The following is a 51,800-nucleotide window of genomic DNA, read 5'->3' as shown; positions in this document are numbered from 1 at the left end:
GTGAGGAGGAAAATGTTTAATTCCGTTCTGGATGAGGGAGGCACAGAATAGTAGAAAGAGACAGGATATTTCTAACTTTAGAGATGTTGCGCAAATGGAAGAAAGCAGTCTTACATATTTGTTTAATATGTGTGTTGAAGGACATGTCCTGGTCAAAAATTACTCCAAGGTTCCTCACAGTGTTACTGGAGGCCAAGGTAATGCCATCCAGAGTAAGAATCTGGTTAGATACCATATTTCTAAGATTTTCAGGGCCGAGTACAATGACCTCAGTTTGATCTGAATTAAGAAGCAGAAAGTTAGCGGCCATCCAGGTCTTTATGTCTTTAAGACATTCCTGCAGTTTAACTAATTGGTGTGTGTTATCTGGGTTCATGGACAGATACAATATGACTCAAACCACTGCAGCACAGTACCTTTAACACCTACAGCATGCTCTAATCTCTGTAATAAAATATTGTGGTCAGCAGCACTGAACGCTGCACTGCGATCTAACTGCAATAATATCATTCATAACCTCCCAGCCCATTGTTCCTTCAGTGGGCTGGTTTCAGTCATTATGCAAATGTACTGTTTATAAGATTGGGGAAACCTGCAGTCAGCTGAGACTGAAGAAGTCACTTGGATGAGTGACGAAACGTTTCTACCACAAATCGCTACGTCCAGATGAACAGAATCAACTTTTTGGAGAATGTGCAGGGTGGTCAGCCACCATTGTACATTTGGCCACAGATGCACCTGTGGTGAAATCCAGTTACATTGCAAAATGTTTAGATGAATCATTTACATTGCTGGTTAAGAGTCATGTTTGGCACATAACATATCTGTAACATATTTGATGACTGGTATTACAATATATAACCTCCAGTGTTAATATTTCTGCTCGCAATTTCACTTCAAATTAATACATTATTAAAGCTCACAATAGTCAGCATACATATAGAGTCAAAACCTGAACTTTAACCGTTTTTATTTGAAGGCAGTTCATGGTAGGAAAAATGGTTTACATTTCTTTTTTCTCTCCAAACTTTATTTGAAATTATAAAGCGAACAGTCAGTCATTCCAGTTCAGTTTGTACAGTAGACATACAGGGCAAATAAGAGTAACAATATACAGTACAATGAAATAAGAAGGATAAATAAATAAAGGGGGAAAAAAAGGGGGGGGGGGGGGGGGGGGAACGTAACAACTTTGTACTTGAAAGTTGTGACAGCTCATTCATTAAACATTTCTGAATGAATTTCAATCAATGATAAACCTTTTTTATTGGAAGTTAATTTAAGAGAGTTCAAGTAATATTCAATTTCGATCAAAAACAAATTAAATGATGGGGTTGAGTTTTGAAATTCACATTTATGTATATGGAATTTCCCTAATAAAATATAAAGATTGACAATGGCACATATTTTTTTTCTTTAGTTTCAAAATAAGTGATAATGTTCTTCCCTTCAATTTTGATTTCGTATGTTGTTTTGCACAGTATATAATTTTCAAGCTCTCTTCAAAATGTAGCACTATATGAACAGCCATAAAACAAATGAGTAACACTTTCAAGTTCAGTTTTACAAAAGGTACATTTTCTATCAATGTCACAGAATCTTGAAATGTATGTATTGGATGGATATATGTTATGTAATCTTTTCAAATGTAATTCAAACTTTGTTTGTAATACAAAATCTAAAAGGAACAAGCCATGCTTTATCCCAGTTGATATTATCAAAAATAGCATTCCAAAAAAACTTCCCTCTTGGAGTTATTTTCTTCGCATTATTCAATAAACATTCAAATATGTTTATTGGTGCATTTCTTGCTTAAGAAATCAATACCATTTATATAAAGAGTGTTAACGGATGCATGTGGTGTGTTCTGTTTTTTGTAGCTTTTCATCAACTCAGTCAGTCCGCTGGGAACGGATTTTATTACAGAGCTAAAATCTTTAAATTTGATAGGGAATGTTTTTTCTGTAATAAAGTCATTGTAATTAAGTAGCTGGCCTTCAGAGTCAAATAAGTCTTTTAAATAGATTATATTTTTATCAATCCAATTCTGCAAATATAGTGATTTGTTCCTCTTAGTAATACATTCGTTATTCCAGATAATAGATCTACGTGGAGAAAAGTTATGTGAATAACATAATTTCCAAGCCAACAATGCCTGTTGATAAAATGCAGACATTTTAACCGGTAACTTTGATATACTGTAATTACAGGACAGTATGAACTGTAAACCTCCAACATGGCTGGATACACAAATCTGGAAACACCTTCAATTTAAGTCAAAAGGATTCTACCAAAAATTGATCGGTCTCTTTGGAGCCATAAGTTCAGAATAGTTTTAGTTTTTTCCATCCTGGGAGAAAAGTTAAGTTGTTGACGCTGTGTGTCATTCTTACAGACATGAATACCAAGGTATCTAACACAGTTTTTGACAGGAATATTGTATAAGGATTTGACAATGGTTTACATTTCTGAAACTTGTCCAGTTGGCGGCAGTAACGCGACATCCCCCCACCCCCCAAACGAACAAACAGAAGGAGAAGGAAACCAGAGAGAGCTACTAGGAGCTTTGAGGATCATGGGACAGGGAATTTTGTTCTATCTTCGCGCATCTTGAAGTGATTTGTCCTCGAGCGCATCTACAAACAGGCTCACGTCCGCGAGCTCACCAAGGCACGAGCCAGAATGTGAACAAGTAAGCACGGCGCCGTGTTTCAGCTTCAGTCAAAATTAACTTAATAAAAGTTTTACACGTTAGAGTGCGTTAACCGCGAAGGAGCAGAGATGAAGTAAGTCATGTCCTGGCTTCAATGCCCGGTGCTTTCAGTGATGTCCATCCGCCCTCTGTGTGAGCTTTAGCTTTGAGCCCGGTTAGCTTAGCCGGGATGCTAACGTTAGCTAAGCAGTTAAGTTTTGAATGCAGATTTTGTAGCTGGGTGTTTTCAGACATTGGTTTCCAGCCACAGGCAGAGCACAGTGAACCTGAGTCATAACTGGTGGTTTTATTTCCAGATTACATTAAATGTGTGCCTATATATATTTGCCTGACACAGTAAACCTGTATGAAAGGTGAAATCATTTCAACATAAATGTAAAGACAAAGTGCAGTTCTAAGGAGATTAGTGTCCCAGATAGCAAGGAGACATTGAACAGATGTTGATTTTCCATCTGAACCATCAGAACCGTCATGCTTGAAATGTCAACACAAAACCAATGTTGAAACAACATTGAAATACTGATGAAACCTGACACTGACATTGAAATAACATTGATTCACTGTTGTTCTGTCATCGTTGATTGTTGATCTATTTATAGTTGACAAGGTGACAACAATCACGTTGAAAAACCATTGATTTATGGTTTCGCGGGAAATTAAAGCTGCTACCACTTGGACTATTCCATAGCCCCCCCTCTCACAGTGGTACATCCCTTCAGGTAACCATTGTCTTGTACGGTAGAGCGGGACATTAGATTTACTCTCAGCGACCGGAGAAGGCATCAGTTCATGCACTGCGCTGGCCTGCACCACGATTAATATAAGGTAAGAATGAATGACTTTTGTTCTATTCGTTATTTCCACGGTTGCATTTGAATAACAGTAAAAAACAAACAAACTTGTTAATGTAAAGTTTCGGACAAAATGTGGGAGCCCGAAATTGTGTCTACTTTCATCTTACAATCCGGCAACAAATAAACTGCACTGCGAACAAAGTCAACAAAGAAAACATTTTCATTTCATACTTTTCCGTTATATTCCCTTACAAAGCTAGCTAGCTAGCTGTAATGCTTCGAGGGTTTCTTTGTTCTTGCCGTCGCCTCGGCGCTTGACCCAGACTTTCGCTCTGCAGTTGCTTTTTAGCATAGTACTACAAAAAATTGTAAATCTGTGATATATGATTGATAAACGTAAAGGTAACTGTATAAATGTGTTCAATGACTTTGTTACTTTTAATGATTGGAGAGCACCCGGGTGCTCTCCAATCATTAAAAGTGAGGTGAGCGTGCAACGTGAGCGTGCAACGTAAAGTTTGAATTGAGTGCGAATCGAAGCGGCCGCTTCGATTCGCACTCAATTCAAACTTTACGCTCACCTAACTTTACGTTGCACGCTCACCTACCTTGCGTTTGCACCTTTTGTCCACACGTAAACTGCGTTTTATTATTTATTTATTAGTTTTTCGCCTCTCACTGCTTAAGCCATTAATCTTTCTGGAATTGTTTTTTTAAACAGATGCGACCTCACAAAAGATATTAGCTATGCTGTCAGACCTGACGAGAGCTGTTAACGAACTCCGTGAGGAGGTCAGAGCCATCCGCCATCCCTGCTGAAATGAATCGGTAGATGCTGGGGTACTGCCTCTGGATTTGCCCTTGCACAACATTGAGGAGCTAAACAATGCAGAGGCAGCTCTTCAATCATAAGAGGCAAATAAGGCAATGGTAAGTATATAAAGGTTATGTACACTTTGTAACTATAAAGTGTAATAGCTGTCAGATGTGATTTAAATACATAACAACGGCCTGTTGATTAAACACACAAGCACTTGCATACACATTTAAGACATGAGACACGCTAATTCCATCTCTTAAAATGTGTCTATAGGTGAGACGCTTTGCCTTGATTGGAGGGACCACACTGGAGGTGCGAGTCTGCCGTGTAATGGCTTATGCCATTACAAACGAGCTGGCCTCGGTACTCAACTGGGCAGGGAAAAAAACCAAGGACCAGACAAAGCAAAAATTGGCATTTAAAGATACAGCGCTCTGCAAATGCATATATGGTGGTAAGTTTTACAGTTTTTTTGCTATATTACTTTGTCTTTCTTAATAACAAGACTTTCATGTCCGGTTAATCTGGAGATGGAGTCGTTGGTCTTTGGCTTGTTTAGTCCTCGGGTTGTAGTTGTACAGCCCGAGGACCCCATGTTTATTTTGTTTTAAAGGATACACGGCACACCATGCTAAGACTTATCACTTATCACAGCTCATAGCTCTTTGGGAATCAAATGCGGCAGTTTGCAGATTTACGCCTGGTGACTTTCATGTTTATCAGCCTAGGAGTTTACATACTTTCTCCCCGCTGAAGACAGTTAACAAGAGCTTATTCATGTGCTCTAATTCACTTTTTGTGTTTGTGTGTGTGTATTTTTTTCCTAGATGGCCTGACGCAGCAGTTAGGGGCAAACTCTATGTCCGAGTTTGTCTTTGCACAAGCAGTGCAGAAATGGCTCCGATACGCCCCAGATCGTATGGGTATGGGTGGTGCAGGACGCACATCATGATCCCCATCCCAGAGTAAAAAATTACAAACTTCTGTGAAACATATAAATGTAAATAGGAAACTGTCTTTTAATAAAGTATTTAGCAAACGAAACATGCCTATTGACCTTTTTTTTTGTTTATTTTTTTTCTCTGTTACATCACATGCAATGCTTTCTTATTTTAGGATATTAATATTGACATGATACATTGTGAGACATTTGTTGTTTTTTTTTATAAAGGGTGTCCAATTTGAGGAATAAGTACAATTATGTGTTTAGGTGGTTTAAGTATTGATGGAAACATGCAGTAGTTTAGTATTGGTTAAAATACTTATAAAGAAAGGTAGATTTCCAGTCATGATTTAACTGTTTTAATAAAAAGCAACTGTGCGAAAGAGGTGGAAAATCAACACCATAGCTCAACAGTGTTTCAATATCAGAATCTGACATTGTTTCAATGTCAGGTTTCAACATTGATTCAACATCAAAACCTGACGTTGTTTCAACATTAAAAGAGGGTGCAAGAGTGACGTTAGGTCAACGTCACACTTCAACGTTGGTTCAATGACGTCGCCTGATATTGACTCAACGTTGTTTCAATGTTTCCTTGCTATCTGGGGTATGAACTTAAAACATGTCCTTTCATTCAGAGTTCAAAGGTCGTGGCATTGGACAAATGCAGGCGCAAACACACATGCCATGTTGTTGTCAATCCTGTCAAAGTGATGTGCTGTTTTTGATTTTGCAGGTTCGATGCAGATGAGTTAGGCCTATTCACTCATTTACTGTTTTTCAAGGTAGAATATTACAGGTAAGACGATAAGAAATATTTTCATCTAGACTCAGTTTATTTGTAAAATATTGCAGGAGGAGTCACTGTTGCTCTTGTTAGCAGGTCCATAAGATATTGTGTGAAGTGGAAAGGATCCATGTGTCCCCAACGCTCCGACAGACAGCCTGGTGCCTCCAAGAAGAACACCAAGACAAGCCCCGCTCCAGAGGAAGAAGTTATCCAGCGTCAGCTGAGAGGTCAAAGGCGGAGGGGGAAAGGCAGTACTGGTGACAGCCTCTGTATCGCAGGTGAGGGAACAGGGTGCGACCTCCTCGACATCATTGCCAATCAGGAAGAGAAGCAAGTTGGTGAAGAAGATGGGGGAAAGGTGGTAGAGATAGCTGATAAAGAACTGGACGACTCGGATGAAGACCGAGTCTCTGTTTGCAGCAGCACAGCGTCTGGTCCCTCTTTTTATCACTCCACCTACAGAAAAGCGAGGCCTTCCCAGAACCTGTGCTTGGCCTGTCAGAAGCTCTACCAGAAAGCAAAGAAGATAAAAACACCAATCATAAACAAACTGCTGGACAATGGTGAGCACACTAATGGCAGCATGAAAATATAATGTCTTTGGAAAGAAGTTCATGCTATAGCTACTCTTCCAAAGGAAAGATGAACAATTGTTAATAATACTTGAGAAATATTTTCTAGAGCACACTTGCACTGCTTGTATTAGCCCTGCATAAAAAGAAATCTAAAAGTATAACTACACATTTCAGTAACCAGTATACAATTATGTATTGTTTGTTGCATGAAGTGGATGAAATGCTTACATATGGTTTAACTTACAGTACCAAATTAATAGCCGTCCTCTTTTGCCATCTATATTAATAACAAACAGGTAAGCACAGTTCTGTAACACTTTGATTTTGATTCTTGTTTAGATCCTATGTCCCCGACATGTGACCAGTGGGTCCTTATCAAAAAGCGGACATCCCAAAGGTGGCCTAATGCAAGAGGGTAAGGCTGAGTGTACACTGTATGTATGAGTGTGTTTGACAAATTACCATCATATTTAAGCTGATTGTACTGCTGCCTGTCTGCTCTGTCAGGGAGCTTTTGAGCCACATGAAGAAGATAAAGAAGGCCTGTGAGAAACAAAGTGAGCAGCGTGTGGAAGAATCTGCCGCCTGTTCAAGGCCACACACTTTCCTCCACAGGTAACGTGTTTGCCTGCATGAATTTCTTATGACTGTAGCTGTTCTCATCTAAAATGACTTGTATGTGCTGTGTTTTTGGGCTTAGGAACCTCAGACGATGTGTGAAAGCGAAAAAGGAGAGTAAGAAGAATAAGAACAGGAGGAAGAGACAGAGAGACGGTTCGCAGGGTACTCGTGTCGCTAAGCAGCAGCGTCTCCACACCAACGCTCCCATCAAGATGACCTGTGTAGAGCCAAACAGCCGCCGAAAAAGCAGCAGTCAGGGGAACAGAGGTGTGACTGCTGAGGCGATTCCCTCGTCTGTGACACAGGAAGCCACCACACCAAGCAAGAGAACACCAAAGCAGACGGGTAGATTCAGAAACTTGCTGGCTGAGCTACGGAGCAAGAGCAGCATGATTGTAAGAGAAACACACTAGTGAGGAGGCAGGATGCGAGTGCTAATCACTTTTAGTCGTGATGTTCTGCTGGTCTTCAGTATTGTTACCTATTCGGTGGCCTATGCCTAGAGTTACTTGACAAAGTGCCGTCGCAGTTCTGTGCATGTTTTGTTTGTGATCCTTTAAAATTAAAAATAATATTTATTTAATGTTCTTTACAACTGGACAGCTGTGAATAAATGTTTATGTTGATCTTATGGCATGCCTTTTTTTTTTTTAAATGCCGACATAAGTTCACTCACTCGCATTCAAAAACACTTGTGCATTTACAACTCTTCACAAAATCAAGTACCTTTCACCTGTATGCAAACACTTGCTTATTTTCATTTGCGTTTGCAGCAAGCTGGTCACTGTTCATAGTGTCCACAGCATGTACACCACTTCCTGCTAGCACTCCAGCTTCTTCAGTGAGCTGCATTTCAGGGATGTTAAAGTTGCACAGCATCAGAGCTTTGACTTGTTATATAATGTGAAGATATCAGTCCTCACTCCCAAGTGTGGTGTCCACAACTAGGTGATAATGGGAGGATAGAGGGATTTCACAGCTTCAGTGTCCAAGTGGGCTGTTGTTGGACATTATTTTTTCACAAATGCATCCAAAGACAAACAAAAAAAGGTGGCAAAATATTTGAAACTATATCTTTCCTATTAGTCACGAAACAAAACAGTCAAAAAAGAAAATCAGTGAGCTATAAATATTATTTTATATGCCATGGTGTACACTAGTTATTCCTAAATGCTGTCATGTTGACTCACTGTGTTTGTACTTTGTACAAACTACAAATCTGCACCATTGCAAAAATTGAGAGGTTGATGCATCAGCGCTTATAAGAGGGAAATACACAATTAATTGCCAATGCAGGCAACCCACTGTCTAAACAGGATATCACCAGGCCTACCTGTCTTTTGGCTTTGGGAATGTGAACGGCCTCCGTCCATCATCAGTCACTTGAAGTTGTCTTATGGTAAAATGTTGCCAAGCAGGCTCAAGAGGCACTTTCAAACCAAACAGCCTTTCTGAGAGAAACCCTAACCCTCAATAGAGTGCTGGATCTGAAACAGAGGCACTTCTGTTTGAAGGTGTGTAATAAGGCGGTGGAGATGAGGTGTATGATAGTGGTGTACACAGGTATGATGGAAAGTTAGGTGTGCCTTTGATTTATTTGGGAATGTGTGACAAACTCGGACAGACATTTACTTCTTCAAGTACACTGAAGTCCCAATTACTTTAGGGAAGAAAGGTAAATCCATCCATTCTTTTTCTCAACGCAGTGGAGATGGAGCCCACATAGCAGGCTGTTTGCAGACGCTTATTCTAACAGCCCACATGGTGGCGCCACTTCATTTCATAACCAGCATTCACAGACTGACTCTACAGCTCTGTGTGTAGTAACACAAAATAAACACAAATGTACAAAAAGCACATAGATACAGGGTTAGTGCTCATGGGGAGCATGGGTAATGTGGTATGTGACATAAATACAAGCGGTTGGCACTGGACTCGCTTGGGCCGGTCTCACTCTGCACAGCAGGACAGGTACAGGTGTAATCAATAACATTAATGATCATGAAGCATCCCAGAGAGCCGGCATGCACAATAAGCAGGGTCGGTCCTGCAGCTCAGAGTAAAGCAACTTTAACCTGATACCATCATTTTCACCTGTGTGAATCATCAGCTGTTCAAGTGTTTACACTGCAGGATCACAGTCGCAGTCACTGCAGGTCAGTGCAGCCACCTGTTGCTATGAGCAGAAGTGCCAACGAGTCATGTCATACAGTAGATCTGCATTTATTTTTATTTTGTTAAGTTTTGGAACTAATCAAAAGATAATTTTTCAGGCAACAGTGACCTCAGTTAAATGCTTGCTTCATTTAACTTTGTATTAGTTTTAGTGGTGGTTTATCTCAACTTTCTTTTTAATTATTACAGTATGTAGGGTCTGACAATGTTTTATTACATTACAAAAAAATAAATAAATAAAAAACACTTCAGGCTGGGGAATCACAGCTTCCATAGTTTGTGTTGGCAGATGTGACAGAGTGAACACAGACTAAATCTAAAGAGATTTCCTGCACATTTTATTTTATGCTGGTGTGTAGATATAAAACTAACCATCTTTATTTATTGATTGATTGATTTAAGGCTCAAAGGAGGGGGGGGTAAAAAAAGAAAAAAGAAAGTCTTATAAAGATTAAGCAAAACTAAAACGTCTTACATCCGTCAGCACTTTAAAAAGGAAGAGTTTTGAACAACAGTGTTGTTTTTTTTTAGATGTTTGTGCTGATACAGTGAATGGTTGGCGGAGGAAGGGTGGGGAGGTAAGAGGCAGATAAGGGACCAGGGTATGCAGTCTTCACAGTTTTAACAGATTTCTTTTAGTCTGTTTATGTTGGGGTAGCCTTACTGTTTACTTAGAGGATTAATGTATTAGGAGAGCAGTCAGAGCTGCTGGGGGCTTGTCAGCACGTCAGGAAATGTGCCTCCTCAGTAGTTAAGAGATATTGAGGTGAGTCATTGATAAACTATTTTAAAAAGTTACCATGAATGTACTAATTAGATCTTTGAGGTTAAATATTTTTTACTTCGATCCACATAAGTTACCACAGCCACAGCTATTCTTCCCTGTGAAAGTCCAGACAACTGACAAATAAACCGAAGGAAACAACACGATGAAAATGTGTGAATGAAAATATACATTACTGTGAATGCACTGCAGTTAGTCACAGTCTGACTTTCATCCATAGTCCCTGGTCAGATTTTTAAAAGCAACCTAAAAACATTTCACATTATCAACATAAAGATGAAAACAAACAAGCAGAAGGGTAAAAGCATCTCATTGTGTATTATTAGATTATCAGCCATTTTTTAAATTGACATTTAAAGTGTTGTATGTGTTCTGCTCTCTGATGATAATGTTTCTAGAGCACCACTGTTGCCTTCAAAGAAAAAAAGACTCTTCTTCTTCCTCTTTTCTGTTTACTCTGATAAACTCAATGCTGGAGGAGCCACATTGTATAAAATGTTATAAGTTAGATATTCATGTATTTAATAAAATATGCTTCTATACAACAAAACAGTGATGACTGCAACAAGGCCTTTTCTGTGGTTCTGTAATGGTTTTAAAGAATTAAGTCTGATCATGCAGTAATAATATTATTAATATAGGAAAGGATGAATGTTTTAGCTGCATGAACAATCAAAAGGTTGTACAACAAGCATTTAAACAAAAAAACAGTTAACAAACTATTACCGACACAGTCAGTTAATGAATGCAGGGACAGCAAAGCCATACTTAAGCCAGCATTATACAATCATCATCAGTCATCACAGATAAATAAGCCAGTATAGGCCAAAGGTATTTCCTTCTTTAAAGCTGCTGTTTCTAATTGCTTTTAAATATTTAAATACTACTTTAAATACTTACTTAAATACTGAATAAAGATGGGAAGTGACATAACCTGCTAAAACGCTGGTTTTCTTTAACACGTTTATTTTAGGCAAAGATAAGCAAAACGTCCCATGAAAGCATGTGTGACACAGCCTCTCATGTTAACTGTGAATATAAGTATTTAGGCCTTCTCAGTACACAAATGTTTCTTATATTAAAGACAAGATTACATGCCAGCCTGTCCTCCACCTGCATCCATGACAGCCTGGCACGCCGGCGACCCGCACCATCCACACAGCTCCGTTCTGAGCTGGAGCATAACCAGGTCTTTCCTGAAGCAGCAGACCAAATAACTATGCAGTAATCAAGCCATCATCAAAAGACTGTAATACTTTGTAAAGATTGCATACTTTCTAAAAACTGGAATAGTTCTACTCGGTTTAGCAACTATATCATCAGTGAGATAACCTGTTTGACAGCTTCCCCTTCCAAGGAGCTATACAGGGCTGATTGAAAGTGTTTTAAAGCATTGACACATTCTGATTGTGAGTGTGCTTTAATTCTGTATTTTTTTCTCTTTTCTTGTGGATTCAAACAAAAAAACAAACTAAATACCTTAAAATAAAAAATTAAAATAATGGCTGTTTATAGTAGAGACTCCAGAGGGATGTGTTCCTCACCTCTCGCTTCATTGACATTCAAAGATCAGAGGCAGACTGTCTGGTGAACTTAACGATAGTCATCTTCTGAATCAATCGGCCCTCAGTGTGCACGCTCCTTGCATGCATTATATGAGACAGTGATGCAAACAGGACAAGTATATTCACAGTGTGCGGAGACACTCCTGCTGCTTGCCCTGATTTAACTAAGAATGGAGCTTAGAGTGTTACTGTTGCACGCAGACACACAAACACTGACACGTTATTTATTGTCCAATTCTCATCAACATCCTTTCCTATGGCCAATAGGACCTGATTATCACAAACCAGAGGTCTCAGGGCTAAAACAATTCACAGTGCGCGCACACACTTCGGTATCCTGTGATAGATATCAGCACCTGACACCTCGAAAACAGGAAAAACATTTCAGCAGGAACACAGATGTGTTGGAGTGTGGGGGGAGGAGCATGTAAACAGCTATTTAACCTCTGTGGACAGAAATCTCAGCTTCACTCAACGAAGGAGTGCAGCCGTCTCCACCATGTCCTACTATGAGGTAGGGAGGTGTCATCTAATCATGCACAGAAACTTTAAATGTGTTCACAAATATATGATTGCCTTCTCTCTTCTCATCATTTATCACCTGTCTCTAGCATATCGTCTTTGAGGATTACTACAATGACACCGGCTCTGGCTCTGGCTCTGGGGAACTTGGAGTGGATCTGGAGGAGCCCTGTGGTGTGGAGCACATGACAACTACTGAGCTTCAGCAAGTCTTCTTGCCTGTCATTTATGCCCTTATCTTCATTCTGGGCATCACCGGAAACGGCTTGGTTGTCGTAGTCCTAGGCTGCCAACGCAGGTGAGGGGATGGGAAACTGCTTTGACTTCGAAGCATTGCTGTGTGTGGGGGAAGAGCATGAAAGTGATCAGATTTTTTGTGTCTCCAGGTCGAAATGCAGCCTCACAGACTGGTACCGCCTGCATCTCTCTGCTGCGGATCTCCTCTTCGTTCTGGCTCTGCCGTTCTGGGCGGTGGATGCAGCCTTGGCTGACTGGCGTTTCGGAGCTGCCACCTGCATTGGAGTGCATGTCATCTACACGGTCAACCTGTATGGCAGCGTGCTCATCCTGGCATTCATCAGCCTGGACCGCTACCTTGCAGTTGTCCGAGCCACGGACACCAACACTAGTGGGCTGAGGCAGCTGCTGGCTCACAAACTGGTGTATGTAGGTGAGTATCAAAAGGCTTGCTCTTCCTGCTGTTAGTCTTCTTTTCTCCACACAGTCCCTCACTTGTCTTTTTTCATCTTCTTCCTCCCTGCAGGTGCCTGGTTGCCCGCTGGCCTGCTGGCAGTGCCAGATTTGATATTTGCCCGCACTCAGGAAGGAGGAGAGGGGTCAACTCTGTGCCAGAGATTCTACCCAGAAGAAAATGCTCCTCTCTGGGTTGCAGTCTTCCACCTCCAGCTCGTCCTGGTGGGTCTGTTGATCCCTGGGCTGGTGCTCCTGGTGTGTTACTGCGTCATTGTCACCAGGCTGACCCGTGGCCCACTGGGGGGCCAGAGGCAGAAGCGACGGGCGGTCAGGACTACCATCGCGCTGGTGCTCTGCTTCTTCGTGTGTTGGCTCCCTTATGGAGCGGGCATTTCTGTGGACGCTCTGCTGCGGTTGGAAGTCCTGCCCCGCAGCTGCAGGCTGGAAGCTGCTTTAGGCGTGTGGCTGTCGGTGGCTGAGCCCATGGCGTTCGCTCACTGTTGCCTGAACCCACTGCTGTACGCCTTCCTCGGGGCCGGGTTCAAGAATTCGGCCCGCAGAGCTCTCACTCTGAACCGGGCATCCAGTCTGAAGGTTTTACCACGAAGACGCCCCGGGACCTCAACAACTACAGAGTCTGAATCCTCCAGTTTACACTCCAGCTAATGTTTGCATCTGTTGTTGATGTGTGTGTGTACTGTATATATGTATAAATGTATATAAGAGAAAGTAAGAAGCAGTCTGCTGGCTCATGACTGATCTTCTCCCTCATTTGAGGGTATCTTTTGTAAATAGTTTGATGTTGTTATGTGTGTGTGTTTGTGTGTGCTTTTGACTATTGTAGGTGTTTGTAATAAAATATACAAAATACTTTGTGAAAGTGGCTTTTCTTTCTTTTTTTCTGTCTTCCTGTGTGAAACTGTGTGAGTTTCTGGTTTACACAATCTCTCAACCACAGCTTGTTCCACCCTCAGCTCTTATTCTCAGTGGGTAAGATACAAATCATGAAAACTCCTAAAAAAGAAAATTGGAGCCAAGCTAGCTAATGAGATGAAGGGATAGAACTTTATCACAAAACCCCACACGGAAAAGGGACAGGAAAGGTGGAATAGGAATAACAAGCCTCAATCAAATGTCTTTGGTCTTAATTACCAGATGATAACTTCTGTTGTGTCAGAGCTTAAAATCATGAGTGTGTTCTGGGAATCCTGTTTATAATAGGGTGTTTCTCGGTTGCAGAGTTTAAGCAAAAGAAAATCAGTAGGTGGGTTGCATGGTTATTATCTGATTAACCGGCAGCTTGCATCACCATATTTAATTCATTGTCATTTAGCTGTGCGCCATCTGAATCCACTGATGCGGAGTGTATCTGAGTCACATGTATGTGCGTGTGTGTGACTGTGTGTGCGACAGATATAAATATTGGATGTGTGTGAATGTTTTTGCGTCAGCCTTTTGGGGGAGCAGGGTAAGATTTATGTTGATGATATAAACAGTTTGCAGTTCCTACATGAGAAAGAAGGGAGCACGAGAGGGTCAGGAGGTCCATTTTTCCAGTACCTTAATGCACACAAAAGTGCTTCCCACATTTCTACTTCCACTTGGAAGTGAGAGAAACAGAAGCTGGAAGTTTGTTGTGTCCTGTTTCCTGGAGTGAAGACGAAGAGAGGATGAGGAGGAGAGTTGTGAGAGAGACAGAAAGGAAAAATACAGTAAGTCGGCGCTGCGATCAAATTAACTGTGTGGCATTTTGAGCATCTCGAGGTGTAAATCATGATTACTGCGTCCTATTATTTGATCCCAGTGTATACCTGTATGTTTGCAAACATAAAGAAGACCTTTTTGGTACCTTTTTATATATGCTGCTTCCTCCTCGCCCCTAACACATTCAAACGCTCACACATTCACACACGCACACACACCGACATGCGCCACACATACACACAATTCACTTCTATTCATAGTGTATTCAAAACAGGAAAGACTTCCTGTGGCTCATTTTAGGAAAAACAAGCAGCTTAAACAATCAAACAGTGGAGCAGTTCTCCACTCATCAACACAGAGCACTTATAAACTAAATCATTCACACTGAAGGATTTCAAAGACCTGAACCAGCTTCACACATAACCAGGTATAAAGGTGTTAAGTTATTTGTATGTGTGGAAGAAATAAATACCACATTGAGACATCATTATAGGATGGTTTCATTTTTTTTCTTTTTATGTTTGTGTATTTTAGTGCTCCAGAACATTGGGTTTGTTCCTTCTTATAAAAGCAGGCAGCGTCACTGTAGCGCAGACTGTTAATCTTTTAACTGCAGATTTGTACAGATATTCATGGTCACCAGAAGATGAATCACTTTAATGGGCCCCTCAATCTTCACCTACAGCCTTTTAGTTCTAATATCCTCAACGATACTTTCTTTCCAGTCACAGACAGCAGGTCTATAAAAGATTCTTCTGTCTTTTACACCACTCTGTCTAGTATAAATACCAAATTCTATTATGCTAACATGCTAATTGCTTAATTCTTTAATTATGTTTCAAACCTCGCTGTTATATAATTATCATGTCTAGGTTAATTTTTAACTTACATTTAATCTTGTTTTATCTTAATTAAATATGGCTAACATCAGCTAAACATCCTAGCACTGTTATTGTGAGCACGATAATATGCTAACATTAGTATTTAAGTACGGACTAGCATTAAAGCAGTTACCCTCCAAAAAGTTGATTCTGTTCATCTGGACCTAGCGTTTTCTGGGAGAAACGTTTCGTCACTCATCCAAGTGACTTCTTCAGTCTCAGCTGACTGCAGTCTCCCCAATCTTATAAACAGTACATTTGCATAATGACTGAAACCAGCCCACTGAAGGAACAATGGGCTGGAAGGTCAGTTTCTTAATCATAATTATGCAAATTCTCATGACCATTGATCAACAAACACTGACCAAAACCCACTGATCAAAGACCACTGATCAATGGCCATGAGTCCCATTCACAGAGAGTTGGGGAATGGCTGCAATCACAGCACTGTACGATGGCGAAAGATGTACCCTTAGGCCCCCTCCTCGATTCACAGATGGTCTTTCCCTTTTCACGTAAATGGCCTCCTTGACTCCGCGCTCAAACCAGCGTTAAAGCGGTTAGCACAAGAAGAGAACTTTAACTGCTTGTTTACAATAGCTCACTAGCATGTCTGCTAGAAAACCAAAGCGAGCTCTAGCATGCTAGCTGTGTTTGTTTGACTTTTCAAATACAATTTGAAATATCAAAATGAAAAAGTTCAAATGTTACCTTACAGGCTTGACTTATTACGGTCATTAATAAAACTTTATTTACATTGTTTGGTTAACGTACAAAAGTCTTTCTAGAAAAAAGTCTTGCAGCTTTGCATCTATGTTGAAATGCCTTTGGATACTTGCAGTTATCCCACAGTGGTATCTAAATGAATTTGAATAGTCACCAGGACACAACTGCTTGGATACATTTTTTGGACACTTGATTGTATTGGGATTTACTTTTAGAACTGCCTCAATTCTACATGGCACAGATCCAACAAAGGGCTGGGAAACATTCCCCAGAGATTTTGCTGCAGATTTGTTGGCTGAACATCCATGATATGAATCTCCCGTTCCATTACAATCCAGATGTGCCGTACTGAATTGAGATCTAGTCACAATGTAGGTTAGATGAGTACAGTGAACTCACAGTAGTGTTCAAGAAATCTACAGATCTACAGACCACTCTTTGTCCTGAACATGTCTCCTGCTGCTTATCTTTATGTTTCACACAACCAATGTACTAAGGCTGGGAGTAAAAGTAGGTGTCCAGTCACAAAGCACATAAGAACAGCTGTAACTGTATGAATGTGAGATACCGTAATTTTTCATCTAGAGCACAGAAGGACACGAGCGAAACAATGAAAATGTGTCAGCAGCTGAGTACAAATAAACCAGGAAACAAGTCTTTTCTAAACTATCTTTTCCCGCTCCTCTTTCATATCCTGATTGTATTTTGCCCCCATTGTACTATTTCTCACCAGTTACCAAAAGATCTATACACACTGCATGTTTTTCATCTCCATGCACCAGCAAGTTTTAGTGTACCACAAAGATGTGTACTACAGGCAGTGCAGCCTGTGTGTGGGTCTGATTATAAGAAATCATTAGTAGTAATGATGTCATAAACCCAGTGATGTAACGTAATAATATTAGTATTAGTAGTTTTGTCATTTAATTTTCAAATACAAATTCAAACATCATGTGAAAACTGTTTTACATCAAACATCAGAGCACTTTTGTTGTGGTGGATATGCCTGAGTACGTGTGAATTTGATGCGTGTGTGTGTGTGGGTGTGGGGGTGTGATCGTCTACAGATGGTCAGGTTCCCTCATATTCAAACACGACTGGGTTTCCTGCGGCTGAACAATCGTGGGAAAAACAGAGGTCAAGACAAAAGGAGAAATAAAGAGAGAAGGAGGCTGGGTTGCATCCAAATGGATCACAATGACTTCCTGCTTTTTTCCTGGCGGATTAATACAATGTGACAGGTGAAACCAATAACCCGCTGGCTGATGTTTGTATTGACTTCAGCAGGTGGAGACGTGAGAATAATGTGGGAACTGAAATAGAAATTAATAGAATAATAGAGCAGAAATGAATGTTTACCCTGATGCTGGACTGAGTTTGCCTCAGGATGGAGTTTGTGTCCCCTGGGTGATCCAGCCCTATATTGAAAGACACCTTAAGAAATACATAATAATGTTTTATAGTTTTTCTTATGGGTATTTTTATGTGTACGATCTGTAGTTTCTGTTGTTTTACAGGCCCTCGAGGACAGGAGTTTGACATGTGTGGTTTAAGGCAGGGGTGTCGAACTCCAGGCCTCGAGGGCTGATGTCCTGGGGGTTTTAGATACGTCCTTTATCCAACACAGCTGATTTAAATGGCTAAATGACCTCCTCAACATGTCCTGAGGTTCTCCAGAGGCCTGGTAATGAACTAATCATTTGATTAAAGTGTGTTGACCCAGGGTAATATCTAAAACCTGCAGGACATCGGCCCTCGAGGCCTGAAGTTCGATACTCCTGGTTTAAGGCATTTGAGGGAAGTTATTTTTTCATGTTACTGCGTGCCATCAAACATCAAACCAATACCACATGAAAGGCAGTCCTGTTCTTGTATTAATCAGCAGGGGATGTAGCATAAAAGGAGATGAAGGAGGCAAAACCATGTGCCGTAGTCAGGGGTTACAGTGGGCCAGTGGTTTTGCAGTACTTCAGCATCTAGCGAACCCTAAAGACGAGCGAGCGTGAAGGGAGTGATGTTTCTATGAGCTTAACAAACACACAAACTGTTTGTGTGCAGTTTGTCTCACACTGTGTTGCTAGCTAAAGGTCCAGCTGCTGTATTTCACAGGGAGAGAAAACACAGAGAGCTAACTTCACTCAGAGATGGAGAAAGATAAGAAAGAGGACACGAGAGGAAGAAGAGGTGTTAAAGATAAGGACTGATCAGTGGTGTTTGATAAACCGGAAATTTAAAGCTTATATGTAAGTCCTCGTGTTTTTAAATCAGATATCTGGTCTGTACACATGACATTACGTTTTTTCATATTGTGAAACCTGCTGCTAAACAAACGGAGGTACACTCGCTGTGTTATTTAAAGGTTGCATGAAAATCCTCTGCAGAATAAACAGGTTAGTTTGCTGTGAGGGGTTTAAAGTAAAGAACTGTGTGTGACTGGTGCACAGTGGCTGTGGTTTCATGGTCAGAGTTAGGTTACATAAAGTGTAGCAGAGATGAATCTGAAGTTAAGCTGATGATGCTGAGTTTCATTCAGCGAATTTCACCTTCATACCAATTTTATACCTTCTAGAAAAAAGACAGAATAGCTACACACTGTGCTGTCAGTGTGGAGGATGGAAATCAGCCAAGACAACTCATAAAACATCTGCTGACATCTGGCTGTATTCTGATACGTACATCCACAAAGCCTTTACACTAAGAAAATCTACTGGAGCTCCCAATAGAAATTATTGTGATCTATGATTCTTTTCCCCACACTGAGCCAACTGATTTTAGGGTTCCCCACATGCTGAAGGTTTAGAGGCAACACCACCCTCTACAATTAGCAACAGAAAATAGAGCTGTTTCATTTTCTTTCTTTTTCTTTGCTCATGTTCCTCTTACCTGATTCAAGCTGAGTACCTTTATTAAAATTCAACTTTAGACTGGAATAAAGTTTATATTCACATCTACTAATATTAGTTTATAGTTACAATAATATAGCACAAGGTTCAGTTAGTGTTGCACAAAATAGGTGATAGAGATGTTCTTCAAGGAGCTACTTTTCACTTTTACTTGAGTAAAGAATTCAAACCAGGACTTCAACTTTTACTGGAGTAGTTTTGAATCTGCACTTCTACTTAAGTACAGAATGTCTGTATTTTGCCACATCTGCATGTCACTTATTATCAGCTAACTGTTGCAGAACATAATCATGTCCACTCGGTTCCGAGAATTGCAGGCGGTCTGGCTCTACTGTTCCCCCTGTGAATTGTTCTGTTAACAAATAACTTCCTCTGCCGGTCTCTCAGAGTCATTCCAAAACATGCCCAGTATAAATGTGTGTTATGCAACCACAAATATATATATATATATATATATATATTTAAAAAAGCTACATTTCAGTGAGTTTTTCTTTCAGAAAACCCTCTGGTTGTCCCCACTGTCTAAAGAAATTAAAATGAGAAAACGTCACGGGTCAAGAAGACTGTCTGTGGGGACTCCTCAGGTGTGCCTGTACGGTGTTGGGTTCATTTGGTCTACTTTTTTCTACTTTTTTAATTCTGCTGTAACTGATGTTAATACAAGGTCACAATAGCTGTTCTTTCCAGTCTCGACGAGGAGCCACCGTGATAAAACAAAGAAGCAGGGACTGTAATGCTCTCTACAACATGGACATGATCCTTCGGTGGTTTCTCATTTTCTGTTGTAACTTTATTAACAGCACCTTTACTTACTGCACTGTTTTGACACAACTACAACAATAGAGTGGAACAAGTATACACAGACACATAGTGCAAAATTAACCATTCAGCTGAAGTTGTGTCTTTCTAGTCCCCACGCAAAACTATAAATAAGAAAAACAATTTTGGAAAAATTGTATTATTTTACTGTCTGCAGTGACTGTAGTACTACTTTCCTTTTAGAAATGAAGCAATATAAACCGGCACCATACCATGGATAGCATCACCCCTGCAACACATAGATACCTAGTAGGCGCTGACACTGGCTGAGCTGACATGTAAAATAAAAATATGCAGAAACGTGAGTGTTCACTGCCACCCAGTGGTCACGTGGTACATTTACAAGTTGAATCCAATTACTTGTGTCCTTGTGCACAGCTTTGACGATATACTTGTAACTTTACTCCCTTCACCTCACAAACATGAGCAGTACTTTACAAAATAATATTTACTGCAAAACACACAAAATGCTTACAACATAAAGCACACTGCACACACATATTTCAAACAAAAATGCACACAATGTGTGAGGCTGTGCGATGAGTTTTCCCTCTAAACCTTTGAGGCACAAACACAGAAAAACATTCGCTACTGCATCAAATAAGTTGATCTGGGAATTTTTTTTTTTTTTAATTCAGTCTTTTATTCCCATCTAACAAATTCTCACTTCTAGCTGGTGACCTCTGGAGCAGCCTGTTTCTTTGGATGGAAACCAATAGTGGAAGAGACAAATGACATGTAGGCTTGTATAAAGCAGTTAAAACAGCTTCGCCGCAGACATCTGCAGCAGTAAAATGCTTTCAGTTTTTAAATCAAAGTACATTTACTCAAACCCAAATCCCCTTTGAGGTTGAGCATCCATTGTAAAACCGCAAAATTAAAAATAAGGTAGCTTCTACTCAAAGGAAAAGGCTTACAGTGAGTTGTACTAGGAAAGGAGGAAAAAACGTGTTGGCTTGGCAGGGAGATTGCGCTGGGAAGGATTTGCAACAGGTTACAGTGGTTAAAGATAGAGATGGAAATGTATTAGCGAGTGAAGAAAATGTCCTGATAAGGTGGAAGGAGTACTTTGAGGGGCTGATGAGGAAATGAGAGGAAACTGCAGAGGATTAATAAGGAAGAAGTGAAAGTAGCTATGAAGAAGGGTGAGTGGACATACCTGTGGAGGTATGGGGATGACTAGGAGAAAGGGCAGTGGGTGCATTAACAAGATTGTTTAACACAATTCTGGAAAGCAAGATGTCTGAGGAATGGAGAAGAAGAATACTAGCACCAGTTTTCAAGAACAGTGGTGATATGCAGAGCTGTTGTAACTACAGAGGGATAAAGTTGATGAGCCATACTAAGAGGATATGGTAAGAGTTGCTGAAGCTATGTTAAGAAGAGAAATGTGATAGTGAGCAGGACTATGGTTTCATAGCACTACAGATGTGATGTTTTCTTGGAGAGTGTTCATGGAGAAGTGCAGAGAAGGTCAAAAGGAGTTGCACTGTGACTACGTGGGTCTAGAGAAAGCATTTGATAGGGTGGTGAGAGAGATACCGTGGTACAGCATGAGGATGTGGCAGAGAAATATGTGAGGGTGGTGCAAGACATGTATCAGGACAGCAAGTGAGGGGTGAGAGTGACAGATGTGTTCAAGGTGGGGGTGAGATTACATCAGGGATTGGCTCTGATCCCCCTCTTGTTTTGATGAGGTCAGGCAGGAGTTTCAATGGAATATCAAGTGCAGGTTACACTGTGACAGTTTGAGCTGGATGTTGGGATTTTCACTGGGAGTGACCAGAATGGACACGATCAGGAATGAGTATATCAGAGAGGCAGGGCGGGTTGATCGGTTTGGAGACAAAGAGAGGCAAGACTGGGATATTTTGCACATGTGCAGAGGAGGGAGAGCAGATATACTGGGCAAAGGATGCTAAATATGGAGGAGGCAAGCAGAAGGAAAACAGAGAAGATTCATAGATGAAGCTGGATGATCCAATGAGGAAGAAAGAAGGAAGAAGAAGAAGATGATGGTAATGATGACGACATACATTTAAATTGCCTAAATATTTTGGCCGGAAATGGCTCAAGTGCTAAGTTCACTGTGACGCTGTCAGTCAGCTCACTCTTCATTTTAGCCTATCTGTATAACGCGCGTGCTCGACAAAGACACGCGCACACTGAGATAACAGCTCGGTCTCTCCCCGTCTACAGCAGCATAGGAAGCGTACCGCGGGAAAACGGGCAGCAGGACTCCGCGTCAATTTACGTTTCCGCTTCGAATTGGCTACGAGCTCAGAGATATTTCCATAACGTCGCAGATTGGTCGAAAGCGGCGCGCCAAACATCACGTGGTCTCGCTTTTCGCGCGAAACCGGGCTCTCTGTTGTCCGGAGCTGAGCGTGCTGTGTGTCAGAGAGGAGCAGCTCGTGTCTGTGTTTTGCAAACTTGTTTTTGTATTCTTTTGTTGTCGCAGTTTGACGGACTTGCAGCATGGATGTCGCCACAGCCACCGCGGAGACTGCCGGGGCGATGGTGAAGGACGAGCTGGCCGAGAAGTGCCAGAAGTTATTCCAGGCTTTCTTAGAGGAGTAAGTGAGGCAGCAGCGACCGTGTCGTATTGTTGTCGGCCGAAACGTGCTTGGCTTGACATCGCTCTTTTAATCAGCAATTATAAGGATCGAGTGCTACTTTGATCGGCTGCTATTGGTGTCTTTTCACTGCTTTTCTTAATTCTCTCTCGCTTCCTGCGTCACCCTGCAGATTTCAGAGCGGGGATGGGGAGGTGAAGTATGTCCGGGAGGCCGAGGAGCTGATCAGGCCTGAGAGGAACACCCTACTGGTGAGCTTCACCGACTTGGAGGGTTTCAACCAGGAACTGGCTACCACCATCCAGGAGGAGTACTACAGGTGAGCAAGCCCACCAAGTCATAGGTGCTTCCATCATATCTCATCTAAATACTGAGGTGGGAGAGTACTCTGCTGCATTTCAAACCATCAGTTCAGTGCTGTGGGATAACCTGAAGGATTGTCTGTTTCCAGAGTGTATCCCTACCTCTGCAGAGCAGTGCGCAACTTTGCTCGGGATCACGGGAACGTCCCCCTCAACAAAGAGTTCTACGTCGCTATCGAGGATCTGCCCACCAGACACAAGTAAGACACTGTTAACCAAACCACCATGTACATCTCCATTTATCTGGTCTGAGCTGCCATTTATGCAGCTAGATTGCTTTAGTGCAAAGATAGTTGTAGAAATGTCCGCTTGGCTTGAATCAATTGGAACAAAATGGTGTTTAAGTTGTGGTGCATAAAGCAGGAATGATGCATCTCTCACTGGTAAATGTTAACGGGAATGAAATGCCAAATCTGATCCTTTTCCTGTGTTAAATAAATAAATAGGATCCGTGAGTTGTCCTCCATGCGTATTGGCAGCCTGGTGAGAATCAGCGGTCAGGTGGTGAGAACGCACCCAGTCCATCCTGAGCTGGTGAGATGTTTATATCGGTGAAGAAGACACAAAGTTCAGTTGCGTTACGCTCGTCTTTTGTCATTAAACCCATCCTGCTTCCTTTGGTGCAGGTGAGCGGTACCTTCCTGTGCATGGACTGCCAGGCAGTGATCAAAGATGTCTCTCAGCAGTTCAAATACTCTCCTCCGACCATCTGCAGGAACCCCGTGTGCAACAACCGCTCCCGCTTCCACCTCGACACGCACAAATCCAAGTTCATCGACTTTCAGAAGGTAACTGTGATAAAGGATGTCTGTCTGCATGGATGAATGAGTCTGATTTTGACCCTGTGTACCCTGTTTGTGTATCCAGGTGCGTATCCAGGAAACGCAGGCGGAGCTGCCCCGCGGTTCGATCCCACGCTCTCTTGAGATCATCCTGAGGGCAGAGGCTGTGGAGACGGCTCAGGCTGGAGACCGTTGTGACTTCACTGGGACCCTGATTGTCGTGCCGGATGTCTCACAGCTCAGCACACCTGGTACTTTTTAAATTTTTAACCATTTATGGTCAAAAATATGTCTTGTGGTGTTTTGTTTTGGTTCTCATGACTGTATGGATGTTACTTCCAGGTGTGCGAGCAGAGACCAGTACCCGTGTAGCAGGAGGTCCTCAGGGCTTTGAGTCTGATGGTCTGAGAGGACTGAAAGCTCTCGGAGTCAGAGAGCTGTCATACAGGCTGGCCTTCCTGGCCTGCAACGTGGCGCCAACCAACCCACGGGTAAGAAGCGCTCGTCTAAAAATGCAAACAGCTACAAATCTTGCTGTGTGATTACAAATGTGTGCCGTCTTTATCACAGTTTGGCGGTAAAGAGCTGCGGGAGGAGGAGCAGACGGCTGAAAGCATTAAGAGGCAGATGACAGAGAAGGAGTGGGAGAAGGTTTTTGAGATGAGCCAGGACAAGAACCTGTACCACAACCTGTGCACCAGCCTCTTCCCCACCATCCACGGTCAGTGATCGAACCCCCCCCCCCCCGTCTAGCCTTTTTCTCCAATGGAGGACGCTCTCGTAGTTCTTTATCAAAGCTGTGACTTGTGAGTTAAACGTTAACGTGATGGTGCAGGTAACGATGAGGTGAAGCGCGGCATCCTGCTGATGCTCTTTGGAGGCGTTCCCAAGACGACCATGGAAGGGACCTCGCTCAGAGGAGACATCAACGTGTGCATTGTGGGAGATCCGAGCACTGCCAAGAGCCAGTTCCTCAAGTATGTTCCACAGTTTCCACCTTCATTGATTAGCTTTGCATAAAACTTTTCTTTGTTCTGGCACAAATACTTTTCAGTACTTTCTTTGCTGTAGACATTTGTTGATTTGAGTGTGTGTGCCTGTGTAGGCACGTGGAGGAGTTCAGTCCTAGAGCGGTGTACACCAGCGGCAAGGCCAGCACCGCCGCAGGTCTGACGGCGGCCGTGGTCCGAGACGAGGAGTCGCATGAGTTTGTCATCGAGGCTGGAGCTCTGATGCTCGCCGACAACGTGAGTGTCATGAGTTCTGAAGAAAAGTGAACGATGTATTGTTATATTTAAAAAAACAAACAAAAAAAAAGTTTCTTTATGTAATTAGTGCAAGTAAAACTTGTTAACTGGTTTGATTTCAGGGTGTTTGCTGTATTGATGAGTTTGATAAGATGGACCTCAAAGACCAGGTGGCCATCCATGAAGCCATGGAGCAGCAGACCATCAGCATCACCAAAGCCGGAGTCAAGGTGACGCTTTCAAAGCTTTACGCTTTAAACACTCGCGTTTATGCAGCACAAATGGAAGTTACACTGCTATCATATTCGATCGCTCGTCTCTGCAGTAGAATAACCAGACTGTTCCTCCGCTTCTCTCCTCAGGCTACCCTGAACGCTCGCACATCCATTCTGGCTGCTGCTAACCCTGTCAGCGGACGCTACGACCGCAGCAAGAGTCTGAAGCAGAACGTCAACCTGACCGCTCCCATTATGAGCCGCTTTGATCTCTTCTTCATCCTGGTGGACGAGTGCAATGAGGTACATGCAAATGAGCGGAGTCTGAGCTTCCTGTGCTTACTGGTTGTTTCTATTCATGTCTTTTATTTTGTCCATTTTTTTTTTAATATGGTAACTTAGTTGAATACTGCAGCTAACGATTTGCACCTGTCATAGGTGACGGACTACGCCATCGCCAGACGCATCGTGGATCTGCACTCCCGTGTGGAGGAGTCGGTGGACAGACTGTACTCCCTGGATGAGATCCGCAGATACCTGCTCTTCGCCAGGCAGTTCAAACCCAAGGTGGGTGTGCTGGTGTCCCCACACGCCGACACCAGCGACCCAGTTTTTACTGTTTAACACATTTCCTTTATATTAACTTTTGGACCTCCGTAGATCTCCAGCGAATCAGAAGAGTTCATCGTCGAGCAGTACAAGCGTCTCCGCCAGCGTGACGGCTCAGGGGGCGTGTCCAAATCTGCCTGGAGGATAACTGTGCGACAGCTGGAGAGCATGATCCGCCTCTCAGAGGCCATGGCACGTATGCACTGCTGTGATGAGGTACGTGCGAAGACACACAAGCTTCATTCGTGCAACACTCGATACTGAGTGTGGTTGATAAAATTTAATACTGCAAAACCATCCTGAGTATCACTTTAACCAAATTGAGGGGAACAAAAAGACATCCTTTCAAAATAAAAGGCCAAACTGTGAATTAACTCTTGCCCTTTCATCCCATTCTTCTAGGTTCAGCCCAAACACGTGAAGGAAGCGTTCCGTCTTCTGAACAAATCTATCATCAGAGTGGAGACGCCAGACATCAACCTGGAACAGGAGGATGAAATGGAGGAAGAGGAGGAGCAGCAGGAAGAAGGTACTATCAATATAGAGAAGATGTGAAATGACACCATGCATCACCGCTGTTCATTTAACGTAAACTCTTCTCTGCATCTTTGCAGGTAACGTCCCCAATGGAGTAAATGGAAACGTGGATGGTGTCATTGGCCTTACTAATGGAATTAATGGACACGCTGACGGTGTCAATGGCCACGGCGAGCCTGGGAGCCAGTCCAAACCATCTCTTCGTCTGTCTTTCGCCGAGTACAAACGCATCTCCAACCTGCTCGTCCTGCATCTGCGCAGAGCAGAGGATGGTAAGAGATGTTCCTCCCTCCAGTTTGTTTTCCACCTCATTTCCTTGTCTGCTCTGTCACTGTTCTTTTTCTTTTTCTTCTCACATTTTTCTTGCTAATCTGTGTTGCAGCTGAGGAAGAGGAGGATCTGAAGAAAAGTGCAGTGGTCAACTGGTATCTGAAGGAGATCGAGTCAGAGATCGACTCTGAGGAGGAGCTCATCAATAGGAAGGGGCTGATAGAGAAGGTCATCCACAGGCTGGTGCACTATGTAAGTCTACCATCTTAAAATGTGAAAAGATAATGAGTCAGCGATTTTCTAAGTGCAGACATGTTCATTTATACGATCTCCCACACAAATCTCTTCCTCAAGGATCACATCCTCATCCAGCTGTCTCAGGCCGGACTGAAGGGCTCAGAGTCTGCGAGCACAGAAGAGGAATCTGTTCTGGTTGTAAACCCCAACTACATCCTGGAAGACTAAACTCCTGTCCTCAAATTGATCCCTGCTTCTTTGTGGCAAACAAGAGTTATTGTTCATAGTGTGTTTAATGCTCATAATGGTGACATTGGAGATGTTTTGCTGCTGTACAAAGATACGAGGATTTATCTAAACATTCTTTAGATTTAAAAAGATAAAAAAAACAAACAAAACAAACAGATGTAAATATGCTGCCCTCTTCTCCAGCTGTTTATTCACTTCTCTTTGACTTAGTTTATTGTTGACTTTGAATAACTGTATATTATAAGCATAAAGCATGGTTTACGTCCATGGTTTAAAGTGTTTTTGTATTATAATTATGATTTTGTGAATGAAATGTTGGAACAATAAATAAAATGTGGAAAAACACAAATTTGCTTCATGTGCCTTTGTGTTGTTGCCTGCCGCATTAAAATAATACAAAATGAGTACCACTAGGTGGCAGCAGCTCCCGTTGTTGCGACTGCGCATGCCCGTTGCAATTACGCAACAAACATGGCGGCGTCCACACTGAATACAGTACGGACAACACTGAAAGGTTTAATTATTGGCTTTATTTGTTATAAAAAAGGTCACAATTAAGAGAATTATATTTTGGTCGGCGGCGATAAGTTGTTTATTTAATATAGTTATTTTTTGTAAATAACCTTTTATATGCTTTAGTTTAGCACTTTAAGAAGACTTCATATCGACGTGGTCGCAAATGAAGTAAGACTTTTAAAGTGCTGGTGTAATTTGTGTCAACAGGTATGTACCTTTTCTCCGGCCGGTGGGTGCTCAGACAGAGCAGTCAAAGCCGGGCCGTGTGTCCGAGCCTGCGGCTGCACGTCTCCCCTGCTGCCTGCTCCAGGATGGAGACGCAGAGGAGCGAGCAGACCCAGAATACCGACAGAGGCAGAGCCCAGGAGGAGGTAGAGGAACCAGAGGGTCCTGAATACATCCCCAAGAGAAAAGCCAAGAACCCTATGGTGAAAATCGGCTTTGCCTGGTAATTTCTCTCTTTTGACCAAAACCCGCGAGAAATATATAGAAGCTACAGCACTGACAAATCAAGTCAGAGGTGTGTCAAAGAACGATTAAAAAGATTAGAAATGACACGCTTTTTATGCAGTCCTCGTTTCCAGAGGCTCAAATATAACTGGGCTAGCATGATAATAAAAATGTTTATTTTTGATTGTTTGTTTGACTGCCTGAAGCCTACAGCTAGAGCATGGGTGATTGGCCTTTACTGCAGTTCTTCTGATTGTAGTGCATGCTTGGTTGCTTGTTCAAGTCAGCTGCTTGACAAAGGCAGAACTTTTCTTCGAAAACTTCTCGGTTTTGTTCTGTTTTCTCAACGAAAACGCGCTCTAGTGCTAACTGCAAAAGTTTACAGTAACTGTGTGACAGTGAAGAGTTGAAAGTGAGCTGTTGATGGGGGTTGCAAAAGTGTTTTTAAAGTACTTGAATAGTTCTCAGTGAGTGTCAGTTAGTATTTCTGCTTGAATTGCTCACCTTTCAAACTGATCTTGCTTTTCTATGCAATACCTAATCTGGCCTTTAAGTCCCCGAGGAAATGTGGTTATACCAGCTGGACATTTGTCAACACTGGGAAGGCACCTAAAGATTGCCCCAGGCAATCTCCTGGATTGCCTGGGGTTAAGTTAAGTTAAGGCTTAGCTCATGTTGTCCATGAAACCAATTTTGAGTCCACTGGCCAATTATATTTGGTCCTTTGAAAAGAGGTGGCTGGCAATTAGAGCAAATATTATTAGGGCACTTACTAAAAACTTCCTGTGTCTTTAAGTTCATATCTATTAGGTAACTGTAATGTCTGTGAAGGTTTTCAGTCATCGTAGTCTAAAAAGCTTGGAAAGAAAAGCGTCTGGACTTCTTCTTCTTCATATTTTGAAGACGTTTCACCTCATCTTGTGAAAACAAGGATGCCAATGTTCACATTTTGGACAAAGAAGACAGATGGTTTGAAAGAGGAGTGTTAGAAGCCATCTATGTCCACTGTGAACAACCAACTTTAAACAGAGGTGGTGGCTTACGACACCAACTGTCTGCATCTGTAATCCAGTTTTGAGATCCCTTCCCAGACGCCCTAACGCCCACTCACATCTTGGGCCATTTGACCTCAGTAAATCATGTGATAGGGAAGGGCTAGGTTTCGCAATGGGTTCACACCCATTTTCACACCTTGGCTCGTGTGATTAGACGGAGGATCCATGTCCCTCTTAGGGACACTCCCATAGGGCTTAAAATCTGTGAATCTCCACCAATTACTCTTAGAACTGAAGAAGCTTCTCGGATGAGAGGTGAAACGTCTTCAAGAAACTTAAAGAAGTCCGGATGCTTTTCTTTCCAAGGTAATTTTAATGTAAGGTTTTGGTCACCTTCCTGTGTCGCCTGCATGTTAATGTTACTGATGTGTCCTCCTCAAGTCCCAGAAACACACACTTGGCAGACAATAACAGTGAAACAATTGTTCTTCCATATAACGCTACTGTGGCTAAAAGAGAAAACTTTGCACAATTTTCCAAAAGAGAGATTCACTATCCAAAATACAACTTGGATGAATATCATCCACACAGGCTACTAATACATTTTTTTTTTTAAAAGAGCAAGATATATTAGGTGCAAATTTGTCGTTCAGCGCAGTCACTGGGGAACCACCAGTTTTCCCTAGCTGCGTAGAACTTGCTGACCTGTTATTCTCTAGTGTGACAGAGCCATCAGTACTGTATAAATATTTTGTCTCTTTCCTCTCTGTGCAGGATCATCGGTCTCCCTACAGGAATAATCAGCTTCTTCTTGGCTAAGAGACAAGTGGACAAAAACAGACTGAAACAGTTAAAGATCAGACAGAGGATGAAAAGATCAAATGAAGGCGAATACGAAGGGAGTCGCTACCGCCATCATGCAGTGGATGTTAAACTCGACCAGTAATTTATGTTGCAGCTGTGATTTGCATCGTATGCACAGTATCCCACACAGAGACTCTTGGATTAAAGACTGATCAGAACACTGATGTAAAGTTCACCCAAGTCAGAGGTAAATGTATATTTGAATAAAATCATCACTGGTACAATCACATTAAGACTAAAAGAAAACTTTATTTATAATGATAAGCAAATAGATTTTCTGTAGCACTGATATATTTACAACCCCCTCTTCTACACTAACCATCCGTGGTGTACAGTAAACATGTCTGCCTCTGTTGATTTGACGCAAGGCTTTTATAAACTTGTCAATGAAAGACTGGAGTTCAGAAATGTTCCAGTACTTTAACAACATGGCACCGATAATGCTGTCCTGTGTGGAAAAATCCCGCCCTGCCGGCCCTCGCTGTCTGACCCACATCTGACTAACACAACTATATTTACAGGCACACATATAACAACTCTATAAAACATATTATAACCTTGTATTCTGTAAAGTTAAAAAAATTAAAATAACAGACACTGACACGGTGAAGGCACTGAAGTGATATAAAGGAGTACAATTCAAATAAAGTTACCTATATTACTTTATCTGAATAAAGTAATATAGCAGAGCCGTGGCTGCCATTAGTGGCGCGGAGCTGTGCTTCAGGGGTGGACGTGTCCCAAAAAACTGACTCTTCTCATACTTGAGTAACTGAGATCAAATGTTGTGGCAATGCCCACCCCTACTGTACTTCATAATCTCAGAAAGTTACACTTTAGCATTTGCCTTGTTCTTGTAGCATTTAGACACATGGGAGAATTCATTTGTAGCTGTACATGTTCATACACAGAAGAGAGATCAGACACTTTCTGCATTAAGTCCAGTAATATGGAATAAATGTTGCAGATGGGATTCAAGTGTCTGTAGATAGTTAGATAATAGTATTCGTCATAACCACTGATAAGCTGTTAAAGTATATAAAAACAAATATAGATTTCATACAAAGTGCATTTTTGGGCGATGTAAACTAACGCTCAGATTTTTGGGGGGCATCACTTTAAAATATCTTTACTTTGCAAAAAATAAAAACCCCGAAAAAAAAAAAACACTTAACAAGGCATGATCAGAGATATTATACAAACAAAGATAAATGGAATTATTCTAGGGCTGTCAACATTAACGTGGATTAATCTGTCGTCATGATGAACACGATCAAAATTTTCAATGCAATTAACCCATTTGGAGCGAAAATGACTCAAAATCCCTGCATGCATCAAGGCAATTTGGGCAGTTTGCACAAAGTTTGTCCATTCTGCGCTCCAGATGGTATAATTGTGTTGAAAATTTTAAATTGCGTTAATCATGATGACAGATAAAGCTGCGTTAACATTGACAGCCCTAAATTAGTCATAACTTTTTTAAAGGTCTCCTTAGTACAGCTCTCTGAAACAATGGTTCAGTCCACGCCTTGACTTTTCTGTTCAGGGGATGAAAAAAAATCCAACGAATAACAAAAACAAATCATTAATTTTTACCACAGCTCTGATCAGCTGGATCACAGAACAAGAAAATAAATGTTATTATTGTAAAGTCATCCAGTTAACTGAACATTTAAACATTAGCTTACTGCAGACTAGCATGCTTTATCACCTCCACATGGATAACACAGTAGATGGAACTCCAATACAATATATATGATGGAAAATTACATCATAAACACAGAAGCCCTCTTTCATGGCACACCATGTTACTTAAATGCAAGTTTTTCATGTAAAAAGACTGACCATGTAACAAGAGCTGAGAACAGATTAAAGAAGCTAATCATTTACCTAGCTGACTGAAGCATTTCGTGTGATTATACTAGATTATACTGTAACTATACTAGAACGCTCTTTTATCAGCTTTCAGCTGTGTTTGGAAAGGTTTTTTGTCTAGGGATAAATAAGCCTGGTCCCGTGATAAACCTGCATTAGGTAACACAATACACCTCAGCAATACAGGAGGGATAATGCTGAAATTGACTCCTGTGTTCTTATGAAAATCCCAAACCATTAATTTACATAATCTCACATAATTTGGACATTTACAATTAACTGTCATTAAATTTATCAGATCATTTCTGATCAATTTAATTTGTTATTAGATGAAAACAAAAGTTCTTCCTTTCAGGAAAAGGGTGTATCAGCGTGACCCCAAACATTTGAGCAGCAGTTTATGTTTAATCTACAATGTAAAATCTCATATTCAGCCCTTAGACATTTTCCCTGAAGAGCACCATGGTCTTAAAAATCTTTTAATGTCTATTGGAAAAGTAAAGCTTTTCAAAAGCACGGAAGGATTTCACTACACTGTGCCGCCGGATTTTTATTTGGTGGAAGCACCAATAATTTGCAACAGGAAAAGGAAGATCTGGATTATATCGACATAGATGGAGAGTGCGGCGAACACGTACTCCTCTGGACTAATGGAGTGCTTTCTGTTTCCAATCAGTAGCTGAGTGTGATATGCCAGGAACTGCAAGACACAAACAGTTACAAAAAAACTGAGCACTATATCAACAAATACAATGAGGGCTGCTGTTAAGATTTAAGGTGACTTTTCTACTTCTTTGTAACTTTAAAGTGAAATACTTACCAGAGTGAAAACGATGGCTCCTATAGCCGCATAAAGCATGTGAAGCCAAAATATCTGCAACAACAAATAGTCATTAAGATAACAAGAAAACCCAAGAAGGTGTCAGGAAACAGTCACTGTCTTCACAACAGCAGTAACTCACGTATTTGAAGGACAGCACGATGGCTGTAATGATGCCAGTCACGAACACGACGATACCGAGGACACAGAAAAGGCCCTGGCACTTGGTGAAGTCGACCTACAAAGAGAAATTGACAGCAGGCATCTCAACCCGTGGCCATGAACAAACACACTGTGGAGATTTAAAGCTGATAAGCAGAAACGTGCACGCCCCTACCTTCGTCTGGAAGCAGAACACTGTGACGGCGATGCAGACGACAGCTGTGATTCCCAGCGCAAGAAACACTGCTTTTGTGTCATAGTAACTAAAACCAAAGCGCAACACACAGTCAGCAGTGAGGAAACCATCAGAATCTTTTTATCAGATAAAAAGGACTGTATATATATATTTTTTTTTTTTACCTGGATATGGTTCCAGTCATATACGACAAAGACAGAGTCTGTTTCACAAAAAGATAAAGATCAGATAGAATTACAATGAAACACTTCTTGTCCAACCACAAACAGCATAATCTTGACATGCGGTCTAACTCAGTGTCAACACAATACTGTGATAAAAGTCCCAGTGTCATGTGATAAAAGTCCCACTGTCATGTGGGACTCCTACAAGTCCACGTGACAATTCAGGAAATAAGAATACAGAATAAAAAAAACCCCACAAAACCTTTTATTACGTGACAAAATGCAGATCATAAAACAGCTCAGTCATGTTGCTGTTCGAGCTGATAAACTGAACACTCAAACGTATCAACAGGTAAAATGCAAACAAATGTGGTGACTCACTGCTTGGCTCTGATATCAAAATTACATTTCGAGTACTGTGATAAGGATGTCATTGGATGGAATGTCTCGCTGACAAAGACAAAAAGGTTTTCAGTATGACTTGATCCAAGTCCAGGAAACTGCTGGTAATGACCACAACCACAAGTCACACTTACAAAGAGGCCGAGCAGAATCATGTTCCATGGGAACTTCCTCCTGCAAAATAAGTTGGCTTTCAGTACAACGTTGGTTTAAAACTGTTCAAGTACAAGTATTTCCTCTTAAAACATAATAAAAGCAGGCAATTACACTCACCGGGGGCCCTTGCAGCAGACCAGCACGATGTGGGTGATGAAATACACCGCACTAAAATGTAGAAATGAATCACAAAGTTACAGTTCTTATCCATGAGTCAGCACATTACTTCAAATCCAATGATGTTACCACAGAGGGAGACTTACTATGATGCCCAGTACACAGCTGAGTTCTGCCTTACAAAAGATTTGACAGGTTGGCTGTAACAAAGAGAGGCCCAGTTAACACCAGGAAATGCTCACACGCAAAGAGCCTGAGAAAGAACATAATATGTATACTCACACAAACGTGAATATAGCCACAATGGCTGTGGTGACCAGGAGCTGACACGCCAAGAGCAAATACACCTTAAAAAGAAAAAAATGATCACATTATTTTATACTCTGAATACAGAAGCTATTGGATTGGTCCAGTTTGTGTCTCACATATCTTTGTGCTCATTTGCGTATGATACAAAAAAAAAACAAAAAACTAGCAGTATGTAGTTATGAAAATATGGTGGAATCTTGGTGGAATCTTTTAAGCTACAATGTAACATATAATTATTTATTTTATGTGCTTTTGTTGTTTTAATTTAAAATAAATCATGTCAACACTGAGCAGGTTGGAGTTTGTCAACAATAAAAACTATACAAAACAAAAAGACTATGATGGAATCAGGATGTAGCAAACGAGGACACCAGTCCGGGAAAGCACGTTGGGGGAAGAGATTTGACACTCCACCTTTTGAAGTGGCAAAACCGTCAGTGCCAAGAGTAAAGTCAACACAGCCATTCATAGCTATCCAGTTACAAATGCATCACAAAAACTCATAGGAGACGAGATCTGGTGACCACGCATATTTAAAAGTCTTAAGACACTCCCTGGTCTTTTTCTTCAAGCAGTTCTTTACAGATTTACCAGTGTTTGTGCTCGTTGTCCCACTGCCAACTGGACTCAAGTGAACCCAGGATTCATACAGCAGTCGGTAAAGACTGGAAGACAACATTAGTGAAAACAACCCTGTGCTTGCAAACCAAAACAAATGTGTCGCACGTTCACACACTATCCATTTAACTTCGAGCCAGAAAGGTTGTGTACAGGAAACCCAACAAAACAACACTCAGTGACAGCTCTCAAGTTCAGTGCCAAGTAAACTTAGTTTGGCTGTTCTCCTATGCTTTCTGTTTCGCTGTGTCTTTAACTGCCCTACTGTTACAGATGAAGAAGGCACATAAGGGAAATCCTTAAAATACCAGAATCAAATCAAGGCTGCACTCTGCCTTCTAATATTTACACCCACTTTCATCTGTTTCTAAACAGTTTAAGGGCTATCAGTTTTTAAGGCAGGGACTCGTGTAGACTAGCACACACTTGTGGACCGGCAAGCAACCAAAGCACTGACCAGAGAAGCTGAGACTAAAACACACACAGGTTAATTCTCTTGTAAAGCTGTCATAGCTCCTGTGTATCCTTATATAGCAAAAGGCCGTCTCCTGTTATATAGTATGTATAGAACACAGATGTATAATTATTTACACTTATTACCTAATGTGCTTACAGTACAAACTGTGAAGCACTGTGTAACTGTGTACCTTTAAAAAGGCCATACAAATAAAGTTATTATTAGAATAACTCATCCTCTCCCCAGTTTATGCTCTGTCATTGACCTTTCAGTCAGTGTCACAAATGTCAAATTTGGATCTAACAATAAACAGAACCTCTCACCATCATACTCTATAAAATGCTGCATGTCTTAGCCAACCGCCTGTGCTTGGTCTTGTTTCCCCTCCACAGAAGTAGTTTAGAGACTGATGCTTGTCCTCTGAGACTACTAGAGTTCTTTATTTGGAAAATTCTGCATCTGTGATGAGGCTACTTTTCTGTCTCAGTAAACAAAGCTGGATATATTAATCTTTTTCTGGTCTGCTGCTGTGTATGTGTTATATAGTCCCATGTACTAGTCCATTAGAAAACCTCATCACGAGTCAAAGCTCATCCAACCATTCAAAACACATGAACAACAGCTGCAAGGCTAAAATCACTCTGGCCAGTGTTGCTGAACACATCTCAAAGAAAATTTGCCATTTTGTATAAAGAAATACATTCTTTGTAGCGCCTTGAGGCACCTGTTGTTGTAATTTGGCATATAAATAAAAATGAATTGAATTGAATACATTCTGCCAAAATTTGACTAATTGTTTTCAAATATACATGTAATTTTCCTGACAATACAACTTTTAGCTGATAAGATAGCTCTAGGTAAGGAAAGCATACCATCTTGGCTTAGGCAAGATCTTTCCTAATGAGCACTTTTCACTTTGTTTAGCCTGCCTGTCATAATTGGTGCTGTCAATCTGCCCTTTTCTTTTGGGTGCGGGTGTTGTAATGAGTCTTAAATGATTCTGAAAGTAACTTAAAAGTGTTATTAAGCACTCCTCTGGAGGAATTATTGCACACGACAGTAAAATAGGTAATTTCATGCAGATTGTGGTGCTTTACCTTTCTGATGAAGGTATGCCGAATGCTCAGACTGTCCCAATCGCTGCCACTTGCTGCAAACTCATCACCTGTATCATCAGTAGAAAGAAAAGCGATCACTGATTACAAAGAGCAACAAGAAGCATTATTCATTAGGTAAACTTTATTACAATTAAAAGATGCATATTTTGTTTTATTTATGAAAATTCACTTGATAGTCCACTCACAAGTGTAAAAATGAAACAAAGAAGCTCTAATGTATAACTCTATGAGACTAAGAACTCCTATAGGTGGATTTTGTTGTAATATTCCTTAACCTACATCATGCACTAGCTGACTAATGGCTCTAGTTCAATACTGGAATGATATCATTGTTAGGTGTTGTGTGAGCACACAGTAGCAGGATGCTTTCTCCTTTTATTAAAAAGATAATGTCATTAGAGGATACACGTTACAAGCCAGAGTCTTACCAGAGCTCAGGACATCTGATGGTATTGTAGGTGGAACGACAGGAGGCATGGGAGGAGGATTCGGGTAGCGAGATCCTGGATGTCCAGCAGGCTGTGGCTGCCCTGGATAAGGGCCTGGAGGGTAGCCAGCTGGCTGGCCTGGGTACAGAGGGGCATTTGGACCAGAAGGGTATGGAGCAGAGGGATAGCCTGGCTGTGAACCACCATATGAAGGGAATCCATATGGAGGGGGTGGTGGGTAGTTCCCACCCTGAGGTCCATACATTGGGCCATGAGATTCGTCGTACCCTGGAGGGTAGTGTGACATGATGCCTGTGCGGAAGGGAGGGGAGGAAATACAGTTCACAACATGCAGGGACTACAGGGAGCAGAGGTAAGACAGTCGGAAGCATCACCAACATGTGCTCTTTAAGGTTTTGCTGTACACTGTCATCGTCAGTAAAAGATTTATAATGCACATTGAAAAAGTCAAGAAAAAGGGAAATAGGTACAGCAATTTATTGAAACATGGGCAAACATACATGGTATATAAGGCCGATACGGTTTTTACCTGATTTATGACCACCTTTATTCTTCAACACAACCTGAATTCTCTAAGGCAGCCTTCTTGTAATTTTACATTACTTCAATACTGTTGAGGTCCACACTCTGACAATGTCCCACTGTGCGTTTTTCTATCCAGGTATGGTTCTACTGCACTGGCAGTGTGTTCAGGATCACTGTCAGGATCACTTTTTCACTTTTTTTTGCGTTATGACATTAGCAAACTTAGGTGTCCACGCCGCCCTCCCGCCTGCCTGCCTGAAAATGCAGAGTTGTACCTTTGGCGACAACAACAGAGCTCCATTTAGCTTTAGGGCTCTGCATGGAGCCACTGTTGGTGTGCATACACATTAAGGTCTGGGTAATAGCTGGACTTGGGCTCCTGCCAGAGTAATTACCATGCACCTTACTGTACACACTTGGGTGTGTATCGGGTTCACGGAGTAGAAGGATTTGCTCAACACTGGTTCACAAAACCCACCACATACCCAGGAACCACCACACGGGCCCCAAAGGGAAATTTCTAATAATAACCACATGCGCGCTAACATCATGCAACAACATGAGGCCCAAGTATTCCATGCTGCTGAAAGAACTGAGATGGTCAGTACACTGGGTTCTTGCTGTGTACCTGCTTTTTCAGTGTGAAACATAAAGAATTAAAAGGGCAATTTACTTCTGCTGATTTTACAACAGACACCAAACTGCTATCTTAAAAGGCTGACGTGTTTCTAAGCACAATACAGTTTGCCCAGTTATTCTGAAGGTGCTGCATTTTCAGTGGGACTTTTAGGGAAATATACGCAGTAAAGGAATTCAAGAGCTGGCTCCACCTCTTGTTGCCATTACCTCACATACTAAGCACCAAGCAACAGGACAGAAAACAATCAATGGAAAAAGTGCTTCAGCTGATCTTTGTGGAATGAGGACAAAGCTGATTGCTTCATAAGTCACTGAGACATGAGAAGGCAGCAGATTCATATGTGTGTTTGAACAGGAGGGTGTAGCTCTAATATTTACGAAAAATACACTCATATTCAGTGTATTTCATCCTCCCTTCAACCTCAGGTCATCATGTGGTTGTGGTTATTACTGTAACGTATGTCGTCTGAACACACTAACATAACTAGTCTGTTTACATTCATCTGGCGTGGCACAAACACGTCACTCAGAGCAAAGTGACTCAGAAATGCTTTTGTTACGTGAAGCCTGTCATGCGGATGAACACAGTTACAGAAGCACCACACAAGAACACTGAGAACCGGTTTGGCAAAGCTTTTAATCACTCCTTTTTGTTGAGCTTCATTATTTCTGCCTGGGCAAGAAGTCATGCAGTTTTTTTAATGCTGCTGACTCTTTCTAATCCAATACGCCTGCAACAGACTTTGTCCTTTACATTCTCGCACATGCTTTCCTGCCCAATCATGACATTTTACATTGTACACAGCAGTGAACTTTAACCTGAATGCTAACTTAAAACCTGTTTGTTATTTTATCCTGTTTTTTATTATCAGATAAACAGATTTTTTGCATACTTCTGCTTCATCATTCTCTCCATGTACAGTAAACATCAGCAGATTATTAAAATGAATTGTACAAAAATAATTAATCGAGGATGTCAGAAAATGGGAATGCTGTTGTTCAGTATTATTGAGTATTGCTTTTATTTTGGTGTTCCTATTTTGTGGTAGAACCAACATCCAGTTACTTATCCTATCTGAATTTATGCTGCATTTGAGGTTTTCTTTGTCATATCAAAAGCTGATCAAACACCAGACACCAGGGAGGGGATTTGCAATCTAGCTTAGGCTAGATAAAGCCTGTTATGAGTTTCCTGGTTCTTATAACACATTTGCCACTAAACCTAAAATTAAATATAACATTTGGTTGCTCCCTTTTGACCCCCCACAACAGTAGATGACTAACACTGTGTAAAGGCTGGTCAGATGAAACCAGACACACGGAGATGTCATCATACATTTGGGCAACTGTGTTGGGCATTTTTCAATTTAGCCTGTTTATGTTTACGGTCAACTTCCGCAAAGCAAAACTCAGGCTTAAGCCCGACCGACTCCCAAAACAATATTTATCGGGTATAGTCCTGTTGAACGTCAGCCACTTATTATTTAACTATAACAGACTGTGCACAAGTGTGTGTGTAGACTGCCACACTGACTAACAACTGACACGAAGTCTCACACGCCTCGACAGCACATCAGCGAATTGAAATCATCAAAAGCTCCGTTGCCTTTAATAAGGGCGCGCTCATTAACGTTATTGCTAACAGCCGTCTTCCCCGCTACCAGGGCCGCCTTTACCCGCCCTGTAACTCATCTCTGACATCAAAAAATAAGCAACGATGTAACATTCAAAAGGAAAAAGAAGAAAACTCAGCATCTGAGCTGTGTCTCGTGTTTAACATTTCAGTTTTGTCGACTGAACTGAAAAAGAAAGATGGCTATCCTAAAAGCGTCTACACACAGACCCACTCCACCCAGTTACCAAACCTCCGCTAACTCCCCCCAAAAAAGCTTTCCCAGGTGTGTGAGCGGGCTCAGCCAGAACAAAAACACCACCACCTTCACCATGAGCGGTGTTTCTGACAGAATGGGAAGAATATAACATCTTACCAAATTATGAGACGTCAACCTCGTCGGTGGCTCTCAGTCCCAGAGAGAAGAAGAGCGATATCCTCCCGCTGTCACTCACAAAGCCTTAAACTGTCTTTAATGCTGTACTCCAAGTTTTAGTGTGGGGTTGTTTTATGTTCTCGATGTTGTTATTCAGAGAAGCACTGGCAGAAGTGGGCAGCTGTGAAAAGTTATTTTTTCCTGGAACTGTGGAAGCAGGGTGTGGTCCGGAGGAATCTCTCTCACACACACCCACACCCACATCGCGGACAGCGAGGCCCGAAAGGCGCTGACTCATTTTCAGCACTGGTGGTGTCACATTACTGAAAGCACGCGCTCTCCTAAAGTGCCCTCTGCTGCTGGCGCGCGAGTCTTCCACACTTTGCAGAGTTTTGACTCCTTTCACCTGATATGAGCTGTTATTTGGACTCTGTAGTAAACAAGCTCATTAAGTGTGCTGAACTTCTCTCAGGCTGATGAAGGCCAGCGTTATGATGTGAAAACACGTTTTATAGGCTGCAGATAAGCTCATTCATGATTTGACAGGAAAAATATATGCGTGTTTAAGTATTATAGAGTACTGTAAAAATTCTCTAGTCACTCTTCATTTCTTTATGTTTTGCTTCCAAGGAACCAGAATTTGCTTCTTCTTTTTTCAAAGCGGTCTTTCTTCAATCATTTTTAGTTCAATTCTTTTATCTGATCTGAGGATGTTTTTCCTTTATCTTTAGGCACTTTCTAAAAACACATTTCTTCAAATTTATCAGATGTAAACTGTCAGTCCCTATAAAGATAGTGGACAGAAAACTATCTACAGCAGGTGAACAGTATATGAAATCCATGTCCCTAATAAATATGAAGAAAATCTAGCACCTGAGAGATCTGGCCCTTCAGTTTATCCAGCTACTGTTCACTTAAGTCTCATCAGACAAGGTCTTCGTGGAAGGGTGGCTGTCAACAAGCCATTCTTAAAAGGAAACGGGAAGAATGGGTTGAGGCATGCCAGATAACACAAGACCTGCAATGAAATCAGTCCAGGTCTTATGCAGTGACGGATCCAAATGTAAAACCTTTGGTGTGTGATTCTTATATAATGTTTTTTTCTTCTTTGAGGGCTCAAAGTGCTTTATGCAACCTGTCTCATTCACCTGTGGTTGTCACTGTGTACAGAGGTCAAGAGAGAGGTACAACACTGGTCTATATGATGTATCGCTGTCTGGTTTGAAGCAGCATTTTAACCAGTACCTTATATAACCTATTACACCTCGGCAGCTCCTTTACCTGTAATGTTTATTTTTGGCAGTTGCTCAAATATTAAGAAGTGGTGTAAGAGTGTAAGATTTGATTTCATGATTCTTAGGTGAAAAACACTTTTCTAGAGTTTGGAAAACACCAAATAAAAAATTCCTATTTATATTTAAGAAATGACAAAAATGTACCATTTCATTTGCCACTGTGGATAATTTTTATTCAGTTCATAATTACAAAAATCACATTTATCAAACCAAACACACACACAGTGTAAACTGTAATGTGAATCCGGGAATTGTGTAGGCATGCAGTGTTGTATTTTTCACAGTCGGGTCATACAAATTTGAGGACGAGCTTCTTGGTGAGAGTGTAGTTGGGCTGTGGCATTTGTTTGTGGGATAAATACTCTCCTTTGCTGACCTCCCTGTTCACACGTGTCAGGACAGTGAGGATATCATCCATCTCCTGTCTGGAAGGAACACACGTGAAACAAAAAGGATACATCTTGGATCATTTTAACAAAACACGCAGCTCATGCCAACACCATGTTTGAAAGCACCAAAAGCAGGAAGACAGAAATGTACAGAGATTTGATGCATTTGATTTGTCTTCCCTGATGACTTTTGAGCCTCAGAAAATGGGTGTAATTTTAAAACAGTTAAGACTGTGCTTTTTGTAAAACCCCTTGAATGAAAGCACAAGGTCTGATTGTGTGAAAATGTATTGAGGCGCTCTACAGAGGAAAAACTACTACATTTGTGTCTTTGTCCATAATTCTATGGACCAAACTGTATGTAACAGAAATTACATTAAAAAAAATCTACTTTGTTGGAAACTACTGCACTATGACCTTCCCATATGACAGTAGTATGGTCTGCCAAAAAGAAACTAATCACTTCAACTCACCTTCTTGCTGCTACTGTCAGCTGCTTGCACAGCTCCTGGATGTAGATAGATCCCGTGACTGTGTTTCGAAATGATTTGAATTCCTCCACAGTGGCCATGCCGATCAGAAAGTCTGCTAGTTCAGGCACTAGCACTGCCTTATCAGGGATTGAGGCGTCTGATTGCAGTACTCCTTTGTTTTGGTTCTCGTCCTCTCTGCTGCTGGGATAGTATCCTTTCTGGTATTCTTCACCCTGACAGGCTTGAATGAAGAAGAGTTTGGGCTTCCCTGCCAAGGTTGAGGCTCTTCCACTTGTAAAGGGGTCCGTCAGCTCTTTCAGGAACACCCTTTCCCCATCAGCGCCAAAGACACACCCCTTTTCTCCATGTGAAAGAACGCACACCACCTTAAATCAGAGGTAGATATATGTTTTATTATTTATACTAACACTACTACTACACATTGTCGATGTAACTGCTGTTACAATCACAGAGACATGCACTAAATGGTGACATTTTCAGAAATGTGCTGATCCCAGCTAAGACCATTTTGAGAAGACAGATACCGCATATCTGCACAGTAAATATGAAACAGTAGCTGGCTCATTAACTAAAGAAAAAAATGTAAATGTAATATTAATAAGTTATGGTTTTATGGTAAAGTATTTGCAGGTTACATTTAGCCTCAGAGCCTGCTGCTTCTTCTCAGATATCTCTTATTTAAAAAAGAAAAAAATTAAAATAATAAAAATAAGTGTAAATGTATAAAATGCATGACGTACTACAACTCTAAAGATGTGTGACTACGCACCAAGGCATCATGATTTGTAAAATTAATCCTGCCAAGATCATTTATTTTCTTCTTCATCTGCTCTGCAGTACAGTTATCGTGCATCTTCACTTTAAAACCAAAGTGAGTGAACACTTCTTTCAGAGTATCTGTGTCAGACAGAAAAGAAGCAAAAGAAGGATTATAAGTACATTACATGGTCATGGCATACGTATATATGCATTAATTGTTACAGGGCTCAGGAGCTTCCAGATAAAACAGTCATACATAAATCAGGTCATGTGACTGTTTGAAGTCAAGAACTGTACCTGCATCCTTCTGAGTTCCTTTTCGATCCTTCAGATGTGTTCCTGTGAAGATCTCATTGTTGAAGACCACGCACCAACCACGTGGGTTATGAGTCAGTGTGTAGTATTCTGACTACAGGACACAAACACAGCAAACAGGCCGATCGTAAATGTTACTGATGTGACAAAAGAATGAATGAAAGCATGAGAACCTGTGAATGGATTACCTGATCAGGAAGAGAGGTGGAATTTGTTTCTAGTTGTGCATCAGTGTTAATACTCTCTCTTTGATCTAAAAAAAACATTACAACAATGTAAACATGTATATCAATCACGAGTATGATAAAAATAACAAAAAACATAAGTGTGACAACAGAAGGTTTAACAAATAATAATCACAAATACATTTTAATAGAGACACTTACAGTTGTGCTGAGTTTCAGTTATAGACAGTGGCTCATGGGTCCTCTGTGGGAATAAAACAAAGCAGTCAGCAAACTGACAAACTGCAACATTAACTGCTCAGAAACACACATTTACAGACACACATATACCTCAATATCCATGCTGACATCAGGGGGTAACGTGAACTGCTGCCGTGGCTGACCGCCTCCTGTAACAATCACAATCATTTGATGGTGTTACAACACATTCAATTTCCACATGTATGTATATGTACATGTGCGGGTATATGGAAGTGGATCCTATACCTTGTCTGTACTCCTCTAAAGTAATTGCCAGTTGTTGATCACACTCTTGCAGTGCTTCATGTAGCAAGCTAACATCTGTCTCTGATAGTAAAGCAGATTTTTCCATTTCTGCAAACACGTCCAGCGCTGTCTGGAATGAAAAGAGAGAAAGTTTTTAGTTCACAGAGGCTGTTTGTGGGACAGTCATCATCTCTGGTGCCATCAAATCCACAACTCGGTTTCCATTTGCATCAAATGCAAAGCACAGAAAATAATACTGGAGATTTTAATTGAATTTAAGGAAAATACAAAACAGTGAGATTCCATATTACAGAAATTCAACCAAAGTAATAGACATTATTATTTACAAATAATCTATGCTGAATTAAGAAAGTTACTTGTGGGACTCCTCAAGGTTCAGTGCTCAAACCTAAACTGTTCAAACGGTATGTATATAAATTTATGTTGTTCTGGGATAAAAAAGTGAAGCAGCGTTTCAATACAATTTAAAGGGAATTGTAAGTTTTTAATTATGAATAAATTATCACTAACCTATAGCAAAATAAAGAAGAAGGCTAATTATATAATAACAGGAAAATTAAAAAACTAATTCCAAATAACGATGAATAACAGTTAAACAAAAGAGGTGTAAATAGATGGAAATAGACAGTAAATTGACACCACCAAAAAAAAAAATATCTTCAATTACAAAATTAATTGTTCCTTGTTAGTTTCACATAGTAAGGATGTCAAAGTCATTTTGATTTCAAGTGGGCCTGACCAGTGAAACACACCTTTCTGTCAGTGAAAAGACATTTAACTAATTTCAACAGCATATCTCAGTTTTTCTACACGACACAGAAATGCTGCTGTGGTAATCTTTCACCATGACTGTTTGGGTTTAAATTCTAAAAAATAAATGTGTCAATTTTCAGAGAAAATTCTGGTAGTTTGTTGCCTCGTTGCCCTGACTGGCCTGTAAATAGGAAACAAGAAATGTGCTTTTTTGTGTGGACACACAAGAAAACAACATCCAAAAACCTTCCATATTTAACATTGAAAAAACAGGAACTTTTCTGTTTTTTTAAATAACGTAATTAATGTGGTGTACTAGGGATGGTCACCAGAGAGATGTGTATGGGTAGGAAAAGCTGAAAAATATATTGAATTATAGTTAAAAAGAATTTAGGCCTTGCTTCACATTTTCTAAAGCTGCCTAATGGGCAGGATTGGAGTCTTTTCTCAGACTGATTCTGGACCTCAGGCTTGTACAACATCATAATAGTTAGAGGGATATCATGTGTTTGCTGATATATTCATTTCAGTATTTATGCATTTATATAAAAAAATAAACAGGAGAAACACCCTTCACCATATAACGGTTGCTGATGTTGTATAGTTCATTCTGCAGAAGGTACTCTAGTTATATGTTAGTTACACACATGTTGTGAAAGCTGCAAACACAACAACCAGCTGATCCAAGCAAAGTTGGGCAGAGTGTAAACAAATAATCCATGACCTCTTATGACAGTAAAAAAATTAATCTGGACTGTAAATAACTACATTTAATAAATAGTATGGAAATCTGTTTATGTTTCATGTGTCTGGAAAGAAATCCGCATTGGTTGCACTCTAGCTGCATGCAAAAATAAACAAATCCAGTTTTCCTGCTTTTACTTTTTTTTCCTCTTTAGAAGAAAACTCTTGAGAATCGATTAGTTTAAGCCAACCAACAGACTTTCAGTAAACTGCATGCTTTTATGATATCACTGATCTCAACTTTGCACTGATGATGTAAAAAGTACAAAATAATAAACTGCATTCAGAGGCTGGTAGTCTATTTGACAGAACATTTCAAAGTAAAATTACCAGTTAACTACTCTTAGTAGTGGAAGTGTGTTCTTTACTGTGCATACAGAATGAAAGGAAAAGTCGTTACATGCTGATCACAGTGAAAACAATCTAAATGTCAACTATACAGCTAGCCTTTGATGTTCAGTAAAAAGCTTCTCACTCAAAAGCAGAAATGAAAAGGTGGATTGGTGTGTTCTCACCTTGGACAATTCCATTTGTCTCCTGCCCAGCTTGTTAGTCAGTAGAAACTTCAGTTTTTCAAAGTTCTCTGTAGTGAAGTCATTGTATATAGAATACAGGGTCTTCCTAATGGTCAGAGAAAAACTTTTGATATATTACTATTCCTATGCTGCATGCTGTACTATTAAGATAAAAACTGAAAGCTTTTACCTGTAGTCTGACAGGACAGGACTAGCATCTGTTTCCTCTGGCGGTCTGCTGTCTGTCTCCAGGACCCTGAGGAGATCTGCTCGATGGATGGTGTCGAGCAGCTGCCTGAGGAAGGCATCGTTTCGCAGCAGACCTTTTTCCTCTAATCTCGAGAACAGGTCTTTTGCATCCTTAATCTGTAGGGAAAAAAACCCGCTCTTGAACATGAATATCCTAGGGCGTCATACTGTCAACGTGTTATTTAAAACAATTTTCCACAAACATGCTAACAAAACAAGTGTAAACACATTACAAAATATGCAGTGCTCACGTTCTCCAGGCGTCTCCTGGTGACTACATCACGGCATAAGAAGCAAAGTTCTGCCACTTCAGAAGAGCCCAGGCCCTCGTCTATGTGGGACAAAGTCAGCCTGTCCATCACGGCCTGGTCCTCAGCTCACAGCAATCTGCAGCTTTTATTGCTAACAGAAAACAAGTGAGCATGTTTTGATGGAGCAAAAACTGAAGTATTCAAAAACTTCATGCGTTGCAAACAAGCAATTTTAAATTAATGACTAAAGATCATGGCTAGAATGTTAAAATAATGACAACAATAATAATAATACCACACCGTACACGATAAGATGCCATTACTGCCCTACGTAGAAGCACCGCTATACTGTATGTTTTTACAGGGAAACGACTACATAGAGAACTTTGTCTTCCATCGCTGACCTTTCAACAGCGAACTGTTATATTGAACATTATTAAATGGCACAGAGCTTTGGATGTTAGGCCACATCATCTCTGACACCTGCAACATTTAAATGTTATTTACAACTTCCTATGAAAGCCTGGTTTTAAATTGTGTATTTGTATGGCAGCTTATACGTGACGCGGTGTCTTTCAGTCCTTCACTGTTTACTTTATTTCATGTTATTTTGGCCTCTCAATGCGTTTCTAGTAATCCCGTGTAGTCCCATGAAAAGACATCTACGTGATACGACAGGGTGACGTCACTAACACTACCCACCCCGCCGCCAGTTTTGTTTCTCTTGACAAAAACGAACATTAAAAAGTTTTAAGTCAATGTTACATAACGTGGCCCAGAGTTTACGCTAACAGTTTACGTCAGGTGAACTAAATTACGACGCTGAAACTTACCGCCGCTGTCTCTCGCTGTTAGTTTACAGCTCCTTAGCGAAAACGGCGCCTCTTGTTAAATGCGAGGAAAAGAACCCTTTAAAACAAATGAAAAATTACTTTTTGGGAGCGAAAAATATGCTGAAATATGTTTCAGTTGCTTTTATTTCCACTTTCTGTTAGAGCCGCAAATTCTTTCGTTTTCAGAGCAAGCGCCTCGCGTAACTGGGTGTGACGTCACGGTATAGGAAGTTGAAGTTGAGTGTCGGGTGCTGGGTAGAAAATTTTAAAAAATAAAGGCCACATAGGCCACATTCACACACAAACTATAGCGTTAGTGAGCTGACCAATATATTTTTCGCTTCACACTTGCCTACATGAGTTTACTAAGCTCAACTACGGCACATACTGGCACGTCTTTCATAATAAAATCCGTTTGTTTAGCATTGTAAACTTTTATTTTGAAAACTCACATGCTTTTTTTTTCTTAAACACGTACATATTTATCGGCAAAGGGCTTTGCCCAAACGTGTACAAGAAACCCAAACTACTGAAACTGAAAAACACCCAAACTTTATTTATCTCTCTTACTGGAAAGATCACAAAGTTTGAGTTTTGATCGTTTGTGTTCCTCTCCACCAAATGTCCACAGATACAACTAATTGTCAGTCACTCGGAATAAAAAACAAAATAACTTTCTAAATGTCAGTGAAGATTATTCTCATGAACAAATATATATGAAGCTTATAAAGAGACAGTTTGTGAGCATGTGATGATGTGACTAGAGGGACTGGGCTTCCTGGTCTGCGTCTGCAGGATGATTGGAGGCAAAAGGGGTGAAGTACTCTCTGGCAAACAGAAAGACGTCGTCTGGTTTCCTCAATAACAGCAACTGCAGGAAGTCAGATATTAGTGCTCGAATCTCTGGATGCTGTCTCAAGTATGAGGAGTGGTCGGCCTTTAGCTCTTCCTGCCAAAACAAGACATAAACACATTCATTTTCTGCTCAGATGGTCAGTAGAGTAATGGAAGTCTAGTATTAATCTCCTGTTGCACATGACCGGCTACCTTTCTGTCCAGGAACTTAGAACGCATCTGCATGTCTTCCTCCCACACAAGGGGGATCTTCTTGAAATCTACTGTAAAATTACAAATACACAAATATCACTGAATCTTTCATTGGAATCATACCTCTTATGTGTGAATATGTGTGTGTGGGATGTGTGTAACCTTTTTCTGCCTTTGATGGCAACTCTAGAAGTCTCATGGTGACTGGTGACCCCACCTGAACTCTGGTCACCAGATGCCTGATCAGAGAATATAACGAGTCAAATTGAAAGCACTAGTGTAACACATAACAGCAATAATAGCACTTACTTGTTATTCAGAAACCGCTTGAGTTAAACCAGAAAGTCCTCATGTATCACCAATATTCTTTCGCATACAAAAATCAGATGTGTCCTATTCCGTAGGTATATCTACACTTTATGGGAACCTTTCCCTTCAAAATGATCATTTTTAGAAACTGAATAGTTCCTAAGATGTCAAGGACACAAAGCAATTAACTATTCTACTATAGCTAATGTTATAGTTTGGACCCACAAAGAAGAAGCATCAATGGCTCCATTAGCAGTGGTTAATATTTGTGGCTAACATGTGAAAGATCTCTAGTTTAAGACCAGGAGGTGACATAAATCACAAGCAGACTTGTGCCAGGAGGATGCCAAATCAAACATGTGGGAAATAGTAGAAATTCTTCTTTTATTTACCCCTTTCCCTGTTTCATCCACACCTCTCTAACCTCACTTACTGTCGGAGTTTTCTTATCACTGGTGGGCTCCTTTGTTCCATACCTGAACTTACCTGGCACAGAGTATATAATGACTGCACTCCCTTCCACCTCACTCTGTTTGCTTCTGGACTGGGAGCAGCTAAGGTGAGTTAGCTTAATTTACTTATTTAGCTTTAAGTCAATGACTTGAAATCTAACCTTGTTTGGTCTTTTTAAGAGATCGCTAGTCCATGTGTGGCAATCTTTTGTGTAATTTAAACTACCTTTTTCTACAAGTTAAATAAACCCAACCACTGGGGAATCACTGATGGTTCATTCATACTGGTTGCCCATGCTGATAACGGTCCTCTCCTTTTAACCTCCTAACTAATGGATCCCTTGTGATTAAGGGAAGCATTCAATAAGTAGTGCTATTGTGTGATTAAAATGCTTTGTTGTTTAGTCTACATTAGTGACCTCCTATCAGCAGTAGGTAATATAAACATGAAACAGTGGGCAGCTGCAGTCTGTCTGGTGCACAGAGGGAGGCAGTAACACAGTCCAACAAGTGTGGGATGATGGAGAGGTACATATATTGAGCTTACCCATCATCCAGGAAGTAGCACTGCCAGGTACTGGAGTTGCCCTCCATGGACTGAATAATCCTCTCTACCCCAAATACATCCAGGAGCTCAGCCCCGACCTCTAGCTGCCTCTGACTCAGCTCTCTCTGAGCACAAAAGAGACCACAAACAGAGCTCAGTACTCAAACAAGTTACTGATGGACCAGGATGTCTTACACAGGCATAAAGACTTACAAAAGAGGTGTTAATTATGTGTAATCCTGGGTCTAAGGAAACAAACGTCATGTTTTCTGGCATCTTCCTCCTCAGAGCGATCAGGCGCATCAGCAGCAAGCTGGAGCCCTCAGTTACCAGCCCTCTCAGGACAGACATGGGGTAGGACATGCTCTCTTCTGTCACCTCCTGTACACACACACACACACACAAATGACAACATGCAGTAAATGCGCAACAGTAAGTAAGGATTTTGTAAATACTGGACTAACTCTTGCAAACTCTTGGACGTTGCTTTGAATGACTGTGGTACTGTTTCATTAATATATTAGTGAGTTGACCCATAAAGCAGTGGTTATCTGACCTCTCCCACAGTCGTAACCTTATGGATCACCATCAGCCCATCACGCTGCACCATGTGACACCTCTTGTCCACACTATGGCCCTCGAGCTGAGGAGAGAAGTATAAAAGCACATCAAAGGTGCAATATTTCCACTTAATGCATCTGCTGAGCTGAGTGAATGTAAAAAGAAACAGCCCGGAAAGGATTCAGCGACTCACCTTGACATATTCATGGTGATCTTCCTCCAGCACCTCCAGGTCAGTTGTTAGGTAGGCTTAAACAGAGTAAAGGGTATGAAGAGAAATACTAACAACAGGAAACAGCAAAGATCAGTTTGTCCTAGCATCCTCTGCCTGCTCTCACCTGTCACTGCTGTCCCACAGGGGCAGTCGTCAATGGCTCCGTGGCTCTGAGCATGAAGCATCATGCATGGCTGCTCTCTCTGGGCAAACTCCACCGTCACACTGAACTCCCCCAGCTCTCTCCCCCCCTCTGATACAGTCACCAGCGAGTCTGCAAACACACACTTCTGCAGCTCGGCAGGCTCTGAGAAGCAAAGGGACACAGAAGGTAAAGCCAAAGTGGACAGATTCAAATATCTGTAATGATTTTACGGTTTTTTGCTTTTCAGGTAGTTTTGGACTCAGCTGTTTCCTACCGACCATATTAGCCTAAATTGGATGCGAACTCACCGATGCCGGACATGAACGTGACAGCTTCGTCAGAGGCTTCCAGCTCCTGACGGTCTTCAGGTCCTTCAGTCCCCGCTGAAAAACCCACAGCAGTCTGTTCACCCAGCGTGGCTTCCATCTTTAAAACAGCCTGAAAAGTGTGTGGGAGCAACTTCACAGGACACTCGCCTGCCTCGACAGACAGTCTGTCTGGGAAATTTTATGCAAAGCAGACTTATCCCACACTTTTCCTGCTTAGCATTTTTCTGCTACGGAAGGGAAGCTGACGACCAAATCTCTGTTGGCATGGCAACGACGCTGCAGTACCGTAAAGACCATTATACTTGGGCATTGTAGGCTGACTATTCACCACCAAATCTAGAGGAAGGAATTATACAAAAATAGAGGCGCTATTATAATATATATATGTACATAAGCTAATAAAAAACAAAACAAAGAACACTGAGTACTATTCCTCCTAAAAACCAGCAATTCATTTTTGTGAATTAATTTACTTAAGTCTGAGATCTTTACATCAAGAAAGAAATTATGCAATACAATATATAACAGTGAATTCAGATCATAATTCTGATTGCAAAAACTGCTAGACAGAACAATCTTAAAAACAAAAGTCCTACTGTACTGTCAGGAGGACATCCTGGGCCACATTTGTTGGGGTCAGTCTAGCAGGCAACATGTTTGCTTTTCAAAATGATGGCCATTTCACATGTTATAGCAACAAGGGAGCTTACAAGGGAACAAGGGAGTTTTTTTTTTTTTTTTTGAATTTGATCATTTGAATTTATTTATTTAAAAGGGACAGTGCAGTTTAACATAGTTCAAGTGCAAGACATGAAACTGATGTACCGCACATAGGTTTATAGCTACTGCTAATTTTCAACAATTGTCCCTTGTTGGGCTTACAATCTAAATAGATACATTTGTAGATATTATGTTTCTGTTGCTAAAAGTCAATTTTTTTTTCATTCAATATTCTTGGCAATTCTTATTTTGAAC

The 51,800-nt window shown here is 41.0% G+C and overlaps 7 protein-coding genes across 11 annotated transcripts; 4 read left to right on the top strand and 3 right to left on the bottom strand.

Annotated features, from left to right (window-relative positions):
• Nucleotides 1-2,501: 2,501 nt before the first annotated feature.
• si:ch211-227n13.3 (uncharacterized) lies at nucleotides 2,502-7,882 on the top strand. Of its 4 annotated transcripts, none has more exons than XM_006802681.3 (6): nucleotides 2,502-2,692; nucleotides 6,007-6,069; nucleotides 6,154-6,623; nucleotides 6,975-7,050; nucleotides 7,143-7,250; nucleotides 7,336-7,882. In XM_006802681.3, exons 3-6 carry the CDS (start codon nucleotides 6,188-6,190, stop codon nucleotides 7,667-7,669), a joined length of 954 nt encoding a protein of 317 aa, XP_006802744.1. In that variant the 5' UTR covers nucleotides 2,502-2,692; nucleotides 6,007-6,069; nucleotides 6,154-6,187; the 3' UTR covers nucleotides 7,670-7,882. The 4 variants fall into 4 exon arrangements, with proteins under 4 accessions (XP_006802744.1, XP_035768870.1, XP_006802743.2 ...); XM_035912977.2 differs by having other exon boundaries at nucleotides 6,151-6,623; XM_006802680.3 differs by having other exon boundaries at nucleotides 2,502-2,786.
• Nucleotides 7,883-12,265: 4,383 nt separating this feature from the next.
• On the top strand, nucleotides 12,266-13,801 carry LOC102790556 (C-X-C chemokine receptor type 4-like). Its single transcript, XM_087831514.1, has 4 exons — nucleotides 12,266-12,294; nucleotides 12,392-12,600; nucleotides 12,689-12,972; nucleotides 13,066-13,801. The coding sequence occupies exons 1-4, from the start codon at nucleotides 12,280-12,282 to the stop codon at nucleotides 13,659-13,661; spliced, it is 1,104 nt and encodes a 367-aa protein (XP_087687640.1). The 5' UTR covers nucleotides 12,266-12,279; the 3' UTR covers nucleotides 13,662-13,801.
• Nucleotides 13,802-22,350: 8,549 nt separating this feature from the next.
• mcm6 (minichromosome maintenance complex component 6) lies at nucleotides 22,351-27,452 on the top strand. Its single transcript, XM_006802679.3, has 18 exons — nucleotides 22,351-22,604; nucleotides 22,777-22,923; nucleotides 23,056-23,166; nucleotides 23,413-23,500; nucleotides 23,593-23,754; nucleotides 23,834-23,999; nucleotides 24,091-24,239; nucleotides 24,319-24,469; nucleotides 24,584-24,725; nucleotides 24,854-24,995; nucleotides 25,118-25,225; nucleotides 25,358-25,513; nucleotides 25,649-25,777; nucleotides 25,871-26,035; nucleotides 26,222-26,348; nucleotides 26,434-26,628; nucleotides 26,739-26,878; nucleotides 26,981-27,452. Exons 1-18 carry the CDS (start codon nucleotides 22,507-22,509, stop codon nucleotides 27,089-27,091), a joined length of 2,487 nt encoding a protein of 828 aa, XP_006802742.2. The 5' UTR covers nucleotides 22,351-22,506; the 3' UTR covers nucleotides 27,092-27,452.
• Nucleotides 27,453-27,565: 113 nt separating this feature from the next.
• On the top strand, nucleotides 27,566-30,184 carry LOC118455096 (uncharacterized). Its single transcript, XM_035912939.2, has 3 exons — nucleotides 27,566-27,626; nucleotides 27,836-28,076; nucleotides 29,848-30,184. The coding sequence occupies exons 1-3, from the start codon at nucleotides 27,584-27,586 to the stop codon at nucleotides 30,017-30,019; spliced, it is 456 nt and encodes a 151-aa protein (XP_035768832.2). The 5' UTR covers nucleotides 27,566-27,583; the 3' UTR covers nucleotides 30,020-30,184.
• On the bottom strand, nucleotides 30,167-40,212 carry LOC102784473 (protein lifeguard 3-like). The gene is made up of 12 exons (XM_087831604.1): nucleotides 39,933-40,212; nucleotides 36,760-37,071; nucleotides 36,311-36,378; nucleotides 34,112-34,176; nucleotides 33,976-34,029; nucleotides 33,830-33,880; nucleotides 33,691-33,730; nucleotides 33,155-33,192; nucleotides 32,970-33,057; nucleotides 32,775-32,870; nucleotides 32,633-32,686; nucleotides 30,167-32,512 (listed from the first exon to the last, which is right to left on the bottom strand). Exons 2-12 carry the CDS (start codon nucleotides 37,064-37,066, stop codon nucleotides 32,363-32,365), a joined length of 1,011 nt encoding a protein of 336 aa, XP_087687730.1. The 5' UTR covers nucleotides 37,067-37,071; nucleotides 39,933-40,212; the 3' UTR covers nucleotides 30,167-32,362.
• A 1,161-nt stretch (nucleotides 40,213-41,373) lies between these two features.
• Nucleotides 41,374-47,529, bottom strand: casp8 (caspase 8, apoptosis-related cysteine peptidase). Its single transcript, XM_087831534.1, has 12 exons — nucleotides 47,222-47,529; nucleotides 46,389-46,539; nucleotides 46,079-46,254; nucleotides 45,889-45,994; nucleotides 43,856-43,985; nucleotides 43,700-43,758; nucleotides 43,571-43,613; nucleotides 43,373-43,437; nucleotides 43,167-43,278; nucleotides 42,880-43,007; nucleotides 42,090-42,475; nucleotides 41,374-41,652 (listed from the first exon to the last, which is right to left on the bottom strand). Exons 2-12 carry the CDS (start codon nucleotides 46,494-46,496, stop codon nucleotides 41,517-41,519), a joined length of 1,449 nt encoding a protein of 482 aa, XP_087687660.1. The 5' UTR covers nucleotides 46,497-46,539; nucleotides 47,222-47,529; the 3' UTR covers nucleotides 41,374-41,516.
• Nucleotides 47,530-47,659: 130 nt separating this feature from the next.
• On the bottom strand, nucleotides 47,660-51,084 carry catip (ciliogenesis associated TTC17 interacting protein). Of its 2 annotated transcripts, none has more exons than XM_087831541.1 (9): nucleotides 50,805-51,084; nucleotides 50,476-50,658; nucleotides 50,331-50,386; nucleotides 50,133-50,219; nucleotides 49,790-49,957; nucleotides 49,577-49,701; nucleotides 48,431-48,507; nucleotides 48,269-48,339; nucleotides 47,660-48,170 (listed from the first exon to the last, which is right to left on the bottom strand). In XM_087831541.1, the coding sequence occupies exons 1-9, from the start codon at nucleotides 50,920-50,922 to the stop codon at nucleotides 47,982-47,984; spliced, it is 1,074 nt and encodes a 357-aa protein (XP_087687667.1). In that variant the 5' UTR covers nucleotides 50,923-51,084; the 3' UTR covers nucleotides 47,660-47,981. The 2 variants fall into 2 exon arrangements, with proteins under 2 accessions (XP_087687667.1, XP_087687668.1); XM_087831542.1 differs by having other exon boundaries at nucleotides 48,269-48,336.
• Between the last annotated feature and the right edge of the window lie 716 nt (nucleotides 51,085-51,800).

The sequence above is a fragment of the Neolamprologus brichardi genome, chromosome 18 (genome assembly GCF_056152115.1).
Source record: "Neolamprologus brichardi isolate AB-2024 chromosome 18, ASM5615211v1, whole genome shotgun sequence".
Taxonomy (NCBI): domain Eukaryota; kingdom Metazoa; phylum Chordata; class Actinopteri; order Cichliformes; family Cichlidae; genus Neolamprologus; species Neolamprologus brichardi.
This window is presented reverse-complemented; position numbering and strand designations above follow the sequence as displayed.

What these genes read in the sequence shown, in the direction of transcription:
- si:ch211-227n13.3 (XM_035912976.2), top strand. An exon ending in TTCAAGGTAGAATATTACAG is followed by an intron (nt 6,070 to 6,150) that starts GTAAGACGATAA and finishes TGCTCTTGTTAG; the next exon opens with CAGGTCCATAAGATATTGTG. An exon ending in AAACAAACTGCTGGACAATG is followed by an intron (nt 6,624 to 6,974) that starts GTGAGCACACTA and finishes ATTCTTGTTTAG; the next exon opens with ATCCTATGTCCCCGACATGT.
- LOC102790556 (XM_087831514.1), top strand. An exon ending in GTCCTAGGCTGCCAACGCAG is followed by an intron (nt 12,601 to 12,688) that starts GTGAGGGGATGG and finishes TTGTGTCTCCAG; the next exon opens with GTCGAAATGCAGCCTCACAG. An exon ending in TCACAAACTGGTGTATGTAG is followed by an intron (nt 12,973 to 13,065) that starts GTGAGTATCAAA and finishes TCCTCCCTGCAG; the next exon opens with GTGCCTGGTTGCCCGCTGGC.
- mcm6 (XM_006802679.3), top strand. Translation starts at nt 22,507, where the DNA reads ATGGATGTCGCCACAGCCACCGCGGAGACTGCCGGGGCGATGGTGAAG. An exon ending in CCAGGCAGTTCAAACCCAAG is followed by an intron (nt 25,778 to 25,870) that starts GTGGGTGTGCTG and finishes GGACCTCCGTAG; the next exon opens with ATCTCCAGCGAATCAGAAGA. An exon ending in GGAGGAGCAGCAGGAAGAAG is followed by an intron (nt 26,349 to 26,433) that starts GTACTATCAATA and finishes GCATCTTTGCAG; the next exon opens with GTAACGTCCCCAATGGAGTA.
- LOC118455096 (XM_035912939.2), top strand. Translation starts at nt 27,584, where the DNA reads ATGGCGGCGTCCACACTGAATACAGTACGGACAACACTGAAAG. An exon ending in AGTACGGACAACACTGAAAG is followed by an intron (nt 27,627 to 27,835) that starts GTTTAATTATTG and finishes TTGTGTCAACAG; the next exon opens with GTATGTACCTTTTCTCCGGC. An exon ending in GTGAAAATCGGCTTTGCCTG is followed by an intron (nt 28,077 to 29,847) that starts GTAATTTCTCTC and finishes CTCTCTGTGCAG; the next exon opens with GATCATCGGTCTCCCTACAG.
- LOC102784473 (XM_087831604.1), bottom strand. Translation starts at nt 37,066, where the DNA reads ATGTCACACTACCCTCCAGGGTACGACGAATCTCATGGCCCAATGTAT. An exon ending in ATCAGATGTCCTGAGCTCTG is followed by an intron (nt 36,379 to 36,759) that starts GTAAGACTCTGG and finishes CTGATGATACAG; the next exon opens with GTGATGAGTTTGCAGCAAGT. An exon ending in GAGCCATCGTTTTCACTCTG is followed by an intron (nt 32,513 to 32,632) that starts GTAAGTATTTCA and finishes TGTGTCTTGCAG; the next exon opens with TTCCTGGCATATCACACTCA.
- casp8 (XM_087831534.1), bottom strand. Translation starts at nt 46,496, where the DNA reads ATGGACAGGCTGACTTTGTCCCACATAGACGAGGGCCTGGGCTCTTCT. An exon ending in TTTAGAGGAGTACAGACAAG is followed by an intron (nt 43,759 to 43,855) that starts GTATAGGATCCA and finishes TGATTGTTACAG; the next exon opens with GAGGCGGTCAGCCACGGCAG. An exon ending in CTGACAGTAGCAGCAAGAAG is followed by an intron (nt 41,653 to 42,089) that starts GTGAGTTGAAGT and finishes TGTTCCTTCCAG; the next exon opens with ACAGGAGATGGATGATATCC.
- catip (XM_087831541.1), bottom strand. Translation starts at nt 50,922, where the DNA reads ATGGAAGCCACGCTGGGTGAACAGACTGCTGTGGGTTTTTCAGCGGGG. An exon ending in ATCACCATGAATATGTCAAG is followed by an intron (nt 50,220 to 50,330) that starts GTGAGTCGCTGA and finishes TTCTCTCCTCAG; the next exon opens with CTCGAGGGCCATAGTGTGGA. An exon ending in ACATAATTAACACCTCTTTT is followed by an intron (nt 49,702 to 49,789) that starts GTAAGTCTTTAT and finishes TTTTGTGCTCAG; the next exon opens with AGAGAGCTGAGTCAGAGGCA.